Genomic DNA, 71,558 nt, shown 5'->3' on the forward strand with positions numbered 1-71,558 from the left:
GTAGTTGTTTGTGAACTGTCCGATGGCGTTAAATAGTAGCATGGCCTCGTGATCCTTGCTTCGGTTTGCAGCTGTGCATGCTCTCCGTGTGCCACTTCACTGTCATGCGCTCTTTGAAGTCCATCGGGCAGGCCTGCGTGGATCTCGCCTCTGACCTTCACAAGCTGCTCCCGCACCCCCAAACCGTGTCCACCGGCCACCACTCAGCCCCGCCGACCCAGGACCGGCCTGCTTCCTAGGGGTTGGAGTCGAGCCGCGGACCCCGGCGGTGATCCCGTGCCCCGTCCGTGTCGCAGGAGCACGTGCAGAACGCCACGCTGGCGGGCGGGCGTGGCCATCGGCACGGCCGCCGACATGATAGTCCAGCCGTACGGCGCCCTGCTGGTCGGCAGTGTCGCCGGCGCCCTCGCCGTCGTCGGCTTCCAGCTCATCACGGCGAGTGACCGAGAGGCGCGGGCCTGGTGGCAAATGCGCCGACGCTGGCGAGAGCGGTGGCGGGGCTGTTCAGAGGGGTGTTAGGTCCAGTGGGCGCCTCAGCTGGCCATAGCGGTGTTGTAAATGGGGCGAGAGGCAGGCTGACTCCCGGATGTGACTGTGTCGGCTGAGGTTAGGATTTGCGTGTGTCGGAGCTCAGGCTGACTCCTAGATGTGACTGTGTCGTCTGGGGCTAAGACTTGCGTGTGTCGGAGCTCAGGCGGTTCTTGGGTAAGAATAAGGCCAGGCTGTCCGGTTCAGGAGTTAGCTGGGACGGGGCCAGTCTTGAAGTTGGCAAGGGTGGGAAGCCGTGAGGGTTTGGTACCGCAGCATCGCAGGAAAGCGTGAAATGCCCCGCTTTCAAGGCAGGGATTTCTGCCATGTGCTGCGCTGCTCTCCTCCGGCCCATGGCAGGTATACGTGTCTAGGGCCAGTCAGTAGCCTGGGGGTGGGTATATGTATCTTGGTGTAGTTAAGCTTTCTTAACGCGATGCGACGCTCGGTATTCATGACAGAACATTGCTTGGCAAAATTAGTACGCAAGTACCGAATGCGCCCAGTTGCAGCATGAATATAAATTCACATAACGTGCCTCTCGTACGAGCATCTACATCATTGCACTACTATAAATGCGCCTGTGAGAGGCACTTCGTTAGGTGATGCTGCCTGTTATGCTCTCTATGTATCAGTTGCATCCACCACCTAGCGGTGCCCTCGTGACGTTTTTTTTTATCGTTTTCCGTTTGCCGCGGGCCTTACACAGACACCGTCAACTCGACCCATCACGTCGCCCTGGGGAGCGCCGAGTGTGTGTCCGCCCCGCGCGGCCGTGCCTCGAGCTGCCCCGGCCCCTCCTCGAGGCGGGACCTGCGGTCCCGTCTCGAAGCGGCGGGCGTGGCCGGCGGCAAATTGCTGCTCGGCGCCGGCCGTCCGTCATCGCGTGCTGTTTGTTGTCCGCAGCCGGCGCTCGACAAGCACTGTCGGATCCACGACACATGCGGCGTCCACAACCTGCACGGCATGCCCGGATCCTGGCCTCCACCGTCGGCGCCATCATGGCGGCCATGGCGTCTCCGGAGCAGTACGGAGCCAGGTGTGTTGGGGGTCGCCGGCTTCCGCCGTGACATGGATCGGGCGTCGGCAGGGCAGCCAGGTGCGCGTGCCAGACTCCCCACGTACTCCGTGATGGTAACACCGGCGACCGACAGATACGGACGCGTTTCCTCATGCGATCGTGCACGTGCGCCATTCATGACGTCGTTACTGTAGTGACTTGCTAACGATGAGGGATCGTGTCGACCCGCTGCCCCATCCGTTACTGCCAAGTCTATGCTTCTTCGCGAGACACTCGCAACACAGCGCTGCTGCGTTGCAACTCACCGGCGCGGGATGCTGCAGCTGAAATTGGCACCGTTCTTCTCACGTCTGTCGTGTATATTAAATGGCCGCACGGCGGCCGAAGTGGCGCAAGGCCGCAAAGCGGCCTGGTGTATCTCACCGCACCACGTGCGGCGCTGGGATACGTCTTCAAACAATTTCACTGTTCCCACCGCGAGGAAACTAACAAGACAGGGCAAAACACGTCACGGGCGGTCGTACGTGACGGCAGCGCCGTGGCGCCGGCCCCGAGACGGCCCGCTGGACGGGGGTGCCGTCGCCGGTAACCACGCTGCGGCCGGGGCGGTCACCGCTGTCGGCCTCGTCCGCAGTCTGTTCGTGATCTTCCCGGGCGCGCGCGGAGACGGCGCTGGCCGAGGGAGACGCCGGTCGCCGGCCGCTCGGCCTCCGTCCAGGGCGGCATGCAAATGCTGGCGCTGATCATCACGCTGGTCATCTCCGTGGTCACTGGTCTGCTGACGGGTGAGCGCTGCACACAGCCGGGCCTTTTCTAGCAGCTGCCGGGTTATCTTGCGATGCACTGAACTGCTGCTGCTGTCGGCTTCGCCAGACACTTGAGAAAAGCTCAGTGTCCGGCGAAAGTTCCTTGCAGCGGGGAAATCAGAGCCAGGCCTTTTGAACAGGGACGAAGATGCACCGCTACGCAGCTATCGAGGCGGGGCGGTTTTCCACTGGTGCCGCCACTGCCGCCGCCGTCCGAGCAGGCCGATAATACGGACGGAGTTCACCCGGCTAAGTGACTTGAAAGACGCCATGCACATAGCAGCGCAGTTCACATGTGTCCTCGTGCCTCCAGGCCTGCTGCTGAAGCTGCGTTTTCTGGGAGCGGCGTGGAGACGGGCGACCTGTTCAGCGACCGGCGCTACTTCGTCGTGCACGACGAGCCGCCTCCAGAGCCGGCCGAGCCCGGTAACACCACGAGCAGATACGCACATCTGAGCCGCCCACGTCCGGGGTCACCCGACCGGGGCACGCGGTGCTTGATCCCTTGTGGCGTCTGATCGGAGGCACGCATTTCTGATCCCCGCGGCGGCTACCGGGGCACGCATACTTCACCCCTAGCTGCGCCAGACGGAAGGCACATGCACCTAGTTCCGTGCGGAGGCTGGCAATCGTAGCAGAAGCTCTGCCGCTCTCCTCCCAGTCCAATGTGACCCGGGATGGTAGCCTACCGTCGACGCGCACACGTGCTCCCTTGCGACGCCTGGCAGCACAGTGCGATGAATAACGCGCCCGTGTGCCTCTCGTCCCGCCTGGGTAAGTAATGTGAGCGCCGACCGCCTGCGCTCGTCCCGGGACACCTGGTGAGATGATCTAACCAATAATGCTCACATCCGCCCCTGTCGTGCCGCCTGGGAGGCAGCCACATCGCCTTAAGCGCGCAGCGGACCACGCGTCTCCCAGCAGCTGTGGGTCACACGGATCTGGTGCGCGTGCGGCGGGCTCAGGGGAGAGGTTCTACGGCCGTGCATGAGCATGTTAGATATGCATCATGCCCAGGGTTGGCCGACGGAGGTGTCTATCTCTACTTGTTTTAGATGTTGGTTTCCGGACACTTAACTTACTTTCTACGGGCGTGTAAGTTTTTATACTACACTTCGCGGGCACTTTGACCGTACAGCTCGAGCGCTCGAAGTCCCATTTACCTCTACTGCTACTGCTACGCCTCGACGAAGATGGCACAGCGGTTCTGAGCATAATGTTAACAGCAAAAGCATTCGTCTGATTAATATGGGGTGAAGTAACGCGCTTGTATCGTAACTGTGTCCCAGCCATGCTTGTGCCAGTGCGAGGCTGATATTGTAATCCCCCACTCTGTCCTCACCATCGCATTGACCGATAAGAAAAGAATACTAAGGGCCAGCCAAGGTTAACAGAGATGCAAGCTTTGGATAGTGTTTCGATGCACTTGTGCTTTCGCCTTTCTTGAGAAGTCTCGTCCCTTATCCTTGTCGCTGTCCTCCCCTCCTTCACCCGACCTCCCCGACTGGATCCATGATAGGCTACGTACAAAATGGGATAACACGTGATCTTATCTCTGGCGCCCGTGTGCCAGCGGGAGACGCCAAGCAAGGTGAATGAAGCGTGCCATGATCCCTCCGCCGTACAAACGCTCATCGGAGTGTGTATCATGAATTTGTCACGCGCTGTAGTGATGTGCGTCTTAAACATGCCAGTTACGACTGCTGTCACTAAGAATATTTTAATGATGCCGTCGTTACTAATATAGCAATGCAAACGTATGGCCAAGTTCATTTTCATAAAGCGTTTTTGGCGGCGTGATGTTTGGCCAGCTGGCGAGTTGACCGTGAGAAGTATCTACATGACCGTCGTCCTCAGTTTGGCGATTTGTGAGCGTACGGGGCAAGTTCGTTTCTTATAAATTCGTAGAGAACGGAATGTCAATTAAGCCAGTGGGGAAGAGAAGCCATTGGGAGCATTTGAGTAAGGACAGCTTGTACCAGATCGGATTTTCAAAAACGGCGCGGGCTGGATGGCGGATTTGTGCTTGATTCCACTCCGATCGTGCTTGATTCCGCTCCGACGGAGGTGATTCCGATCCCATCTCAAGACACGTGGAGCGGGTTCTGGCTATGATTCCAACCAGCATAGGCCATTTGCAGTCGACTCAAGTGGAGTGGAGCCAGTGGGTGGACCTGACTCGAGTTTAGTGAGGCTAGTGAGTGGACCCAACTCGAGGAAGTATGGCTCAATTCCCGCATCGATTCCAATGCAATCAACTCCATTGGCATTAGCTTAAGAGATCCCTCATACCATGCCATCGATAAAAGCATTGTCATTAAAAATGTGAAATGTTTTTGTATATACAATTACAACGAATTTTATGACTATGCTTAATTATGCTCACATATAAGCTGTGAGACTGCGAATATAGCCTTTTGTCTTGATTTCCATTTGGGTTGACGTACTGAGGAATTGGTTGATTTAACTTGGATTCACCTCCCAAATTCAAAGCACTTGATTCACCCTGACTTGACAAAATCGTCGTTTGCTACAGAGCTGATTCCTCTGTCGAGCACAAATCGATCCCTTCGGAAGAGCACCTGACATGAGTCTGGGACATTGCGGTTTCAAGCAATCACGCAGCTGAGTATTGTTATGCGTTCGGAGAAAAGCGACAAGAGAGCGCATTTCATGACGGCGCTCATACGATGGACGCGTCCTCGTTGATTCACGTTTGACGCCTTGCCATACTCCTAAGTCGTTTGTCCATGCACTCTTGAACCGAAAACAGCGATCATACCAGGACATGACTACAGCCATGTCCGTCTTTTTTCAAGCTGCCGGAATCCGCAAAATCCACGTGGTGAGTCCCGTAGAAGACTAACAGCTTGCCGCGGCAGCGTCCGAGCCGCCCGCCGCCGGCCAGCTCGGGCGGCCCCCCGACACTGAGAGGCTGGGTCCTCCGTTCAGTTCTTCGGTGGACTCTGCGCCTTGCACCACATCGTCTGGTCGGACGCACCCCTCCCCCTCTCTCTGTCACCCGTGTGAGCCTACCCCTCCGTCACCTCTGCCAGCCGTGTGGGCCTCCCCCTCCGTCACCTCTGCCAGCCGTGTCAGCCTCCCCTCCATCACCTCTGCCAATCGTGTGGGCCCCCCTCTCCCTCCGTCACATCTGTCAGCCGTGTGAGCCTCCCCTCCCCTCCACCCCATCACCTCTGCCGGCCGTGTGAGCCTCTTCTCCTCTCCGTCACCTCTGCCAGTCGTGTGAGCCCCCCTCTCCCTCCGTCACCCTCTGCCAGTCGTGTGAGCCTCCCCTCCATCACCTCTGCCAGTCGTGTGGGCCCCCCTCTCCCTTCGTCACCTCTGCCAGTCGCGTGAGCCTCCCCTCCATCACCTCTGCCAGTCGTGTGGGCCCCCCCTCTCCCTCCGTCACCTCTGCCAGTCGCGTGAGCCCCCTCTCCCTCCGTCACATCTGTCAGCCGTGTGAGCCTCCCCTCCCCTCCACCCCGTCACCTCTGCCGGCCGTGTGAGCCTCTTCTCCCCTCCGTCACCTCTGCCAGTCGCGTGAGCCCCCTCTCCCTCCGTCACATCTGTCAGCCGTGGTGAGCCTCCCCTCCCCTCCACCCCGTCACCTCTGCCGGCCGTGTGAGCCTCTTCTCCCCTCCGTCACCTCTGCCAGTCGCGTGAGCCCCCTCTCCCTCCGTCACATCTGTCAGCCGTGTGAGCCTCCCCTCCCCTCCACCCCGTCACCTCTGCCGGCCGTGTGAGCCTCTTCTCCCCTCCGTCACCTCTGCCAGTCGCGTGAGCCCCCTCTCCCTCCGTCACATCTGTCAGCCGTGTGAGCCTCCCCTCCCCTCCACCCCGTCACCTCTGCCGGCCGTGTGAGCCTCTTCTCCCCTCCGTCACCTCTGCCAGTCGTGTGAGCCCCCCTCTCCTTCCGTCACCTCCGGCAGCCGTGTGAGCCTCCCCCCCTCCCCCTCCCCGTCACTGGCCTCACCTCTTCCAGCCGTGTGAGCAGGGCGTCCACGTTAGCTCGCTGGCGCCCATCACTGTGTTCGAGATGTCGCGGCGGCGGCCCGCCGTCGGCGAGCCGCGCCGCAAGGGTCTGTTTGAACGTGATGTGCACACACATGGGAACGACGCTAGATGTGTACCAGGCTTTGGCCATCGGCACGTTTCGGCACCCAGTAACGAACGATATGTAGGTTATATGCACTTGCCCCACACAGGCTCCTTGTTGCACCAGGGAGTGCCTTACATACAATGAAACGTGTACACTAGCTCTAGGCACTTAGCTTTTTAACCAGCACAATGCGTTCGGCCCCATTCATCCCAGCATGCTTTTCGCTGACCGAGGCGCTTAGTGCCACGTCAATCGATGAATACACGTGAGGTGTACATCGCATATATAGTGTATTTCTTGAGGAGCGCAGCCGCACTGTTAGTGTCGCGAGTCAGTCAGCCTCTTCACACGATTCAGATCCAAAGTATTATTCGACGCCCATACCCGTGTTCAGAGCACCGCGCGTCCGCGCCGACGGTAGCCGGCCAGATCGGCGCCCAGAGAACAGCCTCGATTTCCATGCTCAGCTATCTGATCGTGTTCGCGGTGGGAACGCAGGCGACAGGGCCGGGGCCGGGGGCCGGGGCCGGGGTCGGCACTTGGGTGTCGGTTTAGTGAATGCACAGCGTCAGCGGGCGGCGCTTCGTCGCCCCAGGCTACACGGAGCCGGAGCCGGTGGCGGGCCTCGCGCTAAAGCGCTACAAGAGTCGGGCGGCCTCGCCGTGCAGCAAAATACTGACTTGAGTATAACAACGGGCGGCGGCGGACAACAACGGGGGCGGCCCGCGGGCGGCCCAGGGCAGCACGGCGCCGCGGCGCGCCGTTCGATGTGGTCGCGTTCGACTGAAAGCCACGGTGGGGCGGACGCCGCGGCCGGGCGGCGCTGTCGCGGTCCGGAGGCCGGCGTCAGGGCGGCAGTGCGCCAGCGGCCGGCTGCCCACCGGCGCGCGCCCGCTTCGCCTGCAAACGAGGCTGGCTTAGTGCTGAGACGTCGTCGCTCGGGTCAGCTGTATGCGTGAGAACGTGTGGAACCAGGCACATTAGTCTGGCGGACTGGGCCGACGCGGGCAGCGGCCGACCGGCTCGCTCAGATCGCCCATCACATGCTAATGCCCTTCCGCAAGTAGCGACAGAGTCGGGCCCTGACAGCAGCCATCTGCAGACTGGCCGACTACATCTCATTTGGAAGCCCCCCACATCCACGGAGCCGGTGCCCCCAGCACCAGACAGCCCACAAATCACGCCCGCCGTATCGAGCAGGCATCGGACGCCGCCGGCACGGGGTTACCGTCCAATGCAAGCCGAGCGGCGGCGTCCACAGCGCTCAGCAGGATGCACTGGCCGCTATAAACAGCGTTCGGTGGCGGCGGCGGCCGAGCCGAGCCGAGCCGAGCCGAGCCGAGCCCCGCGCCGTCGGCCGCCGGGGGCGCCGCTCACCTGGTGCAGCGCGGCCCGGCCCTCGCCGCCCAGCTCGGCCAGCGCGCCCTCGGCAGCGGCTCGCACGCGGTCGTCGGCGTCGGCTGAGACGAGGTGGCGCAGCGGCGCCAGCGGCGGCGCGCCCAGCTGCTGCAGCGCGCGCACGGCACCCTCGCGCTCCGAAGCCGCCTCCGACTCCAGCAGCTCGAGGAAGGCGGGCACCAACTGGCCGGCAGAAGGTAACATCAGCACCGACAGACAGACGGGCGAGGCGACGGAAGGACATCCGTGCGCACAAGTTACTAGGAAAAACGTACTCGTTAAAAACTGAATACATGACGCATTTGGCAAAATGATGTACATGGTGCACATATGACGTCTACAATACAAACAAACACGTACGCAATAAATAAGTTCATACATGGATTTTCCAAGGCAGCGCGACCTGCGTCGTCACGCACCGTTTATGGAACGCCAGCGACTGCAGAGGCGATATCAGCGCTCAGGGACTAGCATCAGACTCGGAGGCTCGAGCCCGAGCCCTCCTCGTGGAAACCCGATGCGCTAACCACTCGGCCCTTGTGCCTCTCGTACATGCACTCGGACGACCGGACAAAGGAACGACGCAAATACAAACAGGTACGCACAAAAACAGACCGACACAAAGCCAACCCCATTGTAACTGATGAGAAGCACAGAACGCGATGGCGCACGCACGGCCACGGCCATGCGCACGCACGGCCATGGCCACGGCCACGTGCGTGCGTGCGACTGAAATTTGCACATACAAGCACGCCCGCGAATAACTTTTTTTTGCATGGTGAGGTGACCCAATCGGCATTGCAAGCTCGGTGAGGTCGCGTGCGCGTATAACTTTTTTAGCGCCGAACCCAGCCGCTGCCAGTGACGGCTGACCCGACCCTGCACAGTCGACCCGCCACGGTGGCGGCCGACCTGGCCTGTGACGGCCGTCAGAGCCGGTGACCGCGTAGACCGGTCACGTGTAAACCGCGTAAACCGGTCACGTGTAAACCGCGTAAACCGGTCACGTGTAAACCGCGTAAACCGGTCACGTGTAAACCGCGTAAACCGGTCACGTGTAAACCGCGTAAACCGGTCACGTGTAAACCGCGTAAACCGGTCACGCGGTTTACCCCCGTAAGCGGGATATGGACGCCACTCTCCAACAGCTGGGGGTAAGACTGCAGGCTCCCCCGCCACCCGATATACAACTCGCTGATCTTACTACCAAAGAGGTGCAACCAGCTGCGCAGGGGAAAATACAGAAACTGCACCCACTTCCCACCATCACACAGCAACGCAACAGCTATTCATGCGTTGGGCCGCAACATGTGTCAGCACATTTCAAGTAAAGACAAATGTAAATAGCCTCGTCCTTAAAAGAGCAAGATGTCCACACAACGGCATATGGCTGTAAGGCATGCGAAATCGGCATTAAAAAAACATTAACTTACTGCATCTGCCCCCTGAATATTCACAACATGGACTGAAATTTGCATACACAAGCACGCCCACGAATAACTTTTTTTTGCGTGTTGAGGTGGCCCAATCGGCATTGCAGGCTCGGTGAGGTCGTGGGTTCGAATCCGGCTGTCAGTGTGATTTCTTTTCTGCTGAGGATGGGCGCCACGACGTCTGCCATTCACCCTCCCCAGCTCTGGAGCTGCTACCGAGAACTGGTCGCATGCGGCGGTAGGCAACGATACGAGGTGGGCTTCGACGCGGATAGGCAACGATACGAAGTGGGCTTCGAAGTGGATAGGTAACAATACGAAGTGGGTTTCGAAGTGGATAGGCAACGGTACGAAGTGGGTTTCGAAGTGGATAGGTAACGATACGAAGTGGGCTTCGAAGCGGATAGGCAACGATACGAAGTGGGTTTCGAAGCGGTTAGGCAACGATACGAAGTGGGCTTCGAAGTGGATGGGCAACGACGCGAGGTGGTCTTCGAAGTGGATAGGTAACGATACGAAATGGGCTTCGAAATGGATAGGCAACGATACGAAATGGGCTTCGAAGTGGATAGGTAACGATACGAAATGCGCTTCAAAGTGGATAGCCAACGATACGAAGTGGGCTTCGAAGTGAAAAGGTAATGATACGAAGTGGGCTTCGAAGTGGATAGGTAACGATACGAAGTGGGCTTCGGAGTGAAAAGGTAATGATACGAAGTGGGCTTCGAAGTGTATAGGTAACGATACGAAGTGGGCTTCGAAGTGCATAGGTAACGATACGAAGCGCGCTGCGCGGAGACATAACAACGCATCACCACAGATGGAATCCCGAAACACGGCAAACACCGGAAGCTGACACAATGGGCGCGGTGGTACGCCTCCGCGCGCACCGATCACGTGAGCGCATCCGGCACCGCTGCCGCCCTGACAGACGTGCCCCCGTTGTGGGGACTGGAGCACATCAGGTCCCCGCACGGGGGCCGTGGTGACAAGGTGGCTAGGGCACTCCGTTCTGGACCTGTGGGTCTCTAGTTCGGGCACCTGCCACGCCACTACCGTATCCGACACGATAACCTAACAAAGGAGCCGGTCTTGAAACGGCTCTGGCAGTCAGTGAAAGGTGAGGCCCCAATCATTACTACTATCATGAGATTCATGCATGCCAGATTTCATCGGTTGTTTGCCACTGTTGATGCGCAGTTCTTCGACCCTGAGGGGTGCATAGCTGCAAGGGCCGTCGCGAACTATACGACACAAGAAGGCACCATCCTCTGCAAGTATCGCTGCATCGCACACCGTGAGCAACAGCTGCTGAAAAAGCAATGGTAAATTTGGAATGCAAATTGGGTAATAACCGAGGCGGGCACGATCTGACCTGTCATCGATACGAGCTCGACCCCAAGCACCCGTGGTCGCCGGCTCACGGGGGGCGGCTCACAGCAAACAACAGTGTCTGCATCCCACGCCGCAAATACAGGAGTCGTCACGGCGCACAAGCGCGCGTCACCAGCCGCCAGGCCGAGCGGTCTTCAGCGGCCGGGTCGGCGCCGACGCGTCCCGACGCCGGGCCGGCCCCGTACGGCTGCTCGCGCTCGCGCCCCTGTTCCCGTCCCGTCCCGCCCCGCCCCGCCCCGCCCCGCGTGTGCCCAGCCCCGACACTCGCCCGTCGCGCCGCTCTCAAGGCCGGCGTCCGGCACGCCCGGCCCCAGCGGCGGGGACGCCGAGAACACCCCGCGCCCGCGGCGGACCCCTCCCCCGGTCGAGCTGCACCGGCCACCGCACGCCCCGGACTCCGGAGAGCCGGACCACACTGTTGTCACGCCAGGCCCAGGGTGTCAGAGTTCTCCCGCAGGCGGAGGCGGCGAGGCCATACACGGACGCCTCTCACCGGCGGCTGGCATACAAACAAACCGAAGCCCCAGCTCTGACACGCCGGGCGCCGCATGGTCTTGACGACCCCGATAATGGTGCAATCACTGTGCACTGTTTTATGTCGCACAGGCGGACGTGTTCCGGTGCCCCAACAATGATAACACAAGACGTGGTCTACTGCATGCCCGCATATGGCAGATGGCCAGGCACTTACAAACCACCAGTTGTCAAAGTTGCGCGCAATGCAGCGGGACCACAAACAATCCAGCAATATGACTGACGAGTCCCATCCTCGGGCAGACATCCGCCCGGCTCACCAACTGCACACACTCTCAATCTCCCGTGCAGGGTCACGAACGCGTGTTAATGCGCCCATCACTCGCATACCACACCCAAACAACTGCCAGACAGAGGTACAAACAGGCTCGTTAGCTCCCCCAAAACAGCACGCGGGGCGGGGCAGCAGCGACGCTCCCATCACGAGACGCGCGCGCTCAACAGGTCGGCTTCCCCACTCGCGGCGCGCGGGGTTACACCAGTCGACACCCGCCTAGAACTCGCCGAAAACGACTGCACGGGGATGTGGGCCGGAGATCTCGCGGTGTTACCCACAGCTCCCCCATCCTCTCCCCCCCCCCCTTCCCCCACCCGCACATTGCTCGCTTGCTCCAGCCAGTCCTGCAGCTGTCCGGAGCGGTCTCCCTCGCGTCCCTCACCTGCTCCAGCATGCTGTCGGTGCTGCTAACCTCTCGCATCCAGGCGATCCTCCTCGCCTCCCTCAACTGCTCTAGCATGCAGCCGGTCCTGCTGACATCGCGCAGCCAGGTGATCCCCTCGCCTCCCTCACCTGCTCCAGCATGCTGTCGGTGCTGCTAACCTCTCGCAGCCAGGTGATCCTCCTCGTCTCCCTCACATGCTCCAGCCTGCAGTCGGTCTCCCTCGCCTCCCTCACCTGCTCCAGCATGCAGTCGGTCCTGCTGACATCGCGCAGCCAGGCGCGCACCGTGTCGGCGACGCGCGGCCCGGCCGACGCCAGCAGCTGGCAGACGACGCGCAGGCACGGTCGCGGCGGGAACATGTACACCAGCTGCGCCAGCCGGCGGCCGATCGACTCGGCGTTGTGCGACAGCAGCGCGTCTGTCAGCTGGACTGCAGCCGGCCCGAGACAGAGGCAGAGAGAGAGAGAGAGAACGGCATGTCAGCGAGACGCAGAGCGCGCCGACCAGCGTCACTCGTCGCGAGCTCGTGGCGGCGTGACACAGCCGCCACGCTCAGCGCGACGGCCAGGCCGGTCGGCGGCGGACGCGGCCCGGCCAGCACCTCGGAGACACAGACACACCGCCCAGCGCGGCGGCAGACGTGGTGGTGGTGGTGGTGGGGGGGGGGGGGGGGTCGACCTGCATCGCACAACAGGCAGGCCGCGTCGCAACAACAGCCAAGGACAGCCGGCCTGCCGGTAACAGGACGGGCCACTGGCGGGGCGCCCAGGTCACTGAGGTCACGGCGCCCTGACTGACGGCAAACCGATCTGTAACGTATTGCAGCATGGCGCCCAACGGGGGCTGTCAGCGCCATACCCTCGGAGCTGATCTTCACTGTCCTCTAAAACACAAAGTGTCCCCAGGATTCGCACGCACCGGTTTGGGTATACAATAAGGGAATTGTTGACGGCGGAAGTGTCATATTCCGATTAAATGGGCGCTGCTGCATCCGGGCGTTTAGCCGGCCAAAAGTTACACTGTTCGAAGCCTGGACTGGCGTGTCATCCCAGGGAAAGGTTATCCGTGTCAGGCAGGCTGACACTACCCGACAACTGCTGTCAGTTTCCGTACGAACTTGAGTCCGTCCCAACACTGCACACCCCAATGACACACGCCTAGTGGACAATCGGTCTCAAGTTGTAACACCCCGCTAGTCGTGGGGAGTTTTTGGACAGCGCAAAACATCTCAAGGTAGCGCACAGCAAGCCGGCGAACGCAACAGTAGCGGCACTCGCCAGCCACTGGTGAAGCGGCTGGCTCGAGCGGGGAGCGGCGCATGACAGACGGCCGCGTGCGTGAGCCGTCCCGGCGGTGGCGTACCCGCCCAGGCGCACACCACCGCCCGCCGGCGGCACGCGATGCCGTGCCGACACAATGAATACCGAACACTCGGCAAAGAGCGGCGGCACGGTACGGGCCGGCCACGGCGGCGCGGCGGGTTGCCGATCGAAAGGGACGCGGTTCGATCCCCGCCAGATGCATATTTTAGTCAGCGACGATGGCAGGGCCGCACGAATCGCCGCCGCCGGTAACGGAGGTCACCACGCAAACAAGTCGGTCAGGCTCGCGCGCGCTGTCAGCTGATCAGCTCGCTGAACGACTGGCTGGGGAGAGGACGGCGCTGGAGCTGGCGACGGGGCACCGCCGCACGTACGTCAGTCAGGTCGGGGCCTGCTGAGGCGGGGCGGGGCGGGGCGGGGCGGGGCGGGGCGGGGCGGGGTCGGGCGGTGACCCGGGGTGAGGTGGGGCGAGGTCGGGCGGTGACCCGGGATAAGTTGGGGCGAGGTCGGGCGGTGACCCGGGGTGAGGTGGGGCGAGGCCGGGCGGTGACCCGGGGTGAGGTGGGGCGAGGTCGGGCGGTGACTCGGGGCGGAGTGGGGCGGTGACCCGTAACGCGGCAGCACGCGACTCCTGCGCCGGTCGTGTCCGCACAGCCGGCGCGGAAGACTACACGACGGCGGCCACTCACCCTCCTCGGCCAGGTCCTCGACCACCCGGTCCAGGCTGGTGTCGGCCGTGTAGTCCCGCAGCGCGAACACGGTGAGCTGGTGGTCGGCGGCGACCTCGGCCAGGTCCAGACATCGGCTGACCACCAGACGGGACACTGCCGCACACGGCACACCCGGCGGTCGGCCGCACGCCCCACACCACGGCCATCAACGCACTCTTTGCTGCCGCGACACGACGGGGACTGCCTGTGACTGTCTCCGGCTTCTGGATTCGAGGCATAACGCACTGCCAACCGATGGCAGGGCATGCCTCTGCGTGGTACGGTTGGCTCGGCAGTGTGCGACGCACACTAGTGTGTGCGCCTTCTACACCTCAACGCCCGTCCGCAGCATGTCAGACCTCGGCTGGTGGCGACAAACGAAGGCGCATTCGCCAGTGACGAGCATCCCGCACACTCGACTCCGCCCGACCACACCCGGCGGACGCCCACCTTTGCCGGCGATGTGGGCGTCCCTGTACTCGAGCCGGGGCCGCAGCAGCGCCGTTAGCCGCTCGCAGGCGGCCGTCGCCGGCACGTGGTACAGCGCCGGGCCGTCGCACAGCTCCCGCCAGACGCCCTGCCGGCGGCGGGCGGAGCCGCTGACCACGACACGCTCCCGCTCGGCAGGCACAGAGGCGGCGGCGGCGCAGGCGGCGGTGCGGGCCGACGCTGACGCGGGTCGGGCTGAGCTGGTGACGTGTCTGCAGACTGCACTGACAGTGCGCATGCGCGGGTGAACCCAGCCGCCGGCTTCAACGCCCACCCGACTCAGGGGTAGGCACGGCGTGCCGTCCGGATTTGCCGTGGACAGGTCAGTCAGGTTGTCGTTACTCTCACCTCGGCTAGCACGATGGGCACCAGTCAGGAATAAGACGCCAACACTGTCTGCTGTCACACCACAACACGTCTCTTCCCAGCCGTCGCAGAGCCCGACAGCGCGAACGTCGGCCCACACAACACACAACCACAGCGGGCGCCGCACGACCCCCGACGGGCCACTGGCCCGCACCAGCCGTCGGCACCGCAGCCGGCGCCCCGCCGCCCACCTGAATCTGTGCGTCCGTGATGACGTCATCAGGCGGCGGGCTCTGCAGCATCAGCTCCAGCAGCACGGTCTGGCGGCCCAGCTTCTGCCGGCAGCTGTCGGCCCGGTGCCGCAGCGGTCCGGCCGGGGTCGTGCCCTGACGGCAGAGGTCGCGGTCAGCGCCCGCCGCCCGCCGCCAGGGCCCGCCAGACCAGAGACGGTCGCGAGGCCACCTGTCGGGCCTCGCGTCCCACCTCGTGACATACCGCCTGACGCTAGCAGCGAGCCAAACTTGGTCTCGATGCACAGGATTCGCATGTCCAGGGCTGACAACTATAACAAACCAGGCACTTACGACGCGCACACGTCATGGTAACGTTTCACACCAGTTAACGTGTGACAATGCGACTTGTCCATTCACACAATAGCAGTTGCCCGTCAGCCGGACGGTGGCTGCGCGGTGTCCGCATGCAGGCTCTCCTGCTGCACCCCGGCTGCTGTAGCAGCCACTGCGACCGCTTCCAGCACTCGGCGTCAACGGCGCGGGGGCCTCACTCCCACGCCGCCTGCCCTCCAGCCGCGTAGAAGAGAGTGGGCCCTTCTATACGCTACCCTTCCACGCTCCACGTCCCGCCCAGCAGCAGCCGGTCTGCAGGCACCCCTCTCCCCTACCACCACCCCGGCAGCCATCATCACCAGGCCCCTGTCCTGTCCCTGGCCTACGTCGAGCAGGTGGAGGCAGTAGAGCAGGTGCATCTCGAGGCAGGCGTCGAGTCCGGCCGCGGCCGCCGCGGCGGCCGGCAAGTCGGCCAGGCTGCCGCTGTCGCTGAGGCCGAGGCAGGAGTCGGCGCGGCCGCCGCCGGTCGGCCGCGGCTCGGCCTCCTCGCTCAGCTGGTGCACGATCGAGCTGATTCCCGAGTCGGAGGTGCGTGCCGTCATGCCCGGCTCCAGCAGGTCCGGCTGAGGAGGCGGGAGACGGGGGTCACGCGCGGGGGCAAAACCGCAGAGAACAGCGGGCACCAGGCGGCGCATGGTCCGCCGCCGCGCACAGACGGAGGGCGGCCACCGCACCGCGCCGCATACCGTCTCCCAGCCCGCCGAGGACGGCCGCGCACCGCGGGCCGGGCCCGGGCCGGATCGGCGTCGCAAACGCACCCCAACCTCGGATGTGGCCGTCAACAGGCAGAACGCTCGCGAACGGGCTGTCTAACACAGCGCGAGCACACCTCTACAGACCACGCCGGCGTCGGGCGTTTCATGCGCACGGCACAACTATGACACAATGTCTCCAACGTCCAGCCGTCAGTAGCACGTGGCTCTCAGAAAATGCCGTACTGCAGACATGCAAACACGGGTTCTCGTTCCAGCGGCCATACATGGCTAGGTAATAAAAAAACTAAACACGCTGTGGGTGGGTCGAGAACGTGATAGCTGAAGTTGTGCAGACAAAGTCCGAGACAAATACTGCACGCAAGCCCAAAGCCTGGGGGAAACACCGACAACGGCTATTTCACAGAAACGGGAGCCTCTGACGCTCCTGATTGTTGTCAAAACCGCACAATGCGCTGCCCTTGAATGCTCGCCTCAAACAAACCACACCGGCCACCGGCCACGCCAGGCCAGGGGGGGGGGGGGGGCGGGGCGTCTGTCACACCTTGCACTCGGCCTCCTCGTGCTCGCCCTGCAGGAAGCTGAACTTGTCGAGCGCCGACTCGACGCTGACGTCCGAGTCGTGGGACCAGCGGCGGGGTCGGGTGGGGCCGGCGGGCCGCGCCGCCAGCCGAGCCGCCGCCGCGCGCAGCCGGGCCAGCGGCGCGTCCGGCGCCGCGTCGGCCAGCCGCGCCGCCACCGCCAGCGCCGCGCCACGCAGACGGCCGCCGGCCTGCCAGAGGGCGCTCGCGGACGCCTCGGGCCGCGGCGGCGGCGGCGCCGACTCCTGGCCCTGACGGAGGGACCGGACGGTCAGCGGGCGGGCCTGGAGCGGACCTGGACCGGGTCAGTGGGCGGACCTGGAGCGGACCTGGACCGGGTCAGTGGGCGGACCTGGAGCGGACCTGGACCGGGCCAGCGGGCGGGCCTGGAGCGGACCTGGACCGGGCCAGCGGGCGGGCCTGGAGCGGACCTGAACCGGGTCAGTGGACGGGCCTGGAGCGGACCTGGACCGGGTCAGCGGGCGGGCCTGGAGCGGACCTGGACCGAGTCAGCGGGCGGGCCTGGAGCGGACCTGGACTAGATCAGTGGGCACTCCCCAGTCACGCTAGCGGCTATTCGGGTTCGTTTTCTGGCATGTCCGCGTGGTGAGCACATTTCCCACATCACCAGAAAAGATCACCTCGATGCAAGTTCAACGCAATCCGGCACCCATCGCGGCAGGTTCATAACGTTTTTATATTCCTTATTAACAAAACAACGATACTTAACTTACTGACCGGTGACCGGGAGTAGGCGGCAGAGGATCCCCACGCGTGGCGAGCCCCAACTCGGGCAGCGTGGCAGGCAGCAGACACCGGGCGGCCGAAAGCGTCTCAATCCACGCTCGATCGCAGCCCGGCAGCAGCAGCGTCTCGGCCGCTCACGCGGCGCCGACAGCCCGTCCAGCGCCCCGGCGAACCACACCGGCGCGCCACCAGACCCCGTCGACCAGCGGCCTGCTTCAAGCCGTCCCCACCTCCCGGGCCGGCCAGCGTCCCGCCCGGACCCGACCCCCACCCACCTGCTGCTCGGCGGCCTGCTGCTCGCGGCGCGCGCGGTTCTTGCGCTCGACGGTGGCGAACCAGTCGCGGCGCATCTCGGGTCGCTTCTGGAGCGTGTAGGCGGCGCTGCCGTCGTCGCCGTCCGGCTCGGCCGCCTCCACGCTGTCGGCGCTGCTGCAGCTGTCGCGCTCCGGCGAACGGTCCGCCTGCCGGGTCGCCGGGCGCCCGTCAGGGTCCGGCGGCGGTGGCGGCGGGGACGGGGGGGGGCGGAGGGAGACGGAGGGGCGCGGAGGGAAGCGGCGGGGGCGGAGGGAGGCGGAGGGAGACGGAGAGGCGCGGAGGAAAGCGGCGGAAGCGGAGGGGGGCGGCAGTGGCGGGGCACGGCGGACAGCGGCGGGGCAGAGGGGGTGGCGGGAAGCGGCGGGAGGCGGACCACCACTTCATGACACTTGAGATCGCCTGTGACGCGTGGGACTATGCTTGTGCAAGTCTCGAAAGTTGTTATATGCACACGAGATCCAACGCTGGAAGCCGTTTGATGTCGTCCCATGTTATGTCCTGTTGTTTGCTGAGATGCTGTACATTGTGACCTCTGTTAAGACTACTTTCTCAATATTTGTCTGTCACAGACGTCACAGACGAGTCTGCGAGCGGGCGTGTTATCTTTCAATACCAGGCCAGCTCCTCCTGGCGCCAGCAGGGGATCCTGGAACCGCTGATCCGGCTGAACTTTCACCCCCCTCCCCCCCCCCCCCCCCCCCACTCACCGCGGGGCCCGCGGAGCGGCGCAGGATGTCTGGCGTCGAGTTGGGCAGCGTCTGCGAGTCGGACGAGTCCACAGACAGATCGGGGGAGGCCACGTCGGCCGGCAGCAGCAGGGAGTCGCTTCCGTCCACGTACTGGATAACGAGGCAGCGGACGGCATTAGCGTCCAGTTCCACCGGGTGCCGTGGCTTCCAAAGTGCACGGTGACAGACAAGACCGGCGCTGGAGCATTCAAAACAAGCCAGCATTCACAGCCGCCCACACACACATTGTCACAAATATCCTTAATACACAAGCAACACCGAAATGATAACGAAATTCGCCCGAAGAAAGACGGCGTTTTGCCCCTGAACACGCTCATGATACCAGCGCGTGACCTTCTCCTGGCGCCTCCCCGCATTCCACGCCTCAGCGCATGAGCAAGCCGACTGGACTCCTGGTCGCACTCCCACACGTCCCGAGCCGGGAGCGGGGGTATGCCTGAGACACACCGTATCAGCCGCGGTGGCGGCGGCGGCGGCGGCGGCGGCGGCGGGGCGAGCGTCGCCGCCCAGCCGGGGCGAGTTGATGGTGGGCCGGCGGCGCAGGCTCGGGCTCGACGCCGACGCCTGTCGACTCAGCGTCTCCTCCGGGAACGCCTCGATCGCGCTGGAACGGCCGCACGGGTCAGCGGCCGCCGGCCGCCGGCAGCGGGCCACCAGGCGCGCGCGGCGCCGATGTCGCGGCGGGTCAGGGGTCACGCCGGCGCGCTGGCGGCACATCACACGGACGCCGGAGCTACGCCGGCCCGATGGAATTACACCCGGCACACGCGCAAGCACACACAGTGCTTTCCAGCCCACTCAGTGTTTATGCTTAGGCGCATGCAGACCAGAGGACGGGGCGTCCCCGCGAATGGCACACGCCACCCGTACCCGGCTCTGGTCGGCGACGCGTCTGGCGCGGGAGCCGGCCCGCCGCGCTCCCGCTCCGCCTCCAGCGCCCGGCGCGAGGAGCCGGCTCCGGCTCCGGCTCCGGCAGGCTCTCACCTCCAGGTCACGATCAGCGTCAGCTTCAGCGACCCGGTCGAGTTGAGGTAGATCACCATCTGCTGCGTGTGCGCGCTCAGCAGCTCCCCTATCTCGCACACCTTCGTGCCCAGCACGTGCTTCCCTAACGTCTTCACCTCGGAGGCCTGCGCAGACAGGGGACGCGGCGCATCACCTATTTATCACCCCGACAGGCGATCAACAGCGAAGACATGACCCGTAAAACACGCGGCGGAACAGAGCACCGCCACCGCAGACGGCAAGCCGCAGCACGCGCTGTCTCAGAGCACAGCGCGCCGCCGCCGTAGGTCCGTGGACGCGGACGTGCCAGCGGTCCGCCTCCCGCCCTGTCGCCGTCCACCACCGGGCGCTCCGCCAGCCGAGGTCTCGTGAGAGCCGCCGACCCGACCCGACGCCGCCTCGCGAGCGTCCCAGTGCCGGGCGGCGCGCGGGCGCCATCCCCCACCTTGATGACCAGCTGGTCGGAGAGCGTGGGCCGCAGCACGCGCCGCGGCCGGCTCCAGCGCTGCTCCTGCTCGCGACCGACGGTGGCGCGCGACCGCCACTCCTGGCCGCCCAGGCGCACGCAGATCTCGTACACGTCGCCGGCGCACAGCCGCGCGAAGCCCTGGATGCCTGCGGGGCGGCGGCGGCACGGCCGCCGAGTCAGGCCGGCAGCCCATGGCTCAGCACGCGGTGCCTCGAAGCGGTCGAGGCACAGTGTTCTGCGTGGACCGATAAGCCCTCGCATAGATGACGTAGCGACACGGCACACATCTACTCAACCAGCGCTGGTAAATATAGGCGCCGATCACGCACTGAAATGCTCACAACAAAACTGGCGCTGCTGCCGTTGCTCGGCGAGCAAGTATTGCATCAATATAAAACTCCTATTTTATTATTTCCGAATTGCATCGTCTGAAACAAAGGTTCTTGTGTGTGTGTGTGTGTTCTTTTTCGTATAGCAATCAGCGGACACTGTCCAGCATGCATGTCTCGCTAGATCTGGCACCAATTAATATTACATGTCACACAGCTTTGGATTTCCCTCACTGCCGTCACGGCCTCTGGCGCCAGTCGTGAACGGACCGCGTAAACATACACAGCAACGAACACCCAATGTGCAAGCCTTTGGCCATCCCGTCGGGAGATACCCCATCGGCAGGTCTGTGGACGACACCAGCCGTGCTCGTCCTCCAATTCCGCAGCGTTTCTTTCCGCCGCGCCCAGCTCACCTTTGAGCTCGAACAGCAGCGTGCCCATCTTGTTCTCCAGCTGGGCCTCCATCAGGCACATCTCCTCAGTGCACTCTTTGAAGCCGGAGCGGGCCTGCGAGAGGCCCCGCTGGCTCTGGCCACGGGGCAGAGCCGGTCAAACGGGCGGGAGAGACCAACGACACAGCACCGACAGACCACAGACAGACCGCCGACAGATCAACGAGACCACCGAGACCAACGAAACCACCGACAGACCACAGACAGATCACCGACAGCGGCCAGACGCGGCCGCGGCGCGCACGCTCGCCGGCCGCTAAGAATGGTGCGGTGTACGCCTCAGGACGGTGTCCAATGCAGTGACGGTTCGTGCGTGCGGTATGCGGTGCATGCATTCTGGTTTGCCATTCATGGATCTTTCTGCTAAGGAAACAAAGCGAGAGAGTTCCACCAGAACCACTCATGACATAGGGGGGGGGGGGGGGGGGTAGGAGCATCTGCTACCAAGTTGTTCCCGCACAATTGCAGCACCTTTTTAAGTGATTTTATCCCCATTTCACAAATAACTGCATCACTCTAGACACTGTTTACTTTGCCCGTCGACACAACTGACGGCAGCAGTCAGAGGAGGCCAGCAGTTAGGGGGCACCAGCGACAGCGACACACAGCGGCCACTGTCGGCTGCCGCAGCTCCCGCCCCAGTCCCTCTGCCAATGCCGCGGCTCCCGCCCCAGTCCCTCTGCCCCTGCTCAGGCTCCCGCCCCAGTTCCTCTGCCGCTGTCGGCTGCCGCGGCTCCCACCTGCGCGCCGCCGCTGCTGCTGAAGGCGGCCGCCAGCCGCTCGGTGGCGTCACGCAACCGCTGCTGCTTGCCGTACTGCTCCGCCATCTCCTCGATCTCGGCCAGGTGGCACTCGAGCCGCTTGACGTAGCGTTCGGTGAAGCGCAGCCGCCGCTCGGTCTCGTACAGCCGGCCCTGCGACTGCGCCGAGTGCAGCGAGGCCGACTCGAGCGCGTCGCGCAGCGCCAGCGCCTCCTGCCGCTCCAGCGCGATCGACTCGCGCACGCCCTGCCGGCCAGGCGGGCCGCGTCGGGAACGGCGGGGCAGGACGCGACGCGGCGACGGCATGACAGGGCCGGGCGGCGGCCGGTGGAGCTGCACGTGCACAGCTCAGAAATCAGCTCAGCCAGGCACACAGAGAAGACGCCCCGGTACAGAGTCCACAGCGGGCCCACGTAACAGGGGCTCCACAAGGGCGGTAATGCAACAGTCAAACCCTCCACATCCGGGTTACATCATGCTGTTGGCTGGGGGTGAGCATTCGGAGCTGCAGCATTCGAAACTCGAGGGGATTTGTTGAACGTCCACCTCTGTTCAAATGAGATTCACAACATTCGGAAACCTTCCAATGTATGCCAAGGCTAGCCCACAGCCAGCCAAGGAAGAAATAAAAAACTTAATAAAAGTCGAACCTCAATATGTGGGTCGCTCTACATTGTTTTTTTTTTCTTTGGCTTAAAAAGATCGTGCGCTCTGGCTGCAGGAACGCATATACTGGCACCTGGGAACCGATACCACGCATCATAGCGTACACAGGCCAAGCTGGACCGGGCTTAACACGTTGCACGGATCAGTATCCTCCGAGAGAACCGGAGCTCGGTCCGTAAGCTCCGAGAGAACCGGAGCTCGGTCCGTAACCTCCGAGACCACCAGAGCTCGGTCCGCAACTTCCGAGAAAACTGGAGCTTGGTCCGTAACCTCCGACAGCACCGGAGTTCGGTCCGTAACCTCCGAGACCACCAGAGCTCGGTCCGCAAGCTCCGAGAGAACCGGAGCTCGGTCCGTAACCTCCGACAGCACCGGAGTTCGGTCCGTAACCTCCGACAGCACCGGGGCTCGGTCCGTAACCTCCGAGACCACCAGAGCTCGGTCCGTAACCTCCGCCAGCACCGGGGCTCGGTCCGTAACCTCCGAGACCACCAGAGCTCGGTCCGTAACCTCCGGGAAAACTGGAGCTTGGTCCGTAACCTCCGAGAGAACCGGAGCTCGGTCCGCACCCTCCGAGAGCACCGGAGCTCGGTCCGTAACCTCCGAGGGCACCGGAGCTGGGTCCGTAACCTCCGAGAGAACCGGAGCTTGGTCCGTCACGTGGTTCAAGCGGTCTCAGACAACTATGCACATAAGGTTTAGCATTGAAACAACGCACCAAAGCGCGCTGCAAGACAAGAACGGAGGCCGTTTTCCCCTGGCGTGAAGCCATCCGTGGCCCGTGACGTGTTTCACACTCTGAGCGGCCGCACATGGCGAAATCGCTGTTTATGTCCGCAGAGCGAAGCGAGCACAGCGTATCACCACTTCTCCGAACGGCTGCCCCGCTACGATAAAGGCGCGGCGAACGCTCCAAACACCCACCGTTGCAAAGGACACGTCTGCGCACCCTTTTGACTCACCGCTGTCATTCATGTTTGCGTTGTTTTGCGCATGCTGCCAAGGTACTCGGGAAGGCAAAGGCAGCGCGTGAACAGAGCAGAGTGAATGACTGTCAACGTGTCCCGGCTCTAGCTTGCTGGATCCCCGGACGCCGACCCCATTACGGTGGCCCCGCCGCCCGGCCCCAGCCTGCTGGAGCCCTCAGACACCGACCAAGTTACGGTGGTCAGGTCGTCCGGCCCGCTCGCAGGCTGGCGACCGAATTCTTGAAGCCTTATCGACTCTGTCCCATGGAAGCTATACCAAAAGCGCTGCAGACCTACAAGGTCAATGCCGGCGCTAGACGGCCGTGCCGCAGCACTGCACAGCGCTCAAGGCCTTCCGCAGTGCCGTTCGGCGAAATGGCGATGGAGTTATACGCTGAAGTGCACGACACGACTTCAATGGTGGGTTTAGGCTTTGTGGAAAAATCCATGCTTAGCCTGTGTCCAGGACTCAAAGCTAGCCAATATCTGAAACGCCCGCGATGTATTAGCACCGCTGGAATGCCATCTATAAACAAGCATCTGGGTGAATAAGACCTTGAGTCGTTCACGTGAAGCCTGGTTAAATCGCATTTCAAAATAATGCCGCACGACAAACTTGCCCCCGCCACACCTTCCAGGAACGCCAGTCATTCGCTACATCCGCTAATAAGTATTCCCCTTAGCCAAGCACGACTCCGACTTTCGTCCGAGTGGGCGGCGCTGTGGACAGGCTGCAAAGTTGGCAGCAGGTGGTGATGACGTCCGCCGGCTGTGTGACTCCGACTCTCGTCCGAGTGGGCGGCGCTGTGGACAGGCTACAAAGTCGGCAGCAGGTGGTGATGACGTTGGCCGGCTATGTGTTCGATGCCATGAGTGCGCCAGGTGACTCAGGGGCCGCGTCACCGGCCCGAAACCGGTCAGCGGGGCTTACCCGGACCAGCGCGTCCGTCATGGCGAGCGCGCGTCGGTAGCGGGGCTGCTTGGGCACCCGGCAGCCGGCCGGCAGGCCCAGCGAGCGGCGCGACTCGCGCGGCGAGCGCACGCACTGACCCAGCACCTCCGAGCCCTGCCACGAGTACCGGCTGCAACAGGGCGACACATGTGTCAACGTCCCGATGCGGTCGTCGGCTGGGGGGCGGGGGGGGGGGCACACGTGCGCACACGCTGGCTACGGCTACCCAACGATACACCCCGCACCTGGACGCGCATACACTGGTCAGGAGTGCCGCCTGAAACAGGGGCGAGCGCGTGGCGCACGTGCCCGTGAGCACCAGCCACGAACGTTGATCGCAACCGCACACGCCTTGAATGGGCGACGGTGACCGCCGGCGGCCCGGCACATGTGCCGGACGAGCCGCGGGCCGACCGATGGGGGGCGGCGCATACGGGGCACGAGACGGCCGGCGGCGGCCCAGCCGGCGGCGAGAGGGACGCGGGGCCGGCGGGCACCGGGTGGGGCCATGCGGTCCGTCCGTCCCGCCCCGCCCCGCCAGCCGCGCGGCGGCGCCTGCGCCCCGGACCGCCGGCGCCGGCTGGCGGCTTGGCCGCGGCCCGGTCCGAGCGGGCCCGGCCGGTGCCCGGCGGCCCCGTCTCCGCGGCCCGGTCCGAGCGGGTCCGGCCGGCGCTCGGCGGCCCCGTCTCCGCGGCCCGGTCGGAGCGGGTCCGGCCGGCGCCCGGCGGCTCCGTCTCCGCGGCTCGGGCCGCTCTTCTGAGTAGGCTGACGGCGGATCGGCGTGAGTCACGGCAATAGCAGGCCCACGGCCGGCCGGCCGGCCGACCGGCCGCACATGCCGAGTCGCCGAGTCCGCCGGACAGCACGCCCCGGCAACCGAGCCGGCGGAGGGGCGGCCGGCGCGCGGCACTCCGGTTGCGGGCGCCTCGCGGTCCGGCGTCGGCGCCGAGCGGCGCCGCCGGCTCCGACGCGCCACGCCCCTGACGCCGCCGCCGCCGCCGCCGCTTCCCCGAACCGGCCGATCCCCCATCAGACGCCACCCGTGCTATAAACACGCGGCTGTGACGGCGCAGTAGACGGAGGGCCAGGGATGCCCGCGCCGGCCGCGTTGCGCTCGGCCGTTCCGCGCCGGGGTTCGGACGGGGGTGGCGGTCTGACGACGCCGCGGGGCATCGGCTGCCGGATACGCTGTCTGAAAAACGGCCCGGTTACCCGAACCCGCGGCCCCAACGACCGTACCCCACCTGCGGCGCTGGCAGCGGCGTCGCCGAGTGCTGAGAAAATGCGTGCAAAACACGACTGTGCTGACCACGACAGGATATTCGCAGCTGCTGTGACGATAAGCCCGGCTTTAACACTCGCAGTCCCGGCAGCTCGCTGCGTCGCAAAAACGTGCCAGAAACGGCGCTGGCCCGGCCGGCGGCCATCCGCCCAGGCAGCACAACTGCGGCGTGAGGCAGACGCGCTCGCTGGGCGCCATGCGAGGCGGCGGGTGCTGTGTGGCCGTGCGCGCGCGCCGGTGCCGGCAGCGGGCCCGTGGGAGCCGCAGTGGGGCCGTGACGGCGACAGCCGGCCGTACGCCGAGCGGGGCTGGCCACCCGGCCACGCCCGGTTACCTGAGCAGCGGCGGCCGACCGAGCCGGACCGCCGCGCCGGCCGTGCCGGCCGCGCTCGCCCGCCGCCCAACGGTGCCGACAGCTCGGGTTCAGACCGACATCCGCTATCGGCCGGGATCGGTGCTGTCTTTCCCACCGGAAGTCTCCGCTCTCTTGCCACACCTCGACCACGGCGTGAGAGTCAACGGCGGCAGGAGTTGCGGAACACATGTGGCCCGTCTCCGTAGGAATCTCCGTCTCGAATCTCCGTCTCCGTGACAATAGGACGTTAGCTTGTGATTGCAACAGCTAACAAATCAACATACATCATCAACATATCATAGCCAACGTCACAACAATCGATCGCCTGCGCCAGATAGATAAGCGAGCACACTGATTTGTTGTTAACACACAAATGCGGTTCAATAAACATCTCAAGACTTGTGTAGAACACATTCATTGGACTGACATGGGTTCAACACTCTGCAACGTTCCAAAACTAATCGGGATGTAAATGATAAATTCATGCTTCCAGAACCCTGGCCCTCTGGCGGTCTCCGCACGACATTCCGTGCCGCTAATCCGATGCCCTCTGACCCCGAACCCAGACACATAACCTGATCTGCCCACTTGTCAAGCCTGAGGCAGTTTGATGCTGGGTTGACCGTCGCCCGGTTCAATGTTGATTGGCCGATTTTAAACAATGGAGGGACAACAGTTGGTGAAATCCAAGCTCTTGGTTTAACACGAGCCCGGGTGGCCGGCTGGATACCCTTCGCTCAGGTGGGGGGTCAACATGACCACCCGCCTGAGATATCAGAAACTTTTAGGGCTGGAGACACCAAATTTACATGGTGTATTGGCGTGTAGGTGAACTCGCTTAGGTCACAGTTTGAGGTTCCTAAGTCATGACCTTCGGGTCAAATAAGATCAAACAAGATCAAATTCCCGGCTGGTCTCCAAAGGGTCCCTAGAACCTACATAACTGTTCTAAGCACAAGGGCATGTGCCCATCTAAGGTCAGTGACCTTGTTTGACATTTTGAAGGTCATGGTGACCAAAATCATGCAAAACTGCTTTGAGTTTTGCATTTGAATAAGAGGCAAAGATTACGCTAGGCAGTATGTTCCTACAAACAAAATGTTGACCTGGGTCATTTTAGGTCAGTGACTTGTTGTGACCCTTTAGAAAGTCTATGCAAGGTGTATAACGCGGTTCCTGTTTTCAATAAATATGAGATGAGCACCAGAAAGTACCCAATGTAATCAGCCCTGGAGTAATAAAACAGGTTGGTTTTGACCGTGGTCTAACCTCCATACCAGACTCGAGGTGAATGGGATTTGTTCATTGAACTGTTGTGTTGGCAAAGAAAGCATCCCAGAGATGTAAGGCTTCGTCTAACACTCCGTTGTTGGATCGGATTGAAGGATTCCCTAGAAACTGCCTTCGCCGAAACCATGGCCTGACTTTGACCTGTCATAGGTCAGTGACCAACACAGTGCATCTACATTTTTGATGTCAGACGATCCGATATTCAATTGTCTACAGCTATGCAAAATTTGGCGGGATACGCCGCGCCGTTCGGAAACCATTCCAGAAATACCTTTGGGGTGGGTGGGGGGTCAATTCGGCCCCCCACCCGAGCGAGTGTTAATACTGAAATAAAATATCGCCATTTCTGCCACCCAAGCGGCAAAATATTGAAACACTGACTACTTGACATTCCCTACACATCATACATTCTGGCCGCAGTTTGGGAAACCCACATAGCTAAAAAGACTATGATGGCATACAAGTCAATAATCATACTTTAAATTGGTGTAAAGGTCCGACACTAAACTTTTTACGCTTTTAAGTCCTAGCCTGGCTGGGACTTAAAATTTAGTCCTAGCCTGGCTACCTAGCTATGCATAGCTAGATATTTTCTATCGAACGCCTTTTAAGTCGCTTACTCTTTTATCAGTGGTGCAGGTTAACTAATGACATGTGGATGGTTGTCTTTTTCCTAAAATCATGTCTGCGATCATGGCGGGCCGAGTCCGGAACTAAAAATCAGCAATCTTCTTCAGAGCATTGTCCCATTCCACTCACGCCTGCCTGGCCACTGTGCATCAACATCAAACACTTCTGGCGCAGCTGATCGGCACATGAAAATCGGAAATTACGTCGCGCCAGTTTGGAAAACAGGAAGTCGGCACGTCCGCTTTACCCCGTACGGCTACTGCGTCGGCCCCATCCCGCCGTCTCCCAGCATCGAGCGCCAACAACGCTCCCTGTTACCAATGCTTCCGCAGCGGCAGCGAGCACGAGGGGGCAGGGCGGCCGCTTGGTCTCCCAGCGCTGCCGCATGGCCAACTTGACGGGTGTTAGACGAGGCCAGCGCGCAAAGGTTAACTGGAAACTGAATCAAATCTTCCAGCGGAATTCGAACTGTTTTAATTGAGAGCTGAAAATTGTAGGATGGTTGGCAGCACGATAATGAACTGGAAACATGTTTCCGCCATACTGACCATTAATTTGCCATCGTGATATTTTTCAAAAAATCGATCGAAAAAGAAATTTTGTTTACAACATCATCCGGTTCTATGTTGGACCATCGCTACCCACCACGCATGGGGACGAAGCTAGGCCTCCGGCTTCGAAGCCGAATTCGAACTTAGACAATGGCACGAAGCCGAAGCCTAAGCCGGGGCCGGTGAACTCGACGTTTGAAACTGCAAAGCCAAAGCCCAAACCAGTGGCTTCTTCTTTTTTTGACACGCGGAGCCGAATCCGAAGCCAACAGCTTTAAACTTTGTGGACGTGAGGCCGAAGTCGACGCCAGGGACTCTTTGTTTCAGAAATGCGACGCTAAGGTCAAGCCACCATCAGTTCAAAATCACGCGTCGAAATCCGCATCCACGATCTAGTGCGCAATGTTGTTTTGCGCGACCGAAACCCTTTAGGTGTCTGCTAAAGCTGTGTGGTGTCAGGAAACAGCATGAAGGCTGTGTGGGGTACGCAAAGTGTTAGCATTAGAGATGTAATATCTTTTGGACTAACGTCGTCGCGTTTGTGTTAGTTCGTCTGTCTATCGTCGTTATCTTTTGTGTTATTGCAATCTTTCGGACAGTTGCTTTCCTTTAGGTCCGGCCGGGTAAAGGTGCTACTGGTACCGAGAATTAGCGGCTGTTTTGGCTTTCAGCCATGTGTGCGTTTCTGCCTTGAAAACTATGCGGTATAGTTGGGGTAACGGTACAGGCAAGGCTACTTTTTCGAAGTAAAACCGTGATTATAGTGCAAAACTCAACAGGAAAAAGCCACAGCAACATAAGTCCGCACGGAACCGAACCCAGAGTCATAATTCCACTACACGAAATCGAAGTCGAAGCCGAAGCAGAGGCCAAAGCCGAAGCTGAAGCCAAACGTTTGACTCGGTACAAAACCCAAGTCAAATTACAGTGGTACAAAACCAAGTCCGATGGTAATGGTGCAAAACCCAAGTCGAAACCGAAGCCAGAAATGAAAAATGATTCAAAGCCGGATCCAAATCCGAGACGATTGGAAAACTTTGGCCTCGCAAAGCCGAAGCCAAAGCCGAAGCCAAGATCGAAGCCTACTTCGTTCCAAGGCTTGCTACACATTAAAATGTCACCATCACGCCATCATCAGGTTCTTCGAGAGAATCTGATCATATAAGTGATAAGCCTGTTCTGTTTTTTTTTTGGGGGGAAGGCATTTTTGCAACAAATTTATTCTTCGCATATGACACGTTAATTGTTACGTTTTGCTTTCTGAACTGGGTGCTGGTTTAGCCCCCCCCCCCCCTTCACTTGGAGGGGGACACACGCTTGGGGAGAGGTAAATTTGAGCCCCCCCCCCCCAAAGGTTTTTTCCCGGAATAACTTCCGAACGGAGCGGCGTAGCCACGCTAAACTTTGTAGAGCTGCATGCAATTGAATGGCCGTTTAAAAAACCGCATTTATTAAGGGCACTGAACTTTAGCAGGTCAACGTCAGGCAATGGCTGTCAGCGAATGCAATTATTGGGAAGCGTCCAAGCTGATGCGCCAGCTGAGTGCAAGACAAAGTCATACAAATTTGTGATGCTTTCTTAGACAATAATACAATTCTTATCAGATCTACGACTAGCCTCAATGACCTGGTGTAGGGTGTGAAGGTCAGATCAAGGCTAAACCAATGTTCTGCACCGCCGGAAAACGTACTGCACTGGTTAGTTTTGACGCCTATTTGGAATTTTTTCATTGCAGGGATCTTCAAGAGGGATCTCATTTTGACCTCATGAAGGTTGTGGAAAATCACTGGCCTTAAACAATGCCTCTGAAACTTTTCCTTTTCTCTTTTTTAAAGATTTGATCCCAACCCTTTGAATGGATGGATTTCTGGGATCAGCGCTCACGCTAAGCAGCGCCTGTTGTGTGAGCCCTGACCCCCACCACCCGATCGCGCAATTCCACGCAACGGCAGAATTTAGTGGCAAAAGCTTACCGTGCCGCAATGCTCGACACGGTCCGTCCTGCCCTCTGACGGCAACTGACCTTTAGCGCGACCGCTGCCAACGGCCGCAGGCCATACCTGTCAAGGACAAATAGCCAGCGCCTAAAGCGACTGGAACCCACCCTGCTGCAGGTGGATGGATTGGAAGGCAGTCACCCTTATCAACTGAGCCACCGGGACGGAAGAAGAGCATGCCATCTAACGTAGCTCTTCAAGCTAATTTTCAAATCAAGTAGCAAGAAATTCTCGAAGGTTTTTTGATCATCTCGACGTGAAGGTTAAGCAAGGTCACAGACCAGATATGAATATCAGTGAGCTTTTGCTTAACAAAGGCATCGAGATCACAGCTGGTTTCGTGACGTCTGAGGGAACCTCGGACACCCATCTGGAGTTGGACCTCACTTGATCCGAAGGTCACGACAGACCTCAAAATTTGACATGCATTTACATACAGCCCTGCCTACCTCTCCGACACAGAATAGATCTTCAATCGGCCTCTTGGGCGCGTACAGTGCCGCTTAGATTGCTACCCCCAAAATTGTCGAAGACCCAATGCATGCAAGATGGTCTCAATGGCACTAAGACAGGCGTGCTCACGATATTCCTCGAATTTTGTCAGCAGGTAGGGAGGGTAAAATAATGGTTCACGTAATGGCAGAGTATCACATGTCTGCAGTGATGTGTTTAGGTAATGTGCGGTGACAAACTGGGATGGTATGTACCGTAAGTTATCCAGGGAATAGAGAAAGGCGACACTTTCCGATAACTTTTTCTCCCATTTCGTTATCGCCGTTATGAATTAGCATCAGTTCCATTGCATAGCAATTTTCTCGCATCACGACGCGTGCACTTTACATACATAACTCACCCTTTCAAATCACTTCATTGGTCTGATGTGTGTTAAGTATGTATATGCAAAGTTACCCTCACCGGTTGTCCGTGATCTGGGCTCCAGGACCGTCCGTGGGTGCCCATGGGAGCCCCAATTCCAGTGCCCTCCGGGGCTGTCCGTGATCTGAGCTCCAGGGCTGTCCGTGGGTGTCCGTGGCAGCAGCCCCAATTCCAGTGCCCTCCGGGGCTGTCCGTGATCTGAGCTCCAGGGCTGTCCGTGGGTGTCCGTGGCAGCCCCAATTCCAGTGCCCTCCGGGGCTGTCCGTGATCTGAGCTCCAGGGCTGTCCGTGGGTGTCCGTGGCAGCCCCAATTCCAGTGCCCTCCGGGGCTGTCCGTGATCTGAGCTCCAGGGCTGTCCGTGGGTGTCCGTGGCAGCCCCAATTCCAGTGCCCTCCGGGGCTGTCCGTGATCTGAGCTCCAGGGCTGTCCGTGGGTGTCCGTGGCAGCTCCAATTCCAGTGCCCTCCGGGGCTGTCCGTGATCTGAGCTCCAGGACTGTCCGTGGGTGTTCGTGACAGCCCCGGTTCCAGTGCCCTCCGGGGCTGTCCGTGATCTGAGCTCCAGGACTGTCCGTGGGTGTCCGTGGCAGCCCCGGTTCCAGTGCCCTCCAGGGCTGTCCGTGATCTGAGCTCCAGGGCTGTCCGTGGGTGCCCGTGGCAGCCCCAATTCCAGTGCCCTCCGGGGCTGTCCGTGATCTGAGCTCCAGGGCTGTCCGTGGGTGCCCGTGGCAGCAGCCCCAATTCCAGTGCTCTCCGGGGCTGCCCGTGATCTGAGCTGCAGGACTGTCCGTGGGCGTCCGTGGCAGCCCCAATTCCAGTGCCCTCCGGGGCTGTCCGTGATCTGAGCTCCAGGAATGTCCGTGGGTGTCCGTGGCAGCTCCAATTCCAGTGCCCTCCGGGGCTGTCCGTGGATGCATGTGGAAGTCCCAATTCCAGTGCCCTCCGGGGCTGCCCGTGATCTGAGCTGCAGGACTGTCCGTGGGTGCCCGTGGCAGCCCCAATTCCAGTGCCCTCCGGGGCTGCCCGTGATCTGAGCTGCAGGACTGTCCGTGGGCGTCCGTGGCAGCCCCAATTCCAGTGCCCTCCGGGGCTGCCCGTGATCTGAGCTGCAGGACTGTCCGTGGGTGCCCGTGGCAGCCCCAATTCCAGTGCCCTCCGGGGCTGCCCGTGATCTGAGCTGCAGGACTGTCCGTGGGCGTCCGTGGCAGCCCCAATTCCAGTGCCCTCCGGGGCTGTCCGTGATCTGAGCTCCAGGAATGTCCGTGGGTGCCCGTGGCGGCCCCGGTTCCAGTGTTCGGCGACTTGCACTGATAGATGCGTGATGGACGGCCGCTGTTGAGGTGATCGTTTCCAGACACCTTCAAACATGGAGCGCGATAGACTACACAAAGCCCATCGCTCTTCCAGGCTGTACTTTGTATTGTTCCTTGAAGATGGCCCGAATGAGATAAGCGTGGTCACATCCTGACCATCCTACTTTATGCGTCTGAAAACAACGAATATGGGACTTTCTTCGCGCGGTCTTTTTTGGAAAGGGGTGAGGACATTTTTTGAAACAGACAATATTAGCAACGATAGTACGAGCAAGTGCAGTGACTGGCTATTGACGCTTTGCTCTACCCAATCATTTCCTTGGGGCAATATGATATTTCTCATATTTGCTAGAAATAAATGGCGGGACAGCCCGTTTACTGCAGTGCCGTTTGGCTCCACTTTGAGCTTTTTTGATTGTCCTCTATCCTCCTCTATACCTTACACTCCAGATGAAACACTAACAAAAACGAAGTGAAATTTCATCATTATCATTTATCATAATCTTATCATTATCATCAATTCCGGTCTGCCAAGAAGCATGCGTGGCCGACTTGACTTCACTAAAGGTTCGCATGCCAGTTTTATGACACAGACCATGCTGTCGGAAAACGGATGATAAACGCACACGTTTACCTAAGTCATAACTCAAAAAGATGAACGCTCCCCTTCAAGCCCAGCACCCCGACAACCATTGGTTTTACGCTTTGTGCGATAGTCCTAAACCCCAAAATCCAGGACATGGACATGGCGCAACAAAACTTACAAGACACGCTGCAGCCACAGCGAACACTGCAGATGATTTGCAGCTCCTCGCGCCGCGAGGAGTTTCGCACCAGACTGGACGATCTGCTTGCCGTTGCGTATCACGTTTTGGCCATTAATGATCATGGGCGCATTTGGCCGAGGCACGATTACTCAACGAAAAATTGTCTCTCCGATAACCATCACAGGACATTCGGTAGGCCCGGAAACCATTCGCCTTTTTCGTCTCCCATGCGCCATGCATAGTCAGTGGTCATAGCTAGGTAGGGCGAACAACATTCTTCGTATTGACCATGTTCTGTAAATATTCCGGCTTTTCCCTCGGTACAGAAAGTTATCTGGGGTAATTTTCCGTGTTGGCAGTGCCGGACGCCGGTCCGGAAAATTGTCCACCATTTCAGATGATTTTCCGAGATTACCTGCCGGCTGAACGCGACAAGTCTTTAACGTGTGAACGACGTAAAGATTGATAATGTGCGAAGGCGGTCACGCTGCTGTCATTTTTGATACTGAACTTTTCTTACTAATGTACTTGAGCCCAATCGAACAATAAGCCGCTTGGTGGAATAATTCGTGAATAAAACGAAATCGCGTCCGAACCGCACTGTTTATCCGAGCTTACAGCTGCGCTTCGGTGTGCCTGGAGCGACCCTCCCGGTCTATCGCGGACCGCTTTACCCCCTATGCTTCGCACGCATCGCAATCCACGTTGACACCCCCACCCCCGGCCACAAGAGGTCCACAGCCGTCCACGTGCAGCCTAGACACGTGCCCTGACGACCCATCCGCAACAGCCGACCCTCATGGCGATCATCCCGCTGCCGGCCCGCCAGCGGACCGGGCGGAGGTGGACAAGGCGGCGGCGGGCCGGGCGGAGGCGCCACTGACCTGACGTCCGACTCGTAGCTGCCGTCGCTGCTGAGCGTGGCCGAGCCGGTGCGCCGGTGCGGCCCGGCCGAGCCGAACGACCGGCTCCGGGCCACCGCCCACAGCGGGTCGTCGGCCGTCGGAGGCGACGCCATCCAGAGTCCGGTCAGGTCACACCCCTGCCGCCGGGTCAGCCCAGGTCAGGTCACACCCCTGCCGCCCGCTCAGCTGCAGTCAGCAGTCACCCTCTGAGGTCACACCCCTGTGGCCAGGCCATCCTTGGTCAGGGGTCGGCCAGGCAGGTGGCGCTGGGCCCCTGCGGTGAGGTTACCCCAGCCAGGTTATGTTCTTTCAGAAAGGTCCCCTAACTCTAGTGCCTGTCAAGCATGAGTAGTGTGCATCTATGGAGCTGGTCATTCAGCTTTGGAGCCTGCAGTCTCAAGTGAAGCAAATGGCAATGAGAAACTCTCAGCTACAGTGAGCTAAAAACATGAAATTCCTGCACTCGCATGGAACCTACCCTGACAATGGCAGCAACATTACCACAGCATGTTCTGCCACAACATGATGCATGTGTCAGTAGGTCCGAGGATGCATGGTAAGTTGTATGGTGGCATGCAGAACCTGTAATACTACAGGCATTAATGTCCCCCAATGTCATAAATTGAGTGCTTTAATGCAACAGTACTCTATTTGTGACAGCTTGAATAACCAAGTGATGGCTCATCTTGCTTATCATCCATACATCACATCATCAGGCTCAATATTACATCACAGCACCCATTCAGCAGCCTAGCATGCCACCACAGCTTGTAACCATGTAAGCTGTGAATTTTGAGCCAGGGATGGTAGCAGCCAGCTGAGATAGCCCTAGCCAGCTGATTTTGACTGGCTTAAACTAGCTGGTGGGAACCAATGAAGCAAAAGAATGCAGGACTTAAGCACAGCAAGATATTTTGTTAGCCAAGGGAGCAAAGTGAAATAGCAACAGAGAATGACAACTTATAATTTAAGCATGGCTAGTTAAGGCATGGTGCATGATGCATTATAAAAAATGTGGCAAGACTTTGGGTTAACTGACAAAAAAATCAAAATGGCATTGTAAGGAAGATAGATGACACACATTGCAGTCTATACCCCTCATTCAGGTAGTAGCAATCCGTTTTCTATTCACACCTCCTATTGCTGACACCACATTATCACATAACTCCCCCATCACTCATCATTATCCAATTAGTGAAAAAGCTTTTGTTACTGTAACTTGCAACCTATTGGATTATATATTTACCCTAAACCTAATGTCATACTATCGGTGTGCAAAATGTCACCCTGCCCCTGTCCCTAGGCCCAGCATGACACAATGGTGCAGGTATTTACCACACTCTGTCTAATCCTCATAACTTCTAGTCACTATCACATATAAAACACAGTCTAGTCAGCCTTATTAGTTTTCTGAGCAGCAACCAACAATCACTTCCAAACTCTGGATCCACCTATCTGACCTTGATGGTTTATTTTTGTACTATAAGTGTGTTCAAAATAAATGAGCCAGCAAGATCATGGTGATACTTTCAAGGTATGGCAATTTTCAATAAAACTTACAGGTTTTCTGAATATGGCTGGTGCTATGTGCCCCAAAAAAGTTGTTGCATACAGACAGCATTATTTTAAAAACATGCCTGCAGCACAATTCACTCTGCGCTCAGTGTTCAACTCTAGTATGTGCACACCCCCACACTCAAAAAGGTTAAGGCAATAATTTAAGCTGCCTGGTTGCACAGTGAATATATGACAGGAAAATTTGCATGTTATCATAATTCGAGCAATTAAGAAATTAAACTTGGCAAACCAATACATATTCTGATAAACTAATTTACCACTTGGAAAACCGCTACTCGGAGCACTGACATGCTAGTCTAACATATTTGCTCCCGTCATAGGCAAACTAGGCGCAGATCACACACCAAGTCATCGGTGCAAGTGTGAAGGTTACGAGTGCCACTCACTCGGCCAGATGCATCCAAATCACCACCGAAGCAGTCGCCAACTGTTTTACAATGCGTTAATTGTATCTGAATCACACTGTGAGGATGGATAACTATACCCAGTACCTTGAACCCACACTACACATGAAATATTCGCCTGAGAATCACAAGTTTGTCCACTATGCCAAGGAAGCGAATTCAGTAGCTCTTTACTGATCACATTTGCACAGTTCTGACGTCATGGGAGTTCACTGGTCGACTGCGGATGAAATCATCGCGGATCCCAGAAATCCCGCCACTGCTCAAAACATCACAAACACGATGTCACGGCACTTGGAGAGAGTATTAAGCATGATAGTGTTAAGAACCATCCACGATACCGAACTCTCAAGTGAAACCACTGCTCAAAACATCAAAAACATGATGTCACGGCACTTGGAGAGAGGATAAAGCATGATAGTGTTAAGAACCACCCACGATACCGAACTCTCAAGTGAAAAGCTTGCATATCACAGGCGGCGGGTTCAGCGACGAGCTACGCGTCTTGTCCATGCAGTGAGGCACCGGCCATACCTGAGAAGCTCAGACACTCCTCCATCTACCCCCGCTGTACTTCCGTCGGCGCAGGGGAGGCATGGTCGCAGAGTTTGAACTGTTTCACGGAGCTATGTCGCTGAGTGAGGAGGAATTCCTGATAGGACACAACCCGGAGGCGACAAGAGGACACCAATGGAAGCTAAGAAAACCTCGCGCTAGAATTCCCGTCCGTCGTAACTCGTCTAGCCCGCGGGTCGTCGACGACTGGAACGCTCTTCCACATCCAAAGGTATCGTCAACCTCAATTGAACAGTTAAAATAAAGGCTCGACGTGCACTGAACGGACATCACTTATGGTATCCCCCATCGGACATATCCCTAATTTAGGACTGTTTGGCTACCTGAACCGGGGCTTAAAGAGACCGGGGCCGACAGTCCAAACGGCCTTTTAAAATTACCGATCATCATAAGGTAAGGCAAGGTATGTCGGACACCCGTGAAGATACGCCAGTGCTGATGCTGAATACGCCCATGGGTGTCGATTTGTCTCATTTTAGGAAAACCACTACCCCCCCCCCCCCCCCCGCCTTCCCCCATGTTGGGTCTGGCCCCTAACGGCGAGTTCCCCCCCCCCCCAACCTTCTGGAATCTAAGGGCAAGTAGCACAGGTGTAGATTTACATTCTCTTTTGGATAGGCCATTGCCCACCCCCCAATGTCCGATTTGCCCGCCCCCTCCCCCCCAACGGTGGGTTTGGCTCCCAACCTTTGAGTCTAAGTATGTGAAGGGAATCAAAAATGGCAGCCCAACAATATGTCAATTTTAAATAAATTTTCTACTGATTATTTCACAGGTAAACAAAACAAAGGAAGTGCAAACTAAGGTGTCATATTCCATTGAGTGCAGCTGCCTGAGCTCGCCGCACTTTTAAAGTTTCACGTTCGTACTCTGTTTACTTCAGTATTTTCGGTTCTTCCTGCACGCTGCATGTTTTTAATTATAAGATTAATGCGTCTTGTTGACTCTAACCTGCTTTTGTGCTCTTGTCTGAGTGTTTTGGCATTATTCAGCTATGTTTCAGGTTCTACGGAGTACAGCAAGTTGCATCATTTTGCCACGGCGCCTTATCGGAAATTGAAAACAAACCAGTCGCATATTATCACCCAAAACACATAACCAATTTTATAATAGATAAGGCAGAAGTAATAGCCTTATTCCTCGGAGAAAAACCAGGAGCATGGAGAAATAGATTGGTTGATATTTCGGCAACATCCATTTATCGAAACATTAGCAGAAGTGAATTCAAAATTGCCTGTCGATGATCCTACTCGCTTACCGAATTACAATTACACAAATGCAATTTTGAATTCACTGCTGCTATTGTTTTGATAAAGGCATGTTGCCAAAATATTAACCAATCTATTTCTCCATTCTCCTAGTTTTTCTCAGAAGAGTAAGGCTATTACTACTGTCTTATCTACGTGAATAATGTTCCTTGCGAATGCGCTGAACAACTTACGCAATTTTAGAATCGTCCAGCAAAAATCATCAAAACAACACTAGCCATTTCGAACATGCCTTTTATGAGTGCTGCATGTGGACTGTGGACTGCCTTGCACTACTTGTGGACTGCCTTGCAGCTGCCAGCCCGAGGTTTCCATGGCAGCCTTCAACAGTTACCAAAGCCGAAAACACGTCCAATAACATCTGAAGCAACGGAACATCAACCCTACGTCGATTAATGGAACCTGGTTTCGACGATAGATGCAAAAAGGATTGTAGTACCCAGCAACAACATCTTCCACAAAGACGGAATGGGGAAACGTATTAGAGCGGAGAAAGGGCTATTTTAAATGCATCTAGGGCTAGGTTTCTCTCAGGCTCAGGCTCAGACTCTCTCCCATGCCCAATCATATTTTACGACACACGCCCCTGTGGTGGAGGTTCAACGGCTGTGACACACGACAGACTCGCCACCAGATTACTCCAGCGTGAGGTCTGGGACTGAGGGTCCATTTCCCAGCAGGGACAAGGTTGGAGCGCGCGGTTTACAGCGGTTGGGGCCCCTGAGTCAACGAGGAGCCGCCTGCACTGGTCAGGGCACAACACTGCCTAACAAAGGTCCTGTGTCTCCAAGTAGCCTAGATCCGGGCTGGACAGTTCGACGGGCCTGCAGAGAAGCGCGAAGGGCCTCTCCGGACCGACGATCAAAGGCCTGATTGGAGGGCACGGAGGGCCATCTGTGGGCCACACCAAGGGTCCTGGACCGCAGGGTCGTGCCCTCAAATGTCAGTCGGAGGACCTCTTGCCCCGATGAAGGACCCCTGGTACGCTGAGTGTTTCTATTTCGGCCAAAAATCACTAACACTGAACAGTCGGCTCCGTGCTGGTCTGAGCCCTGGAAGTCCATTTCCCAAGCAGGGACAAGGCCGGGACTCACGGCTTAAATGGGTCGGGATTTCGGGACCCCTGAAACGATGAGGATAAATTTATCAGTCAAAGACCCACAGCGTCTAACAGAGGGCTCTGTCTTGACAAGAAGCCCTAAGTCGGCCAGGGGAACGTTTGCCGAACAGTGACAGGGACAGGACCCCACATGCCAGCGGGTCTCTTGTGTTAGTCGGGGTCCTCTGGCGATGAAAGGAGATATGGGTTACTTATGATGACAGTACCGAATGAGACAATGCAAAGGCCCTGTGTCAGTCAGGACCCCATTACCAAACGGGGTACTCCATCCCATTCCAGCCAAGGGCCGTCGAACTGGAGTCTCTGTGCCAACTGTTTCACCACCTGCGGCGAAAGGTGTCTTGATGCGTCAATGAGGGCTCTTGCGCTGACTCGAGGCCAAACTCTGGTGTCAGGCAGAGACGACTTATGTAAGATTGATGGTTCTGAGGGGTTTCGCATCGTTCAGGAAACACAGTCCTTTCATCGTCGGCATGATAGCCGGCAGGCAACCCACGCCTTAACGGAATTACCCCCTTAGTTTCCGACTGGAAATAGAATGTGCCTCCCTCCCCAAAGTTCTACCCACTGGTCCCCTTGCCAAGAAAAGGCGAGGGGTTTCCGTAGTGTCCAACAGGGCGGATCAAAACAAGGTCAAAAATGGAAAAAGCCAGCACAAACGAGCACATCTATCCTTGTTCAGAACCAACCCGTGAAACCAACTGCATAAACAAGTTTCGAGTCTGCGTGCTCGCAGTCTTGGGAACAATGATAGTGATGGCGGGGGTTGTAATATGTATCAATCCAAGTGTCGTTGGCTGTTGCAGCAAGCATCGGGCAGCGGGTCCTCGATACACGAGAACGGCCGTCGTGAAATAATGCTACCGGAAGTTTGCTTCAAATTCATCCGGAACCGTTCAAAAACGAGGCTGGGCGTATACCTTAACCGCATAATTTTAGTGCTGTACGCTCAACAGCGACAGAAGCACGAAAACAGAGATCACATCTTTACTTGTTTAGTTTTACCAAAAGAGTCCAGCGCCGGTTCGCGGTGCAGTGCTAATCCGTTTCGTGCCGCTCGTTCCACTCGTAAATCTACAAAATTCCCAAGTGAAACGTGCTTTTGAATTACCTTCTATACGTACAAATTGGCATTCGTAGACGTTTAAAGGTACTTGTTTCAAAAACGTTACCATATTCGTTCGCCCGTTGGCCGCCGTCTCGTGTTAGCCGTGGTCCAACGTCACTATCACGTACGTTCACAAAGCTCCATACAAGTCATATAAAATTTCGTTGCAGCTGCTGAGTGTTATTGGCTTAGAAAATATCCAGTGAATTTTTGCATAACGAATAGCACCGTCGGCTCATCATTTGCAATTAGCTAACGTCTGGTTTATTCCGTTTATTGAATTAAAAATATATGCAGAAAGTATCTTTCGGTGGCTTCTGGCTTTCTCAGTTAAATACTAACATCTAAACAGAAAGAATAAAATCGTGCACTCAAACTCAAGTGAGCCGATCTGGTGATTTTTTTTGGGGGGGAGGGGCGTTTTAGAGCCCTTTGTCAGCCATGTGCCCCTCCCCCCCCCCCGCATCGCCAAGACTAGCTGCGCTGATGCGTGGGCGCGCCCATTGAGCGTCGAATATGTGTACCTAAGTATAATCGCGCCGCCACTGAAGAGCCAGGTCAGTTAATATCAGTGTTAAGTTCCACCCGTTATGCATATGACATTGCATTGACGGGGTTCTCATTTGCTCGAACTTAAGCGGGTGAGGGTCGCTTTCCCTTTAGAGGCACAACAGCTTGGAGCAGTGTCTTCCAGAAGTACACAGCCGGCTCCAGTGCGTGTTTTTTTTTTTAACGAGCGGGGAAAAGATGTTTTCATTAGGAGGGCATCTGCCTCACCGTATTTGGGGAAAGATTGATAGCCATGTTCTAAAATCATGCATGAGGGGCGTGCTTAATTTTTTGTTTTTCATTAGCTGAAGTGCTCATGTTCTATCAATGAAAATTTGGTTTGTGATAGCAGCATATATTGTGAACGCTCTATTATTGTAAAAATATGAATAAATACACCACAAATTACTACAAAAACATGATGATGGATTACGCGTAGATTTCAGTTTTTCAGTATGTTAGAGAAAAGTGCAACCGCACCCCTTCAGCTATCATGCGTTCATGAAAAGCGGATGCAACTTGCCAAATTTTCACTTGTTTTTTTATGGCTACACACATAAGTCTTTAACAACATATAGTAAGTGTGCGCCACATATATATATATATATATATATATATATATATATATATATATATATACATCATATGCGTAAAACAAATGTATAGCCAAAAATAGTCGACCAAATCTGCGAAGCTTTTCGTATCTGTTCCCTTACAGCGACTTCCACCACTCTGGCCCTCGCAGATGTTTTGAAAAATCGACAGCCATGACAAGCAGCATATAAAAAAAACGGGAGCTCAAAATTATATGAATTTAAAAGACGTTTCTAATAACTATTTCGTCCGTAAACGGAACAACGTAGCCGACAACTTCGAAGTCGAATTCAGTTACGTACAGCTGGCTGAGCTAATCACGCATTAAAAGCTTAACATTCGTACCGTGTTCACTGGAGTTTTTCGCCGGAAGCTGCGTGTTTTTTATATTACACGACGTATGCACCTTGTTGCTGGTCTAGTTTTGTGTTGTTTTCTGAGAGTTTTGGTATTACTCGGCGATGTTTTCAAATCTGCAGACTGCAACAAGCTGCATTACTCTTTCACAATGTCTTATAGGAGAGTAAAACAAACCGGTCGAGTGTCAGCATCCAAAGCATGATAGCTGTACTAGACATCTACGTCCGGAAGCATCCTTGAGATGTGCTGACCTCCACTTTGGCACGGATATCCACTGGAACAGCGATGAAAACTACCCATCGACACCAGCCTACTAAACCAACTGTGGGAATCATCCGACGGTGACCACCAAAACAACACCATCCGTGTTCAACATGCCAAACGCTAGCGCCTCCTTGCATCCTGCAGCCCGCCTTGTGGCCACCGGCCGGGGTGTCTGTGATAGTCGCTTATAGGAGCCCAAATCTGACTCACTTTTTATTCCCAAAGCCGTCCACATGCAGCAAAGTCTTAAGTCATGTAACGTAGACCACGCGTCGATTACCAAAGCCTGGTATCGACGAACAACGCTTAACAAAATGGTGGCAATGTCTGACGACATCTCCCACAGATACAGATCGAGCAAAACAATGTACTTTCTCATTCTGGTGGAGGCTCAAATCCCCTAAGTTTAAGAGAAAAGTGGGCCAAATCCGGAGATGAACGTGTTCTAAGCGGAGGCTCAACGACCGTGACACGCGACGGATTCGCTTTGATTCCTCCACTCGACACGCGACGGACTCGATTGTTGCACAGCCCAGCTCAAAGTACAGCTCCAAAGCGAACAGCGTCTAGGTCACGAGGCAGGAGGAGGGAATCGCTGTAAGGTGACCAACAGCTTACGCCAACCCACGACTTCGACCCAGTGAAGACAAACTGCAGACTGAATCGGCTTCTCGCTTTGCACGTAGCATAGCAATAAAATGTTGAATGCAATAAATTACGATCCACAGCGATGCAATTTCGGATTTCGAAAATATTCTGTTTCTGGCACGGAAAGCTGATGCTGGCAGAAAAATGAAACATGCTTTCAGTGTTGAAACTTTCAAAACAACAGAGCATTTATCACAGAGTAGACATGCACATCAGGCAAGCAAATTTCAAGTGCATATTTGTATTCATGCTGGCCAGCTCGGTGGCGCATTGAATAACGCGCGAGTGAATCTCAGTGACAGATCTTTGGTTCGAGCTTAATTTCGGTAGGGCTTCCTGGACCTAGGGCCCCGTCCCCGGATGAACGATGCGAATACGTCTTCACAATGCGTGTCCATTGAAAGGAGCGGGGACAAAAACGTTCTCAAAGTTTAAAAAGCTTGAAAAACGTTTGAAATTGCTCCATATATTTTTCGCTGATGGATTTCAAAGAAATGACGACCTTCTTCAGGCGAACAAGTGTATTGCATAGTACTGCTTATTTTTTACTCCATTTTGGTCTATGCTGGTGTTCAGTCCACGGGCCACTCAATATCTATGTAACCCCCCCCCAAAAAAAAGGCGACACCCCCACCACCGGCCGTAGCTTTGTACAGAGGCACGAATGAACAATTCCAATGTGAAAAGCCCCGCGGTTTTTCATGGAGTCAATTGAATCCTGCTAATAACACCACATTTACTTCTAATATAAGCTGATTTGCATCTTCTGATAGCTCCTGGTCTGTCGTTCAGGCAATAGAACTGAACGTAAAACTAAAGGAAGATGACCGCTCAGAATATCACACTAAATCCGGCGATTACCGGTCAAAAACTAAGAGTGCCAATCAAGGGGGGGGGGGAATCTGGGAGTGGGAAATGCCCTCGCCCATTTTGTGAGGGGGACACCATAGCGAAGCGTGGCCCCTCCCTTGACGAAACTCTGGAGCCGCCCCTGGGACAGACCAGCCGGGCAATGGGTTAGTTATGACCTTCGCAAAGACAATCAAATCAAGTTCCAATCAATCAAATCAATTCAATCAGTGTTCAAATCAATCCGCCGACTCTGTCGTTTACAGCGCGAGGAACTTTCTGTTCACACATTCACGATTTACGCACAGTGTGTTTGGTTCACTATTTCACCATTTCCACCGCGTTGTGATAATCGTGTCGAGTACGTTCATCGTTTGTGTGAGATGTTATGCTGTCAGTCGCTTGAGCAGAACGCGGTGCATGTTTTAACACGCGCCCGAGTGGCCGGTTGAATGCCCTTCGCTCGAGTGGGGGTTAAGTTGACCCCCCTGAGATATAAAAACTAAGACAGCTAGAAACACCATATCTACCAAGTGGGTTGGCCACTATGTGGACGCACTTGTGTCAAGATTTGAGGTTCCTGGGTCATGACCTTGGGTCAAATAAGATTTTAAAAATGTCTAACCCCAGATAAGTGTTCTAAGTCCGCTGGACATTCTCACGCACCCGCCCTAAACCTAGAAACCTGTTATAAGCTAGAGGTCAACGGGTTTAATCTGAGGCCGGTGACCTTGTTCAACTTATAACGTCAAGGTGACTAAAAACTGTGGAATCGTTGTTAATTTTTCCAGTCAAATAACGGCCAGGGATCACGCTAGGCGGCAAGTCCTAAAAATAAAATGTTGGCCAGGGTGGGGTTAGCTGTAGGTCAGTGACAAAATCTGGTCTTTAAAAAAACTCATGAAGCATGTCTGCTGCTTTTCTTGTCATTAACAAATTTGGAGTGACCAACAAAAACTACCTTTTAAGGGAAGCTCCCGGCTTAAAAGGGATGCCAATTTTGACCTCGATTATTAATTTTGAGCTTTGTAATTCTGACCCTCACACCTCACCCTAGGTCAATGAACTTTGTTGTAATTCCAAATTCAGTTGATGTATTACCTAAGAAACTACCTCAGAGGTGCATGCCCTCGTCTTCAACCCGATCTCCGTTGTTGTATCACGTTGAACGATTCCCTAGAATTAGCCTCCGTTGACAGACAGGGCCTGGGTTTGGCCTGCTCTAGGTCAGCGACCTTTCAAAGTATGTCGTATTTGTTGTACTGAAAAATCCGTTATTCAATCAACTGCAGCGCCGCGCTTTTCGGAAACCATTTTGGAAAACCTTCGGGGGTCAAATTGACTCTCCACCCAAGCGCGTGTTAACACGCGCCCGAGTGGAGGGCTGAATACCCTCCGCTGGTGTGTGGGTCAAACTGACCCCTCTCTAAGATCTCGACAACTAAGATAGCTAGAGTCACCAAATTCGCAGGGTGGATTGACCTGTACGTGAACTCAAGTGGCAAAATTTGGGGTTCCTACATCATGACTTTGAATTCAAATAAGGTTAAACAATATCAAACTCCACAATGGTGTCTCAAGTGTCTCCAGACCTCCCCATGCATCCACCGTAAAGCTAGATACCTGTTCTTAGCAAAAGGTCAATGAGTCAGTGACCTTGTTTGACCTTTATATGGCAAAGGTAACCACGTGTCCACGAGACTGCTTCTATTTTGCCATTCCAATAAGCTTCAGGGATAACGCTAGGCATATTCCCAAGAACAAATTGCTTACCCGGGTCCTTTTAAGTCGGTGACCCATTCTTACCGTTAAAAAGCCTACGGAACACGTCTGTTGCGGTCCCCGTCATTAATACATTAAAAATTAGCGGCAAAAACCATGAAACCAAGCTCTGGAGTAAAAAACAGGCTGGTTTTGGTCTCGTTCTGACTCCGATACCTGACCGTAGATCAATGTAAATGGTTGTAATTCCAAATTAGATTATTTGATTGCCTAAGGAAGTATCTCAAAGAGGTATGGCTTCATCTAACGCTCCGTTGTTGCATTACATTGCGCGACTCCCAAGAAATGCCTTTCGCTGACAGTCATGGCTCGAGTTTGACCTGCCATAGGCCAGCGACCTTACAAGGTACACCCATATTTTACATCAAAAGATCCGTTTTCAATTCTGGAAAGCTATGTAAAGCTTGGCGCGGCTACGGCGCGCCGTTCGGAAACAATTCTGGAAAGACTTTGAGGGTCAGTTTGACCACACCCGAACGCGTGTTAATCACCATATCGACACTTTCGCGTCACGAGAATGTGAGGAAACAGCTTCTCCGCCCTGAACGTTGGAGACGCGTCGCCCACGCCCCCACAGTTCACTGCCCTTTCAGCTGGAGAGGTTGGCTGACGATAGCATGGCAAATTGGGGAAATTGTCATAGTCATCAGTGACGTCACCAATTACGCGGCAGAACCAGCCTTCCCGACGCCTGTGCGAGATTGGCCAGAGCTATCGTTCGGAGAACTAGATCTATCGGGGCATGTAGTGATCTAGACCTATCGGAGGACTAGATCCTGATTTCTGAGACGGCTAGGGTTCTTTTACCCGTCCCCAGGTGGTCGCACGCAGCGGGATATCCCAGGCAATGCCGCTATGAGCGGCGATTGAAGCGCGGTGGTGCAAGGTGACAGAAGCGCTTGACTTGGTGCTGAACTAAGTCACCAGTGATGTCACCAACTCCGTGTACCTCCAGCGCCCCGCCACCGTCAGCCACATCTCGGGCGCACACGATGCGCAACAGCAGTTGCTAAAGCGGTATGCACTGACGAAAACGCTACATAAATCATGCCAAAAACTTTTATTTCCGAACGCTTTATGAGTGGCGTCCATGTTCTACTACCCAGATGTGGGACATGCCACACCTCACAAATTGGCCGTTGATTCTCGTTTGTTCTCACACACTCAGGACAGTCACAGCTAAGAAGGCAAACGTGATAATGCGAGCAGCGACAGCTGACGGGGCAAAGGCAGCAGTGTGACGTCGCAGCATCACGTACGCGTTCGGATTGACCCCATCCGCCAAGGCATGCCTGTGGCAGCGACGACGGTCGGGCGCCTGCCCCTGTAGGGGCGCGGGCCCCTAATGGCCACCACCACAGCGCGGCCCGGTTAAACTAGCTAACCACAGCAACTAGATGCTGCCCAGACAACCGACAACTGGCGTGGCAAAGTACGGCTTGGGTACGCTACACTTATCACGTGCGGTGCCCCTGTCTCCTCAAAGCTTGTGATGGGCACTACAACATCGACGCGAGTGTTCCACAGTTGTGTGGGGTTGTGAGCTGAAGTCGTCGTCTTGAAGATCATTCGGTACAGTTCACAGCTGTCCCTGTTAACGCATAAACCCTTTAGTTTCTGAGCTACACACCCGCGAAGATGTCCATATTTTTTAAAGGTTACCCCGGCATCCATGACGCTTTAATGTCATTAAAATCATGTCATTACAATAGCCATGCGGCGATCAAGGCCAGGAAAAACATAACTGTCGAGTCGTCCATATCTGGCGTTCATGGGCACGATTTCCACATAAATCAGCCGTCAACTGGCACTCAATCCATATGGTGCAAGGCACCATGACGTAACCACACAATTACGTATTAAGGAGCATATCTACTAAACAGAAAAAGCTGTATGATCCGAACCCTACGTTTCACTAAAGGCTCCCGACCTGAACTCACCCGCTGGCCAATCTCCTATATGCGACAAACTTGGCTGATATAAAAATGTGGGTAGTGTAACAAATCGTCGACAAGGCACAAAGCACAGCCACATCCTAGACGACTCATATGTCCCAAATTCCTTGCATCATATGGAACTTGGAGAACAAGTACGCTGGCAGAAAAATCGCTCACGTGTTCACAAATGATAAAGTACACGATGGACCCAGTGCAAACGATTTGCCAGATGTAACATGCGTTTGACATAAGACTCCGCCCACCCCGAGCCCGACATCCATTGACGAGTCCTCACCGATGAAAGCAAAAGACACATTGATTGAGCACAGCCACACAGCATCTGCGTCCACCGACAACGGCGCACTCCACTTGCACCTCACGTTGGCGTTGGAACTCCGCGTGCGACCAAACTCAAAACAGCACGAGGCTTCAGCTACTGGTGAGCCCGTCTCACACCTTGTCCCAAGCCGCGTCGTCCAGGCCGATGACTGGCGCTGGCGGTCGGGCGGCCGGCGCGCGCAGGTGTTCCACCAGTAGCTGCAGGTCCTCCGGTGAGCGGAAGAGCCGGCCCTCGGGCAGGCCGGCCAGCGCCGGCCCGGCCGCGCCGCCCAGCGTGACCGTGAACACGCGGTCGTAGTTGAGCGCTAGTCGGGCGTTGCGCACCTGGCGCAGCACACTGTCGTACTGCTGGACGAGCGGGCGCGCCGAGGACGAGGCGGCCTCGTCCGGCGCGCCGCTGCTGACGAACAACAGCCGCGCGCCGCGCAGCGGCTCCAGGCCCAGCGCGTCGTGAAGCGACGGCTGCCGATGTAGCAGGCCCAGCAGCTCACGGTTACGGAAGTCGCGCACGTCAACACCGTGTTCAGTCAGGTACGAGCACAGGTGGTCCAGGGGCAGCGGCGCCAGCCGATCCAGGCCGCGGTGGAAGATGAGGGTCATCGCGGCGTCCGACCCCGTCGCCTTGGCGGCCGGCGCCAGCATCGTGGCGTCGCCGAACGGCAGCCAGTTAGCCCACGAGTCGCGGCGGCTTCTGCTCACGATGCAGAGGATGCCGAAGGCGACGGCGCAGGCGGTCACCACGCCCAGCACGATGTACAGACTCTTGGACGACTGTCTGCTGGGTGCCGCCGGCGGCCGCGACTCCTCGTGCGCCGTCACCTCTTGAGTGATGACGCGGACGATCTCGCCCGACGCCGGGCTGATGACGTGCATCGGAGAGACACGCACCTCGTACCTGCCAGGCCGCGCGTTGAAAATGACGATCTCGCAGTTGTCGGCCGTCCTGCATTTCACCGCCTTCGTCTTCGAGCGCGTGTCGTTGCTCCTCATGGTCACACGCAGAGACCGAAAAAAGTATGGCGCCTCGTCGTCCACCACCTGGCGCACCTGTACCGCCATGTCCCCGCTGGCCGTCTGCGTGAGCCAGACGGTCACGTTCCACGCCGTTTGGTTCGCCATGCCGTCGACCCACAGTTCGGCCCCCTTGACCTCGCCTATGAAGCCCGCGCACTCGGCCTCGTCGCTGGGGTCGCAAGTGCATCTGCCGACCGACGGCCGGTACCTGCCGGCGTAGAACACCGTCCAGCTCACGCGGCGGTCGGCCTCCAGCACCACGCTGCGGTTGCGCTTCTTCACATCGCGCCAGCTGCAGTCCGAACAGCTGCCGTTGCCGGCCACCCAGCCGTCGTCCTGCAGCACCTGCAGCCGCATGTCAGTGCAGTTGCAGCCGTATGGCGCCCGCACCGTAACGTTGCGGCTGCCACTGCGCCGCTGGCCGACCAGCAGCCGCGGGTTGCACGGGTTGTCGGCGGAGGCGGCGCCCAGCAGGCCGACCGCCAGCGTCAGCCAAAGGACGGTCTCCATGGCGGCCCGTCGCCCTGCCGAGACGCGAGGGTGCCGATCAGTCGCCGGCAGTCGGGTTTCCGGGTCTCTCCGGGACGGGTCTCCGCGATAGCAGCGGCGCACACCGCCTGGGACGGGTCTCCGCGCTAGCAGCGGCGCACACCGCCTGGGACGGGTCTCCGCGCTAGCAGCGGCACACACCGCCTGGGACGGGTCTCCACGCTAGCAGCGGCACACACCGCCTGGGACGGGTCTCCGCGCTAGCAGCGGCACACACCGCCTGGGACGGGTCTCCGCGCTAGCAGCGGCACACACCGCCTGGGATGGGTCTCCGCGCTAGCAGCGGCACACACCGCCTGGGACGGGTCTCCGCGCGAGCAGCGGCGCACACCGCCTGGGATGGGTCTCCGCGCTAGCAGCGGCACACACCGCCTGGGACGGGTCTCCGCGCTAGCAGCGGCACACACCGCCTGGGACGGGTCTCCGCGCGAGTAGCGGCGCACACCGCCTGAGACGGGTCTCCGCGCTAGCAGCGGCACACACCGCCTGGGACGGGTCTCCGCGCTAGCAGCGGCACACACCGCCTGGGACGGGTCTCCGCGCTAGCAGCGGCGCACATCAACTCGCTGACATCCACCTTGTACCATGTGCAGGCAATGCAGCGAAACATTTGCTGACAAAGGCACGGGGGATCCACCGGAGTTACTATAGAAGAAAAGAACCAGGCTGCATCCAGCCGCAAACCTTTGAGCCGCAAACCAGAAGGCCTTTGCAGAGTTAAAGATTACACTGGTGGCCACAGTTGGAAACAAAAGTCAATAACAGCCCACAACAATGACATCCCAGCAATACAAGTAGGGACTAATTCCTGTGCCAAAATGCCACAAACATAATATGATTGTGTGTTCCCTGACAAGTTGGGTAGAACAACACAACAAATTGAGATCAAATGAGGAAAAGTTTAGATTCACACACAACTTAAGCAAATTAGATCGATTTGCAAAAATCATGTGACCATCCAAATCTTTCAATTATAAAACTATATGGTCTATCAAGAATGAACTGACAGTGGGCATCAAGCACCAATGTCAGCAACAAGAAACTTCCTCAAACTCTTTAGACCTGGGAAGTCCCCAAAAATATGGTCTTGACAATGATATGCAAAACTTTTGGTTGGTGTGCTTTGTTTTGACAAAAACACATTTAGATATCCCAGGGGACAAATGGGATTTTCGAGACAGGTCTTTTTCAAAAATGTCTTACCTGCATCATTTAGCACATGACAGAACTCATCAATGTTCTTAACATTAGAACAAGCCCTTCATGAGCATTACCACATACACCTTCCAATCAACAATTGGTGAGATGCCTCCATGTCAACTGATCATCCCAGGGACAAAATGTCACATATAACCATGTGTAACTTCAGGAGTACATTTTCTCAAGTTTTGACCTCCCTTCTTTGAAGTCATGTAATATTTTGGGAACAGTTTTCACTCTCAGTGATTTTGCTTACTATGATCATTTTGAGTCAGATACACAAGAAGTCACCATATGCCCCTTGGGCAATATAAGCTTGCTTTTCCTAGGACAACTGCAATGCTGCTGAACATACAGTTTTTCCCTGTACCGTGACAGCCTGCCTAGCAACAATCTTAACATGGGTGCAATGGTGGTTGGTAGGTGAGAAAAAAACAATGTGGCTTTCATTATGGCAGCATCCATAGCCTATAACATTATGACCCAAGGCAATGTGCAAGTGGTTCTGTTTTGGGTCTAGGGGCTGTGCTGACATTTTTACTGGTTTCACTCTGCACGCAATTTCTCACAACTTATTGAAATGAGCTGATCTCTGAGAATTTGACACATGTTTCTGTTCAAGTCCATCTCCAACTCATTAACATAGGCATCAATGTGTTCAGCATACTTGCCAAGCAGTTTACTTTTGTACCCTGCACATAGGATCTTTAATGAGGAGTGGCAATTTGGAAATTACTTTTTCCTGCATCTGTGCAGGAGACAGGAATGTGCATTTTTCAAAATTTCATCTACTGCATATAGATGTAGCACAGCTGCCCTGAGGCTTGGCCTGACTTATGAGCCTCATGACATGAGTTCCTTCCCATGACACGAGTGCCCCTTCTATATTGGATCTAGGTTGGTATAATGCTTCAGTCATATGCCTGCTCCCTGTTTCACCATTACAAAAAATTGATAACTAGAAGAGAGTAAACGATTCTGAGGTTTGGCATGGCAACAAAATGAAAACTGATAGCACATGTTGGACATTACCCAAGAAAAACATACCACAGGGGTACACAACAGGCTTTAACCATCATCACATAAAGAAACTGGATCCAGAAGCCTCAAGGAGATGTCAATGACAATATAAGCCTTCAAAGCTGATCCCTCTTATGCGCGTGCAAAAAAAATATGTCCATTGTGCTTGATGCCTATGTCATAACAGTTCACTCAACCTCATTCACATGCACTGAACTCAGTATTCTTCAAGTACCTCACCTCTAAAAGAACTTGATATTCTCAAAGTGCTTTACCTTTTCCTTCTTCTAAATAAGGTGAAATACTTGAAGAATGCCCTGAACTCACCCAGGCCAAACAGCATGACTTTATGCATTCCTACATGAAAAATGCTTTCAGGATATACTTTCCTCACAAAACCTTTGCAACATCATCATTCCCAGACATATTGGCTATCTATTTGATACAACTGGAGGCAGCCATGCCCAAATTTCAAATACCATTTTTGGTGTACAAGTGCTGACATTGTCCCTGCAGATGCTGCTGCTACACAGGACACTTTCTGCACAATGCATTTTGCTTTTCAGCCTGGCCTTCATTGACTGGCACCCAGCTTTACAATGAATAAGGTCTGTTTCAGGTTTCCTTTCCATGTCAGGCTTTACCATCAATAAACCACCATGCTTCCTAGGAAGGTAAGTGGGTGAGCAACGAAAACGTTGGTGCCTTACACTGGCAAAAACAAAGGGGGACAAGGCACCATACAGCTGCAGGGTAAAAACCCGCCTGGGCACCACCTATCCCTGCTTATCCCAATCTGCAAACAATGGGATGGGCACCACCTCCGCAATATCTTGCATCAACTTAATGTGCACACTGGCCCACTTTCCCTCAACAAGTTATCTCACCGTTCAGTTGTTTACAAAAACGACCTCTCCCCCATCTTCAAAGCAATTATCAGCTGCAAACGTCTTCTGATCACCCAACCCCCGACCTACCCACGCACCCCACACGCCAACTACGCCACTCGACGATTACTACACGAGCGGCAAGCCACATGACAGAGCGATAAAGCCGCGCGGTGGCTCTCACTATATTTTTGCTCAACGTTAGTTTGACGTCACTGGTTCCGACACGTCAATGCGCGGCGGGTCACTGTACGCCGGACGGAATGGTGGAAGGTAACCAGAACATCGAGATATTCATGCTGATAGTTAAAAAAACATTGGTTGAAGGTGCATCAAGGTGTATATGACCAGTGTGCGGACCACGTAGAACTTTACGGCGAATGTGATAACATGCTTTTAAGCCTATGCGGTTAATAATTTAAATGCGATGACAGGAAAATTAAAGACACACACACGAAACTCATTAAAAGCAGGTCAGCCGGAACATTCAGCTGTCTTTGTTCCCTACCAAAAGCAAGCAAACAAACTGCACCTGTCCCGTGCCCTGCTACCGTTCCTATGCCACGGTGACTCTGAGCTGCCATGCTCGGGACGTACTTGCCATCCACATACAGCAGTGCTCGGTCCGTGCCTGTATACATAGCTTGCCACGCTCGGTCCGTGCCTATCTTCGTCCTGCCGTGCTCGGCTCGAACCTGTCAGTCGGGCTGGTCGTGCTCAGTCCCTGTCTGTCTGCAAAGGCACCGTGAATGTCGTATATTGCGTTTTACGACGTTTAGGTGCGTTGCTACGTTTAACGCTGAAGTGATATGCGGGTAGAATTAAAGGCTGCCAAAACAGGGTGCGGAGTCAATGACGGATCCAGAAGGGGGATGGGTACGGGAAAAGCCCCCTCCCCCACCCTCACCCACCGTGGGACCCGAAGAAGCCCATAATAGGCTCCGAAGGGCCACAGCCTGGACCTCTGGAAACGCTGTGGGTCTCAGTCACTTGGCGTGGCGGCTGGCCGACGACGGGAGGCGTCATCAGCCGTTCACCAGATAGCCAGGTGACGCTCGGCCCGGAGCGAATGCGGGATCAGCTCCGAGAGTCCAATGGCACTGGCAAGCCAGTTTTGCTCCTCGGCGGTACAAACTTTAATGCGTAGGACACCAGCTCGCCCTCTCATGTCTCGCCGACTTCAAAACCAGACTGGAACTTACCGTGTGTGAGGTTCAGAACTGGTTCAGTGCCGATATTTCCCATATGAACGAAAATTCCGCTTTTATGATCGTTGGTTCAAACAAAATTTAAGAAATCAGCTGACTTCCACTCTAAAGTAAACGGTTCCACTCTGCGTGTCTTAAGAAGCATCACAATTTCTGGCGCCATAGTTACTTTCTTTCTGTCATGGGATCTCGAGCGTCGTGAAAAAGCAAAGGCATTCTCTTTTCCCTGTAAAAATTCCGTTATTCCTTTGTTTCAGATATTCTCAAAATAATTATCCAGGCGCACGCACCCTGTCATATCACGCACTCCTGCCCGTGTAGGGTGGGGCGAATAAGAGTCAACCGCACAAAACAAAACAAAAAATCAACTTTGCTGCAAGAGAAATTATCGGTTCCAAAATGCACCACCGTATAATTCCGGCTCCAAATTTCCTTGGACGGCCGAGGAACGCGGTCATGGTGGCCCACCGCGACGTGCTTAAGCGTTTAAAGCGCTCAAGGGTGGAGACGCGCCTCACGAAATGCGCACGCTTTTTACCCCACGCGTCGCTGTCTCGAGTCGTGAAACGCACCTGGGACAGACTTAGTCTAAACCCGGGCAGACACTGGCTGACCGCCACACAGAGGGCGTTCTCATATCGGGACGCAGCAGCCTGGAACCGCCTGCCATCGCGCGTCCACCAAGCCACAACGCTGACCGCATTTGAGACTGCCATCCGGGATCGGAATTTAGCCACTGAAAGCTGATCTGAGCCGGCCCATAGTGCGTTGATAGCAAGCTGATAGCAATGCTGAAAGCAAAAGTAAGGGGCCCACGAGCAGACAAAAATGACTTCGCCGACTCAGGGAGTGTTGAATGGGGAGATTGTAAAGTCATTAAAGCTGTTTAGAGGCCCTACGCTGTTGCCAGGGGTCCGATATGTTCACTTGGATGGGGAATCCGATCGTTAAGGAGCCTTCCATGTCGTCATCGACATCTTTGCACTTGCTCGGGGGCCCTACGCTGTTGCCAGGGTCCTACCTGTTAGCATGCCGGGAAACTCTTGTCGATCACGAACTTACTCTGAATTCATCACATTCGCCTGAAAGGCTCTGTACGCCGCAGTCGGGGGCCCGATATGTTAACCTACCGGAGGTGCTCTCAGTTGCTCAGGGGCCCTTTGCGTTGGTCTCGGTTAACCTACCGACAAACTCGTAATACGCTCATAATCCGCATACGCATCATCAACTCGTAATACGCATACGCTCCCTCTACATTGATTTTACGCCGTTTCAATTCCTGTAACTTGCGGAGGGCTGTGCACTCGAATCATGATTTGACCTGCTCGGTCACGCCCGACCGTCCGGGGGCCCTCCACATTGGGTCTTCGCTACTCCCATGGATGTGCACAAGCAGTCTGATAAGCGCTGCAACGAGAGGGCCGGGGTTGACCCAGTCGCTCGGCAAGACCGCTACGAAATGCGCCGCCGGTACGGGCAACACATGGCCAGTTCAAGACGACGCGCTCCGGAACAACTTGGCGGCACACACCTTCTCTGGCCTGCGCATGCCGCGCGACATTTACAGCAGGGTGTGCGAAAGTGGCAGACGCGGGCTCAGATTATCTACCGATGGTGGAATCATGGCGCAAGCTTCCAGCTCTTTGGAAGGAAAATGAGCTGGCGCAGTCACGTGGTCAATGTGAGTCATAATACCACATCTCTGATAGATGTGGTGCACCATTTGGCCAAGCACCAATTTTTCCACCACCAATCAATGAAAGTCAAGCAGCCGCTGCATCCCACCGCTGACGGCACTGGAGCAACGCAATGGGTTCCAGTCCCAGGGCCGCTGACCTAAAGACAACCTTGGTGAGGCACAGTTAAGATCGCCTAGAATGACCGCGGGTATCACAGTATGGTGGCCAGCTACTACTGCACAAATTTCGGCGCGAGTGGTTGTAAACAGATCAAGTTGATCCACAGGTGCCCGGTAGGAAGGCATGTAGACGTGGCACGAGGTGTGTTGCCAAACCACCAAACAAGGCGTACATCAGGAGGTCGGGCCGTTGCATTTAAATAGTTATCGGCGCAGGCTTCTAAAGCACACCACAATACTCGCCATTCCATTTTAACGCATTACCTGCATGGCCATATGCATCAGCAACTCACCGATTGTTCATTATCTGTACGAAGATTTCCGATGCTCCGCCCCCCCCCCCCCCCGCAGTGTTACGCTCCACGGCTGGCGGCCGCGCCGTATTAACGCCTCGGTTCCAGTGACGTCATCGTCTTGTACATGGTGGTCGACAACCGGACTCGTGGTAAAGCCGAAGCATAGCATCCGTCATATCTCTGCGATGGTGCTGATTGCGAAAGCCCGCCTTGCCTCCCTAGAGGCCCCGCCGGGCGATCCGCCATTTGCGAACCCTCCCGCACGGAAGTCTGACAGCAGCAATCTGTCAACGAGTTTTCAAATCACGCCTCGTGATCAATGAACGTTGTGGTGATCATCCTGCATTCATTAAAATCGTTACCTACATCGGGCTGCGTGTCACGCGATAAGAATGATGATGCAGCCACGATGAAAACGCGCCAAGAACGCAAGGAAAGCGCAAAGAGGCAAGCAATTTCCTTGAACTCATACGTAGATAGATATATAAGATAAGTCTGCGTAAAATCTCGACTGCATGGCTCCGTAGGGCCATAACGTCCGGCGCCGGGCGGTCCCAGGGCGAGGTCCCATGATATGGAACCCTCAGCGCGACATGGATAGTCACAATGTGGATAACTCCGTCAACCTGGCCGCCGTCGACCGGACGCCCCAGGCCAGCAAAAATATAATCCTTTTATTTTAACAACTCCAGCTTCATTTCACCCTCCTCACCATCGGTGACGATACGTTGCGCTTACTTTCGACCGTATCCCGTCCCGGGAGAAGCACAACGAACTTGGTCAAAGCGTGCGATTCCATCCCATTTTGGCTGTATTGATAGCAGATTCGCCACCATTTCAGAACCGCGAACTACTTATGGGAGCCCAAGTTTCCCCGTCATCATGCACTGCATCTAAGTCTGCGGCGCGGTCGCCGCATGCTATCTCAGGCAAGCGCAAAAGGTGAATTTCGCGGCCTGGGTCATCTCATGGGCGCCGAGCCAGGAGCACATTTTATGGCTCTTGGAGTCACTCGGCTGGCGCAGAATGAGTGACCTTGTTATGTGGTCGTGCGCCCACGTGCCATCACTTATTACCGGTACTCGACACGGATCGGGCGTATTTTCCCACAGACCGCTTTCTTCATCTTGCGGTGTATTTTGATATTATGGCAGCTTTCGGGGAGGAGAGGTCGGGCGCGCAAAGACCGGCGCGGTCGGCAGCGGGGTTGTTTTGCAGGTGTGTGGTTGCATGGCATTAATCATGATTTATTGTCGTTGGTGTGCAGCTGCATGGTAGCACACATTGACGCCGACGCCGAGTCAGCGGCCCTCTCGGCCTGGCCGCCGACTCGGCGTCGACAGATGGCGCCACAAATACGGCGGAGCGGGGCGTAAGGCTTACACAGCATGGGCTATGATGTGCAGTTCGGGGCGAAGTGTACACAGCGAACTGGAATCCGCACGGGCTCGGTGGTACGCAGCGAACTGGGATCCGCACGGGTTCGGTGGTACGCAGGGAACTGGAATCCGCACGGGTTCGGTGGTACGCAGCGAACTGGAATCCGCACGAGTTCGGTGGTACGCAGCGAACTGGAATCCGCACGGGTTCGGTGGTACGCAGCGAACTGGAATCCGCGCGGGTTCGGCGGTACGCAGTGAACTGGAATCTGCACGGGTTCGGTGGAAGGCGGCGGATACGAAGCATGTGTGTCAAGACAGCCCACACTCAGCCCACGGTCGGGCCATACAAGCAGCCCCTTCAAAAACGCTCAAAATGGGATATGTTAATGGTCCGTATGAGCTGAACACATTCGTACGCCGCAATGCGCGGGGGATACATAGTTTGGTTTCTGTAGCTAGTTTTACAAAATTCACATGCAATAAGTCAATGGTAACCAAATCGAGCAAGTCATATACCTGAAATGATCTGCTTTGTCCACCTTAGTCCATGGTGTCACGGCATTTCTCGAAAAAGTCCCAGAAACTCAGCAAAATTGAAGTGAAGCCAGTTCTTAGACGAGCCAACCCTCTGCTCACGCTGAGCCCACGGTCGGCTAATGCAGGCGAATAATTCTCAGATACACTTGTGCTGGTCATGTGGAACATTATTTCCTTACAAATTAGGCCTGAGAAAGCAGGTTCTCACCCAAGGACCGACGGTGAGATATCTCAACAAAAATAAAATCTCACCGAATATGGTCGTGTCGCACCTAAAACGACTAGGCTTGACATGCTGAATCTAAATCTGGGCCTTGTTTTCTATTTGCATTTTGGTTGCTGAGTTACAGTGATGTGAAATCAGCATTTCAAGGAATGTTTTATTTCCCACTGAGATTAACATGGGAACCTATGGGACCGTTTTCGTCGGCCAGTACGATTTCTCTGACCTTCAGATAAATTGTACCTGAACATCTAACACATCACTTCCCATCAAGTTAGCCCGGGGAAAGCAGTTTCTCACTCAGGGCCAACGGTGCGATATCTCACCAAAAGTGAAATCTCACCGAATATGGCTGCATTGCATATCAAACCACTCGGCCTGGCATGCTGGTTCTCAATCTGGGCCTTGTGTTTTATTTATATTTTTGTTCATTGGGTTAAGGTGGCGTGAAATAAGTTTTTCACCTGATGCTTTCTTTTCTCTAGAGATTAACATGGTAGGTAGTGGGACTGATATCGTCGGCCCCTGTGACTCCCCTGATTTTACGATAAACTGTGACCGGACATCTCACACATCAGATCCCATGAAAAATACGCTGGGGAAAACAGGCTCCCACCCATAAACTGAAGGTGAGATAGCTCACCAAAAGTGAAATATCACCAAACATGGCCGTGTTGCACATCAAAAGACTCGGTTTGACGTGCTGATTCTAAATCGGAGCCCGGTCTTCTGTTTTCATTTTCGTTTGCTTAGTTGCAGTGATGTAAAATCAGTTTGTCGCCTAATGCTTTATTTCACTCAGTGCTCAAAGCTCCCAGTGTATCACAAACGGTCATCTCTGAATAAGGTATCAGTGTTTGTCGTATCATCCAAGGCCACCGCAACTGATCCCAAGCAGCCTGCCACGGCAGCATATTTTTTCCCTCGTTTCAATGCGCTAACTGTTAAAATGAATATGCGACGCTATCAAACTCCAGAAAATAAAACCCGAAACATGTTAGCATAACAATACATAACAACAAAGTATGTTTACAAAACATGAAAACGCAAAACATGTTTTCTCGTCGCCAGCCGCTGCCCAAGCATGGGAATGATGATTTCAGGGGGAGTGTTCACACAACAGCTGGCGATCATGGTGAATCACCAGCAGATCTTGTTAAAGTTATGTGTTATGGTGCATAAGGTGCTGATAACGCAACGCACCTACCCCAAGCTTAACTATATCAGCGATGGAATGTGCCGAAGCTCCTAGCGCATCGCAAAATGACAAACTCTGACTTTTGTAGCACTATTAGTTTTGTCATCCTGGGGCACGGTGAGGCAGCAGTCCGAGGTAGCCTGTCGTGAGATCCATTTGATTCATGCGAACATCCGGTACGCATTTAATTGAAACGTAAGCGAACAGGCGATGAACCGCGACACTGCAGCAGACTTGCTTACAAGGGCTATACAGATTGTATAGAAACATTCAAAGGCAACGCAAAGTTCTACACATAGCAATGTGACCAATGCCTTCCTAGCATAGTGATTGCAAGCCGTATGGTTGTCACTCCAGGATGGTTACTGAAGATGATATGTGTCCACCTCGTTTCTAATTTCAGTGCCCTTATTTGAAGATTTGGGCTCTCACAAGGAATGGGACTGGCGCTCCTTGCATCCTGTATAGTTATTACTACCCACAACACATTTGCCACCACAAAGATCTGCGAATATCGCAGACGTTCTGCTGCAGCTTTTTGTGGTTTGGCGTTTGTGTTCTAATGGAGACGAGACGATGAGAGTTCGGAGTTGGCAGGGACATCATTCGCCACATTACTGCTACCACCATCCGGTTCTTACAGCCACGAACGGAACCGCGGTCGCCTTTCAAGACGGTGACGATCAGGTAGGCTCGTCGGTGACGCTGCCTCTGTTGCTGGTACGACGGCGTCCCTGACGCCTGGCCTCGCCGTAATCTGAAAGCAAAAGACGATCTGCAAAATGTGACCATCTTTGAGCAGGAGAGACACCGAACTGTGTAATCGCCGGCGCCATCTAATGGAACATACCCCTCAACAGGTGTTGAAAAACCTCATACATCGCGAGACTAGCGCAAGGAGATATAAGGAGATATAAGCTTAAGTCAGAACACTGATGCGGTTAACGGTCATTTAATTTGTTATAGTCACACGAATCACGAAACGGTATACCGTTGAGCTCCGGTGGGCTTTCTCGAACCAGCATTTGCAATCGGATATTACGAGCAATGCTGCAGGCCGACCGAATCAGACTTTTGTCTACTTTACTTTACTTACTCTTTACTCTACAACTTAAACTTAACTCAAAGACCTAATCTTCCGGAAAGGGTGGGATGCATTCATGGCATATAGATCGGTAAGGCTTTAAAGCCCATTAGACCCGCAGGCTTGAAAGATGGAATGCTCTTCAGATAGTTTCGTTCTGGGACGTTTTTGGTGGCCCAACGATAACCCAAGGCCAACATTTTGTGAATAGGTTAGGTTCTTGACCATTGACTTTGGCCATCGATTGGCGAAGACTTTGTTTCTTTCTTGCCAAATGGCATGGTGTTGTCTGCGAACCGATTTTTGCCAGTTTCGCGCGTTTTTTGTGACTGACCTAACCCAAGTTTACAATCTTCTAGAAGTGGGAATCCTTTGCAATAGCACATCGGTTGCAGAAGCTTTTGTGCCTGTTGGTCTCAGAGACTCGGAGCATGAGACTGTCTGCAAACTGTCTTTTTCCAGTTCAGGGCACTTTATATCAATTTTGACCTGATCCCAGATCACTATTCTCTAAAGCAAACAGAATCGACCAAGTTGCACGGAATGGTGAAGGCTTGTTGGTGATCGGTTCCAAAGACTCGGAGCATAGAGCCATCAAAAGGTTTTGTCCGTCATTTATTCTCACATTTTTGTTAAGTTCAGCACCAAGGAAAACTCTTTTGGCCGGTGTGCTTTGTGTCAAGATTGGTGGGGCAACGTGTGAGTTTGAGAGTCAGTGAATGACCACGGCTTCTCCGATTGGTGGTGAAATGTTTCACTGCGCTCGCTGTTTTGCAGAAGTCTCGCTCGCGGGTGGCCAGGGTCCACCCGCAGGGCAATGCGGGTGGGGGCGGGTTCGGGCAGAGAAGCTCCTGGCCGCAGGGCCGGGTGGCGTCAGTCGGGATCTGGCGGCAGTTCGACAGGTCCGTTGTCGCGAGTGTTTTTTGTTTTTTTGGCAAACGACCTCAAATACTCTCCAACTACCCCAGTGTCAATGAATAGCTGGCCATGGCATTCATTACGGCAATGAAAGCTGCTGCCAAACCACGCTGCAAATCGTAGTGGATTTTCTCCATTTCCGTTAGACGTGCTGCTGCCTTCAATATTGAGTCTACCCCATATCTTGTCGTTTCGTGTCCTTGCTGGGTTTCAGATCGGGTGATGTTTATGATAGCTATGTATTGGCATCCGGTTCTGTTTATTGAGATGCATGTATTTTGACCTTGGTGGCCTTCATACCTGATCCCAGGGCAGTTCAGTTTGCCAATAGAATTGCTGTGCTACCAAAGGAGCTGTTTCAGAGGTGTATGGTTTCGTTTAACACTCCGTTATTGCATCAGAGTGAACAATGCCCTAGACAAGAAAGTTGGCACCACGGAACTGTACTACTACGCCTTAGTGACTGAGGGTGCTGAAGGCAAGTCTTTCCCGATGGCCCACATGCTCTCTGAGAGAGAGGCATAACGTCCCCACCATCGCCCACGTCCTTATACAAGTCGTTTTCGGCTTCCGCGTGGCCGATGGAAGAACGGCAACACTGCAGCCGCTGCGCTTCGTCACCGACTGCTCCTGGGCCCTGCCGTACGCTGTCAGTCTGGCCTTCAACCTATCAGTCTGGCAGCTCACCCGGACGCGTGCTGGAGCAGCGTGCTGAAACGCATGCTGTTTTCACCGCCACCCGCAACACCGATCAGCCTGTATACAGGACACTTCAGTCACCAACTGTCCTCTGCCATAACTTTCCGTCTCGGCAGAAAGAAAAAGACGAAACGACAGTAGCTGGTGTGGCTGCTTGCGCGCATGCAGCTGCCGTCAACGCTAACAGAGCTTGGCCGCCTCTTTCAGTGTGTTTGCAAGCTCCTCGTTTCACTAAACATCCCGGATCTGGGTCTTCAGTTGCTCCAGGAGGACGAATTCGCAGACCTTACAGGCGATAGCAGACAAGACCCAAAGTCGCCAGAAGAGACAGAAGCCAGGTGGCAACCGGACCGACGCAGTGCGGAGTTTGGGAAGCACTTTGAAGCCCTGAAACATGCAACTAAAGAGGAGATGAGTTCCCAGAATGGAGCTGAGGGGCCATCCATAACACCGCCTTTCGTCCGCCGCTGATGAAGCGCATCCTGCCATCTATCGTGCCACTCTCCCCGCTATGAGCCCAGCTCCTCACCACCGAGCCGATCTCCAACGTCCCTGCTGAATCGTGAATGAAGACGATCAAGAAGCAGATCCTCCTAGGCAAGAAACGTCTGCAGCCCGGCGAGCTGATCGAGCTGCTCATCGAAGACGCAACGGCACGGGAGAAACAGGAGCTAATCTCGCCAAACAGAGGAAAGAGACGGAAAAGGAAGCACGTGAATGGACAGGATGACGTGGAGGAGTAATGCAAGCACAAAGAAAACCCCAGAAAACAACGTATCTACAGAAAACACGTGCTCCATGGACGGTAGAAGAGGCGGTGAGGCACGTGAAACCGTCTCATGGTGCGGAGAAAAACTGCCCCGACATTACGGAATCGGACACTCAACCAGAAACCAAGCCGTGCATCGGATTAAAGGACGAGCACCGATGCGCAGGCACTGGAAGACCAAAACAGGACAGGCCACAAACGACGAAGTCAGCTTCCCAAAGTACGGTGTCCATCGACAAAGCTGAAGTCCAAGTTGAAGACGAAGTCGGCGATCAGATGTCGAAGCCGACAACCAGCGTGAATCCTGTCAAGGAGTTGAAGATCGGCAACGTGCTTGCACATGTGCGAGATCTTCGCAACCTGGCCATCAAGCGCCGAATGTTGAAGACTGAGATGGACACTTGGCTCGGAGACAGCATCATCGACGCTCTCCTACTCTGTGTCACCATTGCCAGTTCAGCAGCCATCTCAGTGTTTCAGTGTGCCGCGTTGAGCCGTATGACGCGGCTGAGCGAATCGCGGGCGCTGATTGAATACCTGAAGAGCCGCCATGCGGTCCATCGTTCGGAGGCAGGGTCTGGCCTGGACGTATGGCCTGGACGCATGGCCTCCTTCAATCTGTCGTCGTATGGCGGGGCACCCCACTGGGTAATATTCACGGCGGCCCATGACGCTCGGCGCCTGGGCTATCTAGACTCTCTAGATCGTAAAGAGCCACCCAGACATGCGCGTAGAGTTAACAGCGTAGCGCCAAGCACAGCACCTTGCGTCACCAACATGCCACATGCCTTTCGCGCAGCTGAATGAGCGAACGTCCGGCTGCCGAAGTTTGAACCGGCACTTTTACGGAATGAATGAGATTAAAGTGGTTGTGTGAATGAATAAATAGCTGTTTGGCCATCGTCCTCGGCTGGTGTGTTAGTATGTACGCCGACATACTAATTAGGCGGAGATAATAATCCGGAAAATTGCACCATCCGAAAGGTCTAAACCTGTTCCGTGTTCGGTTTCAGCCAGTTTTCACTACATGAAAATATCTAGTTTTCCGTGTAACTGGATCGAGGAAGTAAAAAAGGAATCATGTTGTAACGCTGCTAAAATAGGCCGCAGTGTGTATAGCCTGCGCTTTTTGCACTTTAATGCACACGCTTGTGTCAGTTGTTGCTGAAAACTTAATGGTGGTACGATCAGTGGTTGCAAAGACCAAAAAGTGCACTAGCCGGGTCGGACCGCGGCACTGCAAATAAACTATGCCCGTTTACTTGAGGTGCAGATTCGGTCGGTCTGCAGACCTGCTCGCAATAACCGATCGCAAATGCTGGTTGGCTAAAGCCCGCCGCAGCTCAACGGCTCACCGTTTCGTGATTCGTGTGACCGAAACAAATTTACTGACCTCTAATTTACTGACCTCTAATCGCGCTAGTGTCCTGACTAAAGTTTGTGTCTCCCCAACCTTGCGCTAGTCTCACGATGCTTCTTCTTTCAACACTTTTTTTTTCTTTCACGATGCTTCTTTTTTCAACATTTTTCTCAACACCTGTTGAGCGGGTGCGTTCCATAAGGTGGTGCCAGCGATCATATGGTCCGGTGTCTCGCCTGCTCAAAGAGGGTGACATTTTGCAGATCGTATTTTGCTTTCAGATTACGGCGTGGCCAGGCGCCAGGGACGTCGTCGTACCAGCAACAGAGGCAGCGTCACCGACGAGCCTACCTGATCGTCACCGTCTTGAAAGGCGACCGCGGTTCCGTTTGTGGCCGCAAGAACCGGATGGTGGTAGCAGTAGTGTGGCGAATGATGTCCCTGCCAACTTCGAACCCTGATCATCTCGTCTTCAGGAGAACACAGACGCCAAACCACAAAAAAGCTGCAGAAGAACGTCTCTGATATTTGTAGAGCCTTGTGGTGGTTAGTGTGTTGTAGTCGGTAATGAGTACACAAGATGCAAGGAGTGCGAGTCTCATTCCTTGTGAGAGCCCAAAACTTAAAATAAGGACACTGAAATTAGAAACGAGGTGGACACATATCACATTCAGTAATCATCCTGGAGTGACAACCCTATGACTTGCAATCACTATGCTAGGAAGGCATGGGTCACATTGCTATGTGTAGAGCTTAGAGCTATGTGTAGAGCTATGCGTTGCCTTTGAATGATTCTTTATAATCTGCGTAGCCCTTGTAAGCAAGTCTCCTGCAGCGTCGTGGTTCATCGCCTGTTGTCTTAAGTTTCAATTGAATGCGTACCGGATGTTCGCATGAATCAAATGGATCTCACGACAGGCTGTCTCGGACTGCTGCCTCATCGTGCCCCAGGATGGCTCTACTGCTAGTGCTACAAAAGCCAGAGCTTGTCGTTTTGTGATACGCTAGGAGCTTCGCCTCGTTGCATGGTTGATGTGTAATGAAACGGAAGAAACCGAGATGTGCTGTCGTGGCACGCTGCTTAGGACCAGTCGCGGTGGCCTTGGATGATACGACAACTAGTGATGCGCTATTCAGAGCTTGCCGTTTGTGATACGCTGGCATCTTTGAGCCGTTAAACGGATGACATAGTTCAGTGTGTGGCACTAAGTGTCGCCAGTCCTATCATACACGGAGTCATACAGGCCTTGCATGAGAGATGAATGTGTTCGTGATTCTTCACTAGAGTGCATGTTAGTTGAAAGGTGGACGCTTCCCCATGGAGAGATCATTCTGATACTTGGGCCGCAGCATATGCTACAGTATGGCCGTGCTCGTTATACCTGAGCGCACATGCACAGAGTTGCGTTGCTATTGCTCCACTAATATGCCGCCTTTGTTTTGGTTTCCATGACGACTGATGCGGCGCCGAAGCTTAAGGTCTCTCGTAAACATCGCAGCAAAATGTCTGCATGAAACTTATGTCAGCCAAGTTGATCCTTTCTGTAACACGCAGGCACCGGTTACAGCACCGTGTCTCAGGCTGACGATACCTATAGTAATCCCACGATCCAGGCACATAGGCCGTGCCGAAATGCGTTGAAAAGCCAAGGTCGAGATAACAGTTATCATTCTTCCAGCGTATGGTACAAAGGCGTAAAAATAAATTCACCACTATTTGTAACTGCCCGTTACGTTCGGAGTCACCTCGGCCATCGGGACACCAAGCTACCAGTAATTTGAACATTAGGCAAATCGTAGGGGCGAACGAAATCAGTCCCACCGACTCCCATGTTAATATCTATGGCAAAATAAAGCATCGGGTGAAATACTGACTTCACATTGCTGTGACTCGGGAACAAAACGTGTCCGTCGAAAATACAGTCCAGTTTGCAAAGCCGAGTCGGTCGAGGCGCATCACGACCATATTCGGTGAGAGGTTGTTTTATGTTAGAAAATCTCGTCGTCGGTTTTTAGGTGCGAACTTGCTTTCCCGGCCTATTTTTATGGACGCTGTTGTGTCAGATGTCCAACAACAATTTATGCAAAAATCAAGAAAATCATAGTGGCGGATGAAATCAATCCTTTTGGCTCCTATGTTAAACACTAGTGAAAATAAACCATGAGGTGAAAAACTGATTATACATCGCTGTAACTCAGCATCTAAAAATGCAGTTGAAAACAAGGCCGTGCTTTAGAATGACCTTGTCATGCCGAGCTGTTAAGGGCGCAATGCGACCATGTTTGGTAAGATTTGATTTTTGGTGAGATATCTCACCTTCAAGTCATGGATGAGAATTAGTTTTTCTGCTTCATGGGCACTTATGTGTCAAATATCCGGCTATAGCTAATCGAAAATCGGAGAAATCTTAGGGGGCCGACGAACTCAGCCACACTGACTCACATGCTAATCTCTGGGGGAGATAAAGCATACGATAATCTGATTTCACAGTATTGTAACTCCAGCAAGAGAAATGCAACTAGAAAATAAGGCTCAAACGTGGGATCAGCTCATCACGCCGAGCTATCTGAGGTGCCTGTATTAAATTATTTTTAAAGAATTTGCCCGGCCACGACCACCTCCGAAACAACGGTGGACTGCGGCAAACAGCAACGCCAGGGGACCTCACACTGCGCGCCCGAGCAGCACCAACTAGATGTCCTCTCACGACTCATACACCCAATGCAACCAGCAGCGAGTGGCTGGCGCTACCACACCCCATCCCTACGTGGTTTGCGTGCCTGCAAGGCGACGCACCGCCCCGGACCGTGACTCGCCACCTCAGCATGCGTGGTGACGCACCGCCCCAGAGCGAGACCCACCGCCACCATGACATACGACCATATTCGGTGAGATTTGACGCTTGGTGAGGTATCTCACCTTCAGTTTATGGGTGGGATCCTGTTTTCCCCGGCCTCAATTTCATGAGAACTGATGCGTTCAATATTCAGCTACGGTTTATCTGAGAATCAGGGAAATTGTGGGGCACACGAAATCAGTCCCATTGGCTTCCATGCTCATGGGCGTAGGAACAGGGGGGGGGGGGGGCGGGGGACCGGGGCCATGGCCCCCTTACTTTTTAAGGTGGGGGCCAGCAGTGTTATATGGCCCCCTGTTCAGATTAAGACTGTGTTTGGCTTACTTTAACGCTACGCTAAACATATATGCCTATTTGCCTAGTTCACCAGCCATGTTGCTCAAGATGCGTCATCTTTTTCGGTTGCTATTGGCCACCACTTAATGTTACATCCACAGGGCCGACACCGCGCGCCATATGGAGACTGCACCGCCGGGTATCGAGGCTGTTGTTGCTAGGACTTGCGAGCGCGCATGTTCAAACCACGTTACATGGTTTTTTTTATCAGTGATCAATTTTGACTGAATCTTGGACATTTTGAGACGAACATGGATTAGCTACGCCAGTACAAATTTGGGACCCCTATTTCATCTACATTCTACGTTCAGGGAGTCCCAATATCTCTGAAGAACACAAAAAAAACATGAAACCGGAGTCTGTGTGACGATTATTGGACCGCCTGCGGTGATCAGGGATGTTGTTGCGTCAGTGAGGGTTGCTGTGCTGATCCAGGGCCAACTGCGCGGGCCAGAAGGCCCCCCGTGTCAGGGAGGTCTTCTGAACAATGTGATATGATATTTTCTTCTTCTGGCCTCCGGATGGACCAGGAGATCCTGCTGCCTGTCGCCAGAACGACAGCCAGAAGACGCTTCGCGATGGGGCGGAGTGGCCCTTCAGCCATTGACCGGAAACGGCAATGTACCCCTGGTGTTCTACTCAAGGGGCCCCTTGCTCGGATGGAAATAAGGGGTCTCATTATTGTTAAGTAGAGTTGGGCTTTCATTATTGTGGAGTGAAGTGGGTCAAAATGATCCTAACGAAAAAACAAGGTCATCCCATGCTTGCCTGAGACCATCCATTTTTTTTTTTAGAAAGGATTAGTGAAGCGAATAACATCAAAAAGTTTGAATATGCCCGTCCGCAGCCTCGAGAGTAAGGACATCGGTGACCTGGGCACCAGCTCCCGCAAAACCGAACGGCTTCGGCCATTGCAAGTGCCACCAGGCGGGTTCGTGTCAGTCTGTCTCCTGGGCAGATCAATAATTACAGAAACACGAAACATAGGGATTCTACGTTTACTCTTCCAGTTAAACCACCATATCCCAGCCGCACTGCGCGGTGCTTTAAGTGCCAATTCGTTCCTACGATCAGTGTAAAAATCGCACACATGAAATATAAGCCCAGATGGCCCCCTAAATGTAAGATTCGGTGTCATAAAGCGTTCCAAAATACTCCCTTCGGAAGCGTCAGCATTTTCGTCCACATGTTGGCCACAGCTCAATATTAGCTGCTGGGGCGACGCTGCGCGACCTACGGAGACTGCAACGCCCGTAGACGAGTTTTTTGCTTCCAAGATTTTCGGGTACGCACGCTCAAAATTCACGTCACATAACTTGTATTACCAATCGTTTAATGTGTAAAAAGGTAATTATTTCGGAAGTGTCATCGTTATCGTCCACCGGTAGGCCAAGGCTACAAGTTAGCTGCTGGGCCAACGCTCCGTGGACTATGGAGACTGCAACGCCTGGTGTGGGGGTTTTTGCTGTTAAAATTTGAGGGAGCGCATGTCAAGAAGCGCGCGACATAAATTGCATCGCTAATCGATTCTAATTGAAAAGTGAACATTTCCAGACAAGCATGGCTTGGGCTGTTAATACACCTTGTTGACCACTAGATCTGTAATCAAATTTTTATCTTCAACATTTTGACCAGACATATCGATCTAATTTACCTTCGCGATGTTCTTAATGTCTGTAGAACACAAATACAAAATTCTGACAAAGCTTCTGAATTCTGCCGGTTTACAAAGCAGTCTACGCTGAATGATGGGCAATGAAATGCCCGTTGGGCCGATTCATACCTAAGGTAGGCAGCTTCCCGGAGGCTATTTTTCTGCAGTGGTGTGGCGTGAGAGAAGATAATTCGGAAAAAAGATGCTGTTACAGGTGTCCAACAAATGTTTCGCACACCAATTCATAGTAATGTGATCCAGAAATATGCGACAAAGTAGCCATGCGATCAGTTCACAGTCAGTCGTGCGGGGGACAGTCGGGCACGGGCAGTGGCCACCGACGGCGGACGGAAGCAGGGTCCAGATAAGAAACATATGACGGACAGGCCTTCATTATGTGGCTTGGTTCTTAAAAGAAAATCTCCAGTATTACGGTTTTGTCACTTTGTTTTTGGCAATTTCAAGCTACCGAATTTGTTTCCGCCTAGAATACTGCAACAAGTTTTATCTTTTGAAAGGAAGCCAGTGAAATCAAGGTGCATGAAATATCTGACAGTGTGTTAGCCAACGATTCACTTTCGAAATTGTCACCAGCCTATGTCCAGCCCGCATTTTGGCATCTACCCTGTGGAGGCCGATGCCTCCTTAATGAGCCAAAATGCTTACCCGCTAGTAGAATTTCGCCTCCCCAGAGACGACAATGTTAAAACTGAAGAATAATCTTGGGAAGCTGGGTAGCCTTATTTGCCGAATGACAGAGATGCGTTGAATGGGCAAGATTGTGCACCAGTACGAAATAGCGTTAGATGTAAATTTGGCATAGTATAGCAGCCATGACATTTGAATAAAGAGCGATAACAACCTTCATCCCTATCCCCACCCCTCCGGTAATCGGGTTCGTTTTCCAGAAAAAGTTCCTGAAGTACACCCTGAGCTTGCCGCCCCCCCCCCTCACACGTTTTGAAACGTTCCTACGCCTATGGCGCCTGTCACGGCGCGACGGCTGTTCGCGCGCCCGAGGTCGCCGATCGCCTGTGATCAGCAGCGCTGAGCTCAGCCGTCAGCAGCAGCGCTGAGCTCAGCCGTCAGCAGCAGCGCTGAGCTCAGCCGTCAGCAGCAGCGCCGTGCGCAGCCGCCAGCAGCGGAGAAAGTGAGGGGCACGGCGGTGGCCGGGCGGGTCAGGTCGGCCGGTCCTGGTCCGGCCGGGCGCGGAGCACAAAAAGTTCCTGAAGTACACCCTTAACTTGGTGTTTTTGAAGTTTTTGGAACGTTCCTACGCCTATGCTCATTGTTGTGTCTCCGAACTGTTAATTAACGTTAATGTGAGTTCATTTTACAAAGTAGGAAATAGCAACCCCGCGGCACGGCGGCTCCGGGCCGACTGCCTCCCAACGCCCGGCAGTGGCGCCACTCGCGGTGCGCCCATGAACTACAACCACGATGTTGAGGCTACGATACAACACTCATGTTAATCTCAATAGAAGCATTGGTGAAACATTGAAATGAGATATTTAGATATTTATGTTTAGACATTTATATCATTATATTATTTAGATATCACAGAATGAGCATATTTAGTATGAGCATGTCATGCCGAGCCGTTTGATTACAACGCTACTATGCTCGGTGAGATTTGACATTTGGTGAGATATCTCACCTCGAGTTCAAAGGAGAGAACCAGTTTTCACCAGCCTGTTGCAAATCAAAAACAAGGCCCAGATGTAGGATTAGCCTGTCATGGCGAGTCGTGTCATGTACAACACGAACACATTTGGGGAGATTTGATTTGCTGATTTTACTTGATGGTAACTCCGAGGTGAGATATCTCACCTGGATGTAGGGGTCAGCACTTGTTTTCCACGGCTTATGCTTCATGGGAACTGAAATGTTGGGTGTTCAGGTACGGCTCACCTAAAAATCAGGGAAATCTTAGGGGCCGACGAAATCAGTCCCGTTGACGCCCATGTTATGCTCTAGAGAAAACAAAACATCAGGTGTAAAACTTATTTCACCCCACTGTAACTAAGCAACCGAACATGCAAATAGAAAAACAAGGCCCATATTTAGACTCAGCACGTCAAGCCGATGCGTTTTATGTACAACACGACCACATTCGGTGAAATTTGACTTTCGGTGAGATTTCGCACATCGAGATTATGGGTGACATCTTGTTTTCCTGGGCTCATTTTTCATGGGATCTGATGTGTAAGATGTCCAGTCACAGTTTATCGGAAAATCAGGGAAATGTTAAGGGGCCGACGAAACCAGTCCCTCTGGTTCCCATGCTAATGTCAATGGGAAATAAAGCGTCGGGTGAAAAACTGATCTCATGTTTTTGTAACTCTGCGACCAACAAAGCAAATAAAAGACAATGTCTAGGTTTAGATCCAGCATATCAAGCCGAGTCGTTTGATGTACAGCACGACCCTATTCGGTGAGATTTGACTTTGACGGTGAGATATCTCACCGTCGGCTTTTGGGTGGGAACCTGCTTTATTAGGCCTAATTTGCAAGGAGAGAGATGTTCCACATGACCAGCGCAAATGTATCTGAGAATTATTCGCCTGCATTGTCCGACCGTGGGCTCCATGTGGGCAGAGGTTTGGTTTGTCTAAAAATTGGCTTCACTGCAATTTTGCTGAGTTTTTGGGACTTTCCGAGAAATGCCGTGACACCATGGACTAAATTGGACACAGCACATCATTTAACTTGTATGACTTGCTTGATTTGTTCAGTATTGACTTTTCGCATGTTAATTTTGTGAAACTAGCTAAAGAAGCCAAAATTTTGTATCCCCGCGCATTGCGGCATATGGATGCGTTCAGTTCATATGGACCGTTAACATACCCCATTTTGAGCATTTTTGGAGGGACCGCTTGTATGGGCCGACCGTGGGCTGAGCATGAGCTGTCTCGACACACATCTGCGAGGCGGGTTCTCGACGCGCATCAGCTGCAGGACGATGTCGAGTTGAGGCTCGTCGTCAGCGACGACAGAGAAGACAGCGGGCTGGAGGCGATCAATGGAGACGGCGTCGAGTCGACCAGAAGCCGGGCGAACGTGAAACCAGTTGGCGGCGCGTCGCACGGCAGCTAGTGGGCCTGTGCAGGGCGCAGAGAGC

The 71,558-nt window shown here is 54.9% G+C and overlaps 1 protein-coding gene and 1 long non-coding RNA gene across 2 annotated transcripts; one reads left to right on the forward strand and one right to left on the reverse strand.

Annotated features, from left to right (window-relative positions):
• The first annotated feature begins 2,239 nt into the window (after positions 1–2,239).
• Positions 2,240–5,466, forward strand: LOC119093613 (uncharacterized). Its single transcript, XR_005093645.1, has 3 exons — positions 2,240–2,334; positions 2,669–2,781; positions 5,175–5,466. It is a non-coding gene; the product is annotated as an uncharacterized LOC119093613 (long non-coding RNA).
• A 1,911-nt stretch (positions 5,467–7,377) lies between these two features.
• Positions 7,378–24,045, reverse strand: LOC119094437 (rho family-interacting cell polarization regulator 2). Its single transcript, XM_037217497.1, has 16 exons — positions 24,025–24,045; positions 21,439–21,705; positions 20,660–20,774; positions 19,891–20,060; positions 19,425–19,570; positions 18,888–19,044; positions 18,399–18,530; positions 17,652–17,837; positions 16,825–16,880; positions 16,593–16,656; positions 15,749–15,898; positions 15,205–15,271; positions 13,894–14,028; positions 12,116–12,312; positions 7,982–8,041; positions 7,378–7,383 (listed from the first exon to the last, which is right to left on the reverse strand). Exons 1-16 carry the CDS (start codon positions 24,043–24,045, stop codon positions 7,378–7,380), a joined length of 1,929 nt encoding a protein of 642 aa, XP_037073392.1.
• Between the last annotated feature and the right edge of the window lie 47,513 nt (positions 24,046–71,558).

The sequence above is a fragment of the Pollicipes pollicipes genome, unplaced genomic scaffold (assembly GCF_011947565.3).
Source record: "Pollicipes pollicipes isolate AB1234 unplaced genomic scaffold, Ppol_2.1 Scaffold_4002;HRSCAF=4701_pilon_pilon_pilon, whole genome shotgun sequence".
Classification (NCBI taxonomy): domain Eukaryota; kingdom Metazoa; phylum Arthropoda; class Thecostraca; order Pollicipedomorpha; family Pollicipedidae; genus Pollicipes; species Pollicipes pollicipes.

What these genes read in the sequence shown, in the direction of transcription:
- LOC119094437 (XM_037217497.1), bottom strand. Translation starts at nt 24,045, where the DNA reads ATGACGGACGCGCTGGTCCGG. An exon ending in TCAGCGACAGCGGCAGCCTG is followed by an intron (nt 15,272 to 15,748) that starts GCCGACTTGCCG and finishes GGTTTGTTATAG; the next exon opens with TTGTCAGCCCTGGACATGCG. An exon ending in CTCGCTGCTAGCGTCAGGCG is followed by an intron (nt 14,029 to 15,204) that starts GTATGTCACGAG and finishes CGTGTGCGGCAG; the next exon opens with TGTCCCGTCTGGTGGTCAGC.